Genomic DNA, 60,948 nt, shown 5'->3' on the forward strand with positions numbered 1-60,948 from the left:
CTGCATCTGAATGGTTACAGAATACTTCAACCTTCCCATGCAGTTATTTATGACACAATTTCACTGTACTATTGTTTGGTCTTTTGCAGGTGCAGATTTGAGTGATACCTTGATGGATCGCATGGTAAACCTACAACTTCTTTATGTCATGTTTTTCTTGTGCAAAGTATCTTCTGCAAATACATGTATATAGTTATGGACTTGTGATGCTCAAGGGCATATGGGTGATGCACTTAGTTGTGCAAATGCGGAATTTGACATCAGTGTGTTAAAAGAGATAATGCATCAGAATTCTTGATCAGTGTAGTAAATGATTCATATATTAGTTTTGGTGCTAAATGCTTATGAATGCATTGTTACTTTCAATATGAAGCCAGGTTCAATGTACCAGTTTTTAAGGCAACTACTGGAGTCTCCTGTTCTTAATTTACAACATCGTTTAGTTCTTCAGGAATAATAATTTCAAGGCAAAGTAACCTTTAAGCATGTATTGAAAGTTTGTATGTTATTGACAGGTGCTCAATGAAGCTAACCTTACAAATGCTGTGCTTGTACGGTCAGTCCTTACGCGTAGCGATCTTGGTGGAGCAATCATTGAAGGTGCAGACTTCAGTGATGCTGTTATTGACCTGACACAGAAACAGGTACATGAAACTTGAATGACACTACTATCACGTGTAGTAATTATCAAACTAAGGTTTATTTTTGCATGTTCCACGGGTCTGTTTGATAAGCAGTTGAGCATGTCAGATTCTAAAAATGTTCCTTTTATTTTTCTTCCACGGGTTTTTCTTCTTTGACGTGTTTGATAAGCAGTTGAGCATGTCAGATTCTAAAAATGTTCCTTTTATTATGGATGCTTGCTGTCTGATTTTGGTATTACTAATTTTTAAACACTGGCCAACGAACTGTGTATGGATGCAGAAGTAAGTGTCATGGAAGAGAAAACCGAATATTCAGACAAGAGAATCTTGACATGAACTTGACTATTATCTCCTGGCTGTTATGTCTCATGTCTTCGGGAAGGAAGTTCCATGTGCTCAACTGCTAACAACACAATCTTTAGCTTGAACAAACATTGCATAATCCTAATGTCCCGCATCTGTGACATATGAATTTGAAGTTGAGAACCGGTGCCATACTGTTTCAGCAGTGGTCAAAACTAATTTTGGATGATACATAAAAGAATCACCATATGATGCCATGTTGGGGTCTATCTTCAATGTTTTGCATGAGTTCTCTGATTCTCTTTTATACAGAAAACAAAAGATAATCCTGATAACTAATATTAGGCAAACTGGTATGTAGGCTTTGTGCAAATATGCAAATGGAACAAACCCTTTAACAGGGGTCAGCACACGGAAAAGCCTTGGATGCGGCAACAGTCGCCGAAATGCATATGGGAGCCCTTCCTCCCCTCTTTTGAGTGCTCCACCACCCAAACTTCTGGACCGTGATGGTTTCTGCGATGAAGCAACTGGTATGTGTGACGCAAAATAAAAGAAGAATTATCCAGCATACTGCAGAAATTGAGCACTGAATGCTGTATATACATTGGAGACTGAACAAAAGACAAAGCAGATCGGTTCAGGATTCAGAGAAATTGTTCTCGTTTTGCGAATGTTGTAGCATTGCAGAGAGATCAGGTAAACTAGGACTGTAGACAAGTTATGTGTACTGAACGACTGATGCCGTATATATATGTATATCAAAGTGTTGCCGAATTCATTCCTTGCATATCTACTGGTTACTGCTTGCACTAGCTAATAACCAATGGAGTGCTTCTGTCAGTAAATAAACTTATCATTCTTTTCAATGAATTGGGATACATCTGTTAAGTTCACAAACATTTCTGACGCATCGGCAGCGACCATAGCTGCCGTATCGAATGATGGACTGCACAAATAGACGTCCATCTACAGCTTGACTGTTTTTTTTTACAAATTGTGTCAAGTTAGTTACTGAAGCCCCTTGGCTTCACCTTACAGCTAACTTATTAACACCAGATCCCGCGATCTGATGTCAAACAATATGAACCACTTTGGTTACATACTTATTATTTACGTATGCGTGCGTTTCTCTTGATATATATATATAGCCAGCTATATATATTTGTACACTTGGCTAGATCAGATTTGGATGGTATAAATTGTGTGTGTATATATGTTGTCCAGTGGATTTATATTTATGTGGAAAGTGAAGCTATTTCCACAGATCAGCCTCGCCGCCGCCGGAGCCGGCCGACGTCGAAGCGTAGTCCAAAGCCTCTTCATGCTTGCCACCGTCTGCAGCCTGAAACACCTGAGCCGGATGGGATCCGTAGCTGGACATGGACTCCTTGCTGAGCAGCTGAGACGCGACGAACTTGTCCAGTAGCCTCCAGTCCGTCACCGACGCGTCGACGCCGATGCCGACGCCGGCGCCGGCCATGTAAACAGCCTCCAACGACGGCGGCTGCTGCTGCGCGGCGGAGCCGGAGGCTTCGTCGTCGTGAGTAGTAAGGGCGGTGGACGACGACGATCCGAGGTGGCCGCCAATGTAGGCCGCCGCCGCAGGAGGCGGCGGCGGCGGCTTGGGGCTCTCCAGCTGAGGAAGATGCTGCAGGAAGGCCTCCTGCGGCAGGAGGTGGTGGTACTCCAGCTCCGGCTTGCAGTGACCGTACATCTGCTGCAGCTGCTGGTGGTGGTGGCCGTGGTACAGCGCCGCCGACGAGCCCGGGTGGTGGTGGTGGTGGTGCGGCAGTAGCTGCCTCGGCGAGCTGAGGTCCGGCATGAACGCACCGACGGCGCCGTGGTCATCGAACCAGCACGGTGATCCGTCGGCCATTCTCCGCACCGTCGCCACCCGCTTCTTGAACACCCGGCAGACCACCCATCCTTCCTCCTACACGCACCAATGATCAGTCAACCACTTAGTCAGACTTAGGTGCATGAGGCGGATTTTGACCGAATCTCATTCTAAACATCAAGAGATTTATTCCGATCCAATAAAAAATATCTCAAGTTACCTCATGACACCAAATCATTTTTGATCGTTTGATCTAGCTGAGCAGGGTGGGCATTGTTAGATCAAATGATAAAAAACAATTTGGTACCATAAGGTACGGTACCTTTTTATTGGACCGGAGCAAATTCCAAACATCAAATATATGCATACAGGTGTGGTGCCGTTTTCGTTGGTCTCGAGGCGGTACTCGTGCATGATCCAGTCCGACTTCTGGCCATTGGGGGCACGGCCCTTGTAGAAGACGAGTGTCTTCCTCATCCCGACGAGGCAGCTGCGGGCGTAGATGGGCTTGTCCCTCCCCGTCGCCTTCCAGAAGCCGGCGCCCGTGGCCCGGTTGGTGCGGGTGCCCGTCGGGTACTTTTTGTCTTTGTGGCTGAAGAAGTACCAGTCATTCTGTTCTTCCATGCCAATCTTGCACTTCTCTGCAATATTTGTACATGTTGGATGCTCAATTCAATCGCAAACCTAACTTTGATTTTTTTGATTCTTCGATCAACTTGCATGCATGCTAATTACCTTGGAGATCCCAGGGCTCGATTTTGTACAGGTCGACGTCTTTTATAACGTCGAGGTCGATTTTCTTCGATGCCACCTTCTTCCTCAGGTAGTAATCGACGAGCTCCTCGTCAGTAGGGTGAAAGCGGAAACCAGGTGGCACATGGGAGAAAGTGTCCATCTTATTCACTAATGGACTAGTAGCAAGACTGCAAGGACATGCATAACTTTTAGTATAAGTTTTTGAAATGCTGGCGTTGACATATTAATTAAGTCCAGTACGTGTAGTAATTAGCAACAGGATAAAGAATAGTACTAACATATAAATACACAACAAAGCATCTAGATGCATAAAGAATGATCCAAAAACATCACACAAAAATAAGCATCATCAAACCAATGAGAAAACACAAAAGAAAAAAAACATATTATATATGCAATTAAACAGCACGAAAAATTCCTTTTATCTCCTTTTCGTCTGCTGTAACATTGCTAACTTCATAACCAAGTCTGGTAGTTAGATGGCATGATCGTTTGTAATATTTCTTCTACAACTGGATCGGTAGCTTTTGTTTCATTTTGAATTGGATCGATGATATTTTCAGGAAAAGCTAGCAATCATGACACTAGATAAAAAGTGCCATACTTTCATCATATACACGATTACCTGGTTAATTCAATGTTTTAGGTTTCCTTTTGTGTCAAAGAAGCTATCTATGTACACATCCCTTTTGATAAATACACAGCCTTGACAAAAAATCAACTATATCTGTATTAGCTGCCGGCCGGTGCGCAACGTTAAATACTATCGACAAGAGGGAGTGTATGGATCAGGATCCTCTACAGTCGAAGTCATATGACTTAATTTGTTACTAATACGTGGTTCCGATGATCCCTAGGCTCACATGTCAGTAACAAAGGCACTGTGCATTTGACTGTAGAGAATCTCTGGAGTATAGTACGTCTAACTTCAAATACAACAATGCATTTATTTTCTATCTCATGAGAGGGAGAGAACTGATGTGGAAAATAAGTAAAAGTAAACTTAGAAGATTTTTATTTGTCATCAATCAAATTAAAGAGATGAGTGTGCACGTGTTTTAAACGTCTGCGTTTATACTATGTTTCTAAAAAAACAAAAGAGAAGCATATCCTAATGTCATAACCCTAGCTTCCTCGGAAATGGAAGTATAACTTAGACCTTAACTGTTTGTGCCCTAAGATATGACACTATAATCCGTGTTATTCAGTTATTTCAAAAAAAAAATCATAACTGTCTAGATCGAATTCATGAAATGAACTGAGAGGGCATGCACCCTAAGGTCTGACATACTTCCCCTTGTTTCCTCCATGCACGGTTAGAACATATTTTTTGGTAAAATTAATTAGGGTATGACATGAAATAATCATCATGACTTCTTAAAATAATTCACAAAACAAACGATCATAAGCAACAAGAAAGGTATAGACTAGTAATGGCTTACCTCTGACCTATTATTGATTGACATTTCTTAGAGAAATTCATATTTGGAAAAGTTTATATGCATGTATCTGAAATTATAACTCTTTATTTTGATATATTCAATGTTCTATACAAAAATCATGGAAATCATGTGCAGCTTGTTTGGATGATATAGCTTTGAAATGATCATCTCAGCCAAACTGGACCCTGATATAATGTAACTGGATGCCTCCCCTATGATGACAAACACCCACACAAACTGCCATAGATTTTTTAGGTGAAAAAAAAAACACCAGACCGAAAACAATTAATAAAGAAGTTGTCGATGTGTTATGTCTTCTGTGTATATAGGAAAATTTTCCTGGTGAAAACATTCAGTAGCTAGAGACTATATCAAGAACATATTTAAATTTGTATAGGAAAAAAAATTATGCATGATGAGAGAGCTAGGGAGGGAGATCACTGATATTATTACTCTGCAGGAAGAACCGAAGCGCAATCCACACCACTCCCGAGCACCAAATCTTGTTTGTTCCAATGATCACAAATTCACAATGAGATCAACCAACAACCCTATCAGCTGCAGTTGTCAAGCTCGCCCTCTTCTCCCTTCTTTGCGTCTGTTCTCCCGGCAACACTTTGCAGGTCGATTGTGCGCGGCTGCCCTTAATCCCACGAGCTATAGCTATGGCGGCCACCACCACCCTTCACGCTCACAACCTGTGCCAAAGACGACCGGCAGAATTTACATACAGCAACGGCGCCGCCGGCCGCCGGCCGGGCACAAGTACAAAAGAATAAAAGATCGACAAGACGGATAAGAGAGGAGCCAGCCAGCATACGCATCCCGGCTCGATCGTATGATCACCTACTTGTAGGCAAAGGTAGGCAGAGAGGAAGCAAGCTTGGTTAATTAGGTAGCCTCCGATGAGTTTATCCGCTGCTCCGCGCAAGAGCAGCTGGCAAGCTGGCTAGCTCGACACGCGCGCGCCCCGTCTCTTTTATCTCCGGCCGCCGGCTGATCGCTTTCAGCGCGCGAGGGGGGAGGGATGAGAGGGACGGAGGGTGTGCGCAGAAAGGGCGGGTGGATTGCGGGCAAAGTCAGGCTGAAATCCAGGGATATCCTGGATCTGCCTCTGCCCTTACTTTCCCGAATATTGGCCGCCCGCTCGATCCACCTCGCGTCGCGCCCGCCACCGCGCGCGCGCTCTCACGGTCTCGGCTAAGCCTTTCTCCACTGTAACCGCCACCACCACCACCTCCACCCGCCACCAACAGCGACCTCGTCGATCGTCGTCTCTGTGTGATCTCTCAGGCTCTCCTAGAATCCCTAGCTAGATAGCTCGGATGGATGGATGGATGGATGGAGAAGGGGGTGGAGGTGGAGTGGAGTGAAATGTAGCGGCGCCCATATATATATGTGCTCTTCTTCTAGACGACTACTGCTACAGGTTGGTGGAGTCAGGAACACTACTGGTCAGTCTCTCTCTCTCTCTCTGGTGATAGAACGATCTCTCGTGTTTGGCTCTGCGAAATGCCACACGATGCCTCGCTCCAAACAGTAGCAGGCTAGCAGCGTGCAGCCGTGCAATACTATTGGAATGGAATTCGGAATTCCAATCTGCTTTGGATCATGCGCGCGCATGCGATTCGCAGCGTGATCACTCATCACACGCGCATGTATAGGCGGTGATCTCCCTAGCTTACTGAATTCAGAGCTCACTCGCTAAACGGCTAAACTACTTCTCGCCGACGAAACATGCATTATTATTTTTTTCATATCCTAGTTATATACTCCCTCCGTTCCTAAATATTTGACGCCGTTGTTTTTTTAAACATGTTTGACCGTTCGTCTTATTTAAAAAAAATTGTGAAATATTTAAAACTATATGTATACATAAAAGTATATTTAACAATAAATCGAATGATAGGAAAAGAATTACTAATTACTTAAAATTTTTATTAAGATAAACGGTCAAATATGTTTAAAAAAGTCAACTGCATCAAATATTTAGGGACGGAGGGAGTAATATGTTCTGAAGAAATTTTAACCATGACGATGGACTATCGCTATCCTGATCTACCAATTGGGAAATCGGAGCACATTCCCAAACAGACCTAGGTATAGTAGTATATTTCGATGGCGACTCTTCTCCAGATGGAAATTAATTAGAGCCGGAAGCCTTGCATTGAAGAAGCCAAATACATTATCCTCGTCCGTAGTCGATCCATTATTAGTGCACAAAGAATTCACTAATTTAATTAGGTTAACTTTTACTCCGTACTTGGAAACAGAAGCAGCAATTCGATCGTATAGCACTCTATCGCCTTGCTACTTTTGCTAGTATAGTACATAGCTTGGATATTTCATATAGAGTACGTACATGTGAAACCTAATTAAAAGGAGTATAAACATGCAAGAGGCAAAGAGCAAAGCTAGATTTCGCCGGTGCCGGCTACAAGAACAGTCGTCGAGGCCGTGGCGGCCGGTGGTCCGGCGTGGGCTCGACCTCATCATTAGCATTTTGCAACATTTGCTTTTATTATCTCTGATCGATCTTTTCGACCCCTAGCTAGCAAGCTTCTCCTTAAGCTTCCTCGGCAAAGGACCGCTGCCTACTGGTGCCGGCCGGCTGACACCCTGGGCTCCACTCGCGCACGAAGCCCCCATCCCTTTTCTGGAAGAGGAGGCCGGCCGGGACGCATGCAGCTACACATCGATCTCTCCAAGATTCCAAATTAACCTACCTATCTCGGGTAAATATACGGTGGAAACTGAAATCGTCTAAAATCATACTTCTACATGTAAATGAGATCACGGTGAATAGCTGTGCAGCAAATCTAATATAAATTCGACTTCCTTTGTGAGATATAAAACTAACAAATTTCAAACCAGAAAAATAGTCTTGACGAGTTGTTTGAAATTTATTATTTTTTTATCTTACAAATGAAGTTGAATTTGTGTTACTCCCTCAGTTTCGTATTATAAATCGTTTGATAGTCAAACTTCTTTAGTTTTGACCGACTTTGTAGAAAAATGTACTGACATTTTCAATATAAAACAAACATATTATTAAAGTTTATTCAATGGTGAATTTAATAAAACTAATTTGGTATTGTAGATGTTGTTAATCTTATCTAAACTTAAAGTAAACCTAAAGAGTTTTGACTAAGAAAAAAAATCAAACGACTTATAATATGAAACGGAGGTAGTAGATTTTAATTTTACGTAGCTATTCATTATCATCTTATCTGCATGTGGGATTTTTTGTGTGATTTGAGACGAATTTTTGGTCTTGGTTTACACGAGTTTTCATCTAAGTATACAAACTACAATATATTTTCCCACCTATCTCAATACTGCATTATAATCAACCCTTATATAGTACTCTCTCCGTTTCTAAATATTTGACACCGTTGACTTTTTAGCACATGTTTAACCGTTCGTCTTATTCAAAAAAATTGTGAAATATGTAAAACTATATGTATACATAAAAGTATATTTAACAATAAATCAAATGATAGGAAAAGAATTAATAATTTCTTAATTTTTTAATAAGACAAATAGTCAAATATGTTTTAAAAAGTCAACGACGTCAAATATTTAAAAATGGATGGAGTATCTTGGTAATTTCTATTGATCATGCATCTGTCTTCTCTTCTTTCTTGAGCAAAATAATTTCCTGCAAAATGAATGGGCCGGGAGAAGTGGTCGGCATCGATGGCATGCATCGTGGGCAATGGTCCTGAAGATTATTAGCTAACCGACGAATGGCTAGTACCACTTATGTGGCCAGTTCAATCTGGTAAACTCTTTGATGAATATCTTTGTGGCCAGTTCAGTCGTCTCAGCCTAACAGAAAAGGTCATGCATTCTAATTTGTGTGGTCCTCAATGTGATGACAATGCAGGCGCTTTGTTCGCACGCAAATATGAAAAGGAAGGACGTTTAGATCGATGGTCGTTGTTGTAAAGATCGGTTTTTTGCACATGCACATTTCATAATCGATCGATCACTTGAGTTGATGGGCGTTAGGCCAATCGGCGATACTAGCTATATCTCACGTGCAGAACTGTACATGTACTGTTACCTCTAGCCTCAGCCGAAATCCCAATGCTTGGATGTGCAGCAATATCTAAGATGAATGCACACGAATGCAATGCACTCAAACGACAGGTATGTGATTACTTACTAGTAGAAGATGTAGTTTATGATTAGCATTACGCCAGGGATGCAATCATCTACTGTTTTATATATATGTGGTTAATTTTATTATGTATATATATAATATATTACAAAAAAATATAAAAAAAATCATGCGTGCGTGTGAAAAAGAAAGACGCGATTAAAAAAATCTGAAAAAAGCGATTTAAAAAAGGAAAAAAAAACTGACGTTAAAATAGGATATCTAGGAAAAAAAAAGAAACGTGTAGGGACGCGCTGGCGCGCGCCGGCTCCTTTCCACGGCGCGCACGCACGCGCTAGTATCCCCCTATTTAATCCCCCAACACGTCTATATTTTCTTCTTAAACAATATGTGGAGGTACGTCTCTCTCCTTCAATTTTTTTTTCAAATTAACTAGCAAAATACATCGCTTGGTCATCGGTGCAAATCAAGGAATAGTCCGTACCGATAATCCCGCAAAGTGCACGCCCGCCCAGGCCCAGAGCCAGCCCCACGCAAACCCATCATGAGACTAGATAGTTGATTAATTCGTGTCGCATGTTTCGTCACCTCGACACGTTGGCGTGCGTGCGTGCTGCGCCGGTCGACCGTCCGATGGCGACGTACGCCCGGAGTAGCCGCCGTTGGGAATCACTTTTTTCATCACCAAAATTCATCAGTTTGTGGTAGGGGGATACCGGATACGAATCATACGATCGATCGGAGGGTCCGATCCGGTACGTGTCTCGATCAGGTCATAACAAAATCCCCAAACCCTCGGTCCGATGGCGACCGGTCGATCCGTATATATCGGATGCATTCGGGTGGACGCTAGCTAGCTAGGTGCTGGGCCTTGTTGCATCTTGAATACAGTATGCGCCATCTTTTTTGTGGGGAGAGATAGGAGTGAAGCGAAAGGGTCGGGCTCGATGCACGCCACGCGTGCGTATGTGCGCGCTAGCTGCAGTGCGCCCGCCATCTCATCTCGCACACGCGCCGGCCGGCCGCCGCCGCGCGCCGCTGCATGCCGGCCCGGCCACAGCTCGCCCCACTGTTCCGATCGGCCGTGTTTGTGTGTTTCTATATGTGACGCGCACATTCAGACGATTGCAACGACGACGATAACCGTGTCGGTGTACGGCCGTCTAGTAGCATCAGTCTACGTAGGTCAACCATGGATGGATGTCACGCGCGTGCTGCCCAAACGAGGGCGTGTGCGTGCGTACTGTTTGTTTGGCCTTTTTGACTTGTGATTTGGAACTTTGCACCTAGGTTTAAGCGCTTGGCATGCACTCCTGTGGTATACTCCGTATATTAGTGTACGTAACAGCAGTTGCGGCCATACATATTCTCGCGCATGCATGCACCATGCGGTGGCTATGGCCATGATCATCAACGACGAGTTTGGAAACGGCCAGCAAGAGACCTCAAGTATGCCGGCGGCCGGCTGCAGCTGCATGCGTATGAAGAGGCTAATTAACTTCCTGGGTTGCAGGCATTAGGCAGTGTTAATTAACACAAGATTAGGAATTTTTGTGTTCGCGATCGATTAGCAAAACTTAATTTATTGAGAAAAAAAAATCAGGTTAGCAGATTTTTAGTGGTACAAGAATCTGCATCCATGCCAATGCTACCGATCATGCAGACCTGAACCACAATGTATATTTTTGCCTGGTGCGGCGACATGGTCATGAACATATGGAATGATCGATCGATGGACCGATCATGGGGCTTCTTCTCTTTTCCTTCTTCCCGTCCCGGTAACGTGGGACCCACAGACGCAACATCTTATCCACTTGCATGCAGAATTATGGGAAGGCCATGGACGAGTTAGCTAGCGAACGATCGAGCTGTAACTTTTTTTTTCTTCTCCCTTTCTTCCTCCCATCGAGTACGAGCTGTAACTTTCTCCGGTTAAGAAAAGCGAGCCTTCGAAAAATATTGCACCGCCGCACGCAACGCATCAAAACGCCACTCATAGTCAAGTCGTTTACAGCTATTAGAACCTACGTACCACTCGCTAAGTTGCAGGCTAATCCGCTGTTAATCCTTAATTACTTACACATCTACATACGTACATACATACGCGTGTCGTTTGATCTTTCGACGTGCCGGCCGCCATCGCGGTAAAAACACATCTCTCCTACAATGCGGCGGTGGTTAAGCCTAAGAGGGCTGCTACAAAACGGGATCCCATTACAACAAGATAAAGCATATTAACTATTCTCTTGCACGAGTTTCACAGGTATCAGGTCCTAGATATCATAGGTATCGGGTAACAGGTATCACAAGTATCAGGTACCATACAGCTAGTACCACAACAGATATCAGGTACTATCTTATATAAGAGTATTCCGTTCCAACAGGATATTGTCTAGGTTTTTTTTTAAGCCCAATCATAAAGCCTCCCCACAAACGGGGTAATTACCTGCGGTTATTTACCCACGGCCGGACCGCCACGAATCATTAGCTACCGCTCTGCGTCCGACGTGGCGTTTCCCGGTTGGTCGAGCGAGGTGGGGCCCAGGCCGGCCAATGGGGAGGGCGCGTTGCGGTCTCGCCAATCCTCGTCGGGCCCCACCCCGCACACACACACCCACCTGCAGCAGCAGCAGCTTAGCTCGGTGTACGCCATCATGGCAGGCAAAGTCTCCAGGTTTTCTCTACGCCACCAACCCGTATTCTACTGTATTTGTACACTTGCATGTACTCTACCCAGCGTATACAAATACAACTGTAAAAGCGCAAAAAGGCTCTGCGCAGATATTTTTACAGATCGTCCTCCGGGCCCACCACGCTGCAACCCTGTGAGCACCATCGCCTCCGGGCCCACAAGTCAGTCACAGAGATAGTATTCAGAATGTTTTTTTTTTGAGATCTTAGTATATACTACAGAAAGGTTGAGGGGACAGGAGCGTATTGGAATACAGGTGCTCTGGTAGAGCAGCAGATCAGTCTAGTCTGCTCATGCTCATGTGAGTTCTGATTTCTGGTGTACGTTTTTCCTGCAGCATGATCACTCATGTAGGAGTATTTGTACAGCTTGTTGCAGATCTGTACATACTGTGGCCCTGTACTGTACACTACTACAGCTAGCTAGCTATACAAGCTTGATGTAGTAGTATCATTGAACAAGCTGAAGAAGTGCAGAGCCAGCTAGGCGTGTTAATTAATTTACCAGCCACAGGTGTTTCTGTGTGGCTGCCATTGGTCACTTGGAAGAGCAGCGAGGTTGGAAAAAAGGCGAAAGTGATAAAAGGGTGAGAATTTATCCGTATTTTTTTTCCAGAGAAGAAGTGGTGATGTTTGGTACGAGAGACGACCATATATGGAAGTGGTATACGTATAATAATACAAGGCTTGCTTCATCAGTATACTAATGGAACAGTATGCCTACTTGGATATCATTGTTTAGTAGTTAAGCTGTTCGGCACACTTCTGCTATTGTGGTCCTGTAGTACATGCATGCCTGGCCTTCCCGATTTGGGCGTTCAAAAAATTAAGCACGGGAGTAGTGATTAATCCAGTTGATCAGAGTGTTGTATCTGAGGGAGGTTGGCACTTGGCAGGGTGAAAGTGTGATCCAACAGCAAGTGATGTTTACCCCTACGTATGTGTATCATTTGAGGATACTGCTTTAGAAGGTAGTAGTAGGATAGGTCGTCAACTTCAACAAAGATATTGGCAGTGAAGGACTAGTACACATACAAATATACAGATAGGATGTGGAGAGATGTTGTCGTCTTCGTTCTAAAGGTAGTGCTGTTAAGATCTAGTGAAATGTTGATGATGTTCATTGCAAATTGTGATAGCTGTCCGTAACCTATGTTGATGTTGTTTGAGTCGTCATCATGTTTGTAGACTTGTAGTAGCTGTACTTCACTGATATATACGTAGGTCATACAAATGCAGCTCTTTTATTAATTTCTATCAGGGCATGTCTTAGCATCTTACTCCTGTAATTGTGCAAAAAAAAAAAAGTTGTCCAGTAGTAGTTGTTAAGACGTCGAACTTTGGGGTAGCTGTCAAAATCATTTGATATAATTCACATTCAGATATATCACTAACGGTGAAATCTACATTCTTAGTTCATCATTAGAAATGATTAGTCTCTTTTACCTAATCACCTACCTTGTACACTAATTTATACAAGCATGTAAGATAATGATTAAAATCAATTCACTTGATCATCATGCATCGATGCAACATTATTGTACGCTAAAATCAAAATCACGACAATTGAAATACAGTAGAGAAGTTCGTGTTGGAGTTTTTTTTATCCGCTTAAACTTTTGGATTAAATTGGTTGATATATGTAACTTAATATGATACCAGAATTAAAGATCTTAAATTCAAATTCTGAATGAGACACACTTAAATACAAAAAAAATTGTGCAAAGTGAGTTAGCTCAACTAGTTAGGTTTCTTATGGTGGATGGCCCACCCAGGTTCTAGTCCTAGGTTTGACATGGATACCTGTATTTACGGCTAATTATTCGTTTCAGTGATAAGTGACGTACCCATCGACAGCAACACACTTATAGTGACTTTGTCAATATCAAAATATGTTAGTCTAGTCTTAGGATGTACTCATAGAGGTAAGGTGTGCGCACGTGCGGTGCGTTCATAGGAATTAGTGTATGTGCATTGTGAGTGTCTACGTTTATACCGTGTTTTAGAAAAAAGCAAAGTTCCCCGCACAAAATAAAAATGGAGTAGCTTGAGATCTGATGAGTTCCCGCACAAAAGAAAAATGGATTGGAGAAGTAAACAATCTATGGACCTGGGAGGAACCAGCAACCCAAATTGTTTGTGGCCTTTGGGCCATCATGACACCAACCCCAGGCTAGCTCATGAACCAAATGAAAAGGCCCAACAACCCCAACCTCACCGTTCCTTTTCTACTCTCTCTCTCTCTCTCTCTCTCTCTCTGATCTCTTATTTGCGAGGAACAGTTTTTTTTTTTATCCTTTTGTACGTGGTAGCTCAAACGTAGCACTCTCGTCAACGAGGATGCAACAAAACCATGCATGCATCTATCCACAATCATGTACAGGTGCGCTGCAGCGTAATTAATGCCCTGCTTAAACATGTACAGAAACCAACAGAAATGGTGACCGAACCGTGCACAATCTCAGTGAGATTAAACTACGGGAGCAGATTACAACAACAATTTGGGACGAAGCTGGCAGTGATGGTAAACGTTGGTTTACCTGTCACCCTCCAAAACAATTGCCCCGGGACGCTGACGCTGAGAGCGACGGCGAGTTTAGCCTCGTGGCATGGCAGGGCGCTGCAATAGAAGGGAAACTGAAGTGAAATGGCGCTACACGGTTGAACACCACCACGCGACGTCGCCGTCGCTTGGTCATTGTAGCTAGGATTTTTCTCACATTTTTCTGATCTGATGAAATGTGGCAGTCTGGCAGAGAGAACTAAAGTTCAGATGCCCAGGATTCGGATTCTGCACTGCATACCTGCAGAATTGAAGGATTTTAGTTGGCTCGGTATTCTCGTCAGATCCTTTATTATCTTCCGAATCTACAGGAAAATATGCTGATGAGCTAGCTAGGAAATATATCATTCTACGTTATTTGACTTGGTAGTAAACTAGTAATTGGAGGACTACTTCACAGTGACTGGAGGGCTGGAAGCATCAGTGGTCCACTACGACTACTGTCCACAGAAACCGTCAGGGAATTGTTATAGGACCAAGTACTACCATAAGCATCCCTGATTCACTAATCATGAGGCGGACGAGACGAGTATATATGCATACAAGAGAATCTGGACATGATGTCAATGCATGGAAAGAGGGAAATGCATTAGAGAACAAATAAACAAACACGAACATGATGTAGTTCTTGCACTGGTGCATCACCGTTCTGCTGATATAGCGCCCTTTACTTTAGCACGGTTACCAAATAGAGTGCCAAAGGCCAAGGAATCCATGAGGCAGCATATGCATGTACACCGTTTTGACGAGAAGAGGAGTACTGCCCTTCCGAGCTCCATTGAGTCAGGAAAATCGCTGACAGGAACTAGTCAGCAGCAGGGTTCACAAAACCGCCGGGGCCGGGGTTACCGTGCCCCGGCGGTAAGCACGGTTACCGCGCGGTTACCGCGGTAACCGTGAAAAACCGTACAAAACCGTGTAAAATTCATCAAAAATTCAAATTATTTTTTAAATTTATTTGAATTTAGGAGGTTACCGCGGTATTTACATTACCGTACCCCCGCGGTAAGCCCGGTAACCGCGGTAACCGCGCGGTTACCGGCGGTTTTGTGAACCCTGGTCAGCAGTCAGCACTCAGCATGATCAGCACGCAAAAGCTGAACAGAATATAATACTACCTCCGTCCCAAAATAAGTGCAGTCGTGGATATCCATGTTCAACGTTTGACCGTCCATCTTATTTGAAAATTTTGTGAAAAATTTAAACATATTTAGTCACACATAAAGTACTATTCATGTTTTATCATCTAATAGTAATAAAAATACTAATCATAAAAAAATTTTAAATAAGACGAATAGTCAAACGTTAAACGTGAATAGTGCAAAACTGTATTTATTTTGGGACGGAGAGAGTACTGCTCGGTTTAGCACCTGAAATCAAGGAGAGATTTGAGTTCAGTCCACTAGGCGGCACGGAGTTATTGGAAAGCAGGTGAGTATGCTCTGTTTTGCAGCTCGTTTAACATGAACGAATCATGATCACTCTCGTCAGACCTCTTCAGAGGTAACAGCATCTTGAGGGATTCACTTAAGATATTGAAGTGAAGGGAGTGAACAGTGAAGGATTCTCAGTTGTATTCCCCAGTCTGATGGTAGTTGCCTACTTGGGACAGCCGAATCTGCGAGGATCTTCGGTGATCCGGATCAGAATTTCCATGTCTGTTCCAACCGCTATGGATCGGCTGCATGTATCAGCAGGAGTTCTTTTTTTTAATGCTACAATTCTCCAATCTCTGAACATGTGACCAACAACCAAACAGTTTTTTTTTTCTTTTTTCATAGAAACTTGAAACAGGGAAATCAATCAGTGGAATATTAGATCGACCACGATGCAGCTTATGGCATACTAATTCTCAAATCAAACATGCATGCAGTTCACAGGATCTGAGGAATTTAAGCTAAGCATTGACGCGGGATAATCTTGAATTCTTGACAAAAATAAGAGGAGCAGTTTATGACAGCAAATATTCACATTTTGAAAGTGTATTCCTCAAAGATTCATTCTACAATGTTCTGTAGTTAAAACCACAAAGTTCCAATATCCTACAGCAAATTTGGAAAAAAAATATATGATGCCTTTAGACTCTTGTTTAATGTTCCTCTTCAAAGAGTAGGCAAAGCTAGCAGCAATGCAAAAATAGCTTATCTTGGCAGAAACAGTCATTTTCACGGGTCCGGAACTGAGTTGAAGACAGCATGATAATTGGAGAGATCATAGAACGAAGTTGACTAGTCCCTGTTGCCCCAGTTTCAGACGTTCCTCCCAACTCTAGTGCTCGACTGAGGGAGGCTAACTTTGACTCTACTCCCAATATATGTCCTTCTAATTCAGGTCGGTTTTAGATTGCATAAATTAATTAAGGCCTAATTATGCTACAGCAGCTAGTAATTAGCACCTACGATTTTGTTAGATATGACTACACAGATATAAAATCTTTCGATTTGCCGCGTGTAAGCACTAAACAGGACAAAAGTACTACTCTAGTACTTGCAATGGGTCCTTTGGAGCTTCATAGGGCCAGATTTAAGTTCTATATTAGTTAATAAACACAGAAAAAAAAAACCCAACGCTAGCTATAATTCGTCCAAAACAAATCGACAATGGAGTACTACGCTTGCACGCATGATAAAAGTTAATTAGCAACGTTAACAATCACCAAAACATTGTTTTGAAGTCCTTAACGTACGACGCCACCATCGGATTGGTTGGCTTTTGAGTTGGCTCTTCTCCCACTAGACTAATCTCCTGAAAATCTAATTAATCTTTGCATTGGCCTGGTCCAAGTTGCTGATGACTAGGATTGGCACGATCAACGGATCAAGCCTAGATCATGACGAGAGCCATTTGCCGGTTGTCTTCTCCCAAGTAGGCTTGTTTAGCAAACTTGCTCTATTTGTTTTCGGCAACCAGCCAACCACGGCTCTTATCAAAATGGAAAAGGGAAAAAAGGTAAAGTCGCAATGAAGCCATCGAGGCTGATCACTGATCTGTTCTTTCTCTACCGATCGGCCGGTACGGTCAGTGTACGGCTCTAAAGAATCAGGCGAGCTCGGCGTTGTCGCGTTACCATTGCACTGACCCCAGCTAACCACTTGTTTAATTAACCCGAAAAAAATTGGACATGGTCACCTTCTTGATCGCTGCTGACTCATTTTTTTTGAGAGAGAGAGATGTAACATATGCAGTTGATGTAAGTATATTATTACTCTAATGCTAATGCAGTGGTTGGCCATTAGGTCAGTGCATGGCGATGCAACTAGCAACTAGGCAGCACCAGCTAGATGCTCATCGTCGGTTAGTGCTACTGTTGCCGTCATGTGCATATCAGCAGATGCATATGGAGTTTGTTTAGTAGCGAGGGAGCTGACTTTTTGAGATGGCAAGTGATCGATGGATCGAACGATACGATTCAGGGAAGCCCTATCAGGCTATCAGCCGATGGCGTGTAAAGTATAGAAGACGCTGATCAAGCTGTGCGTGCTCCTACCGTTCTAACGTACGAAAACAATATGCTTTTTGCTTGATTAAAAAAAGAAAAAAAATCCTGCCTTTTCACCCTACATACATGCATGCTCTTGCTTGATTAGAAAAAAAGACAAAAAAAAATCCTGCCTTTTCTCCCTACATGCATGTACATACATGCTTTTGCTTATTAGAAAAAACAAAAAAAATTAATCCCTCTAGAAAAAATATATTTGATGTATAGGATAAGATTTCGTTAAACTTTTAAATTCTAAATAATATTATGATAATATTTATTAGGAAAAATATACGATGCCACTTTTTAGTTTCTACACTAGCATTTAAGAAACTACTTATAATTAAAGTTTTATAAGTTTAACTGGTCCGAAACATTAAATATATTTTATTGAAGGGATATTGATCGAAGAGCAAGAGAAGGATAAATATCAATAATTATGTAGTGTATCTACATTTAAACATAGAGCTTACCTATTAAAAATACAAGATAAATAGTTCGGGGTCTTTAATGAAATGAAAGGATAAATAGATTTAATTTCCATGCGAATTCAAGTTAAACTCCTTGAGAAATAAAATTAAGAATAAGCTACTTGGGAGTTATTTTCGTGTTGTTTGACAGCTAAGGGGCCATGGCCAGCTTCCTTTGTGCTTGCGTAACTGTTCCTGTTAGCTGCAACGCTGTTGCAGCCAGGTAGCCGAGCAGTTACAATTTATTTTAGAAATGTTATTGGTAACTAATTATTTTACGCTAAGTATTTGCTTTCCTTAAAAAGTTAGCCAATCTCTGTAGGTAGCCGCATCCAGCTGGCTGGCTTCTCCATCTCATAGAGTATACAAATCGTGTTTATAATAGTCCTACTACCACTCTCAGTTAGTGCCGTACGGCACGCCCCGTAATTTTGAACGGCAACATTTCTTCCTAACTCTGCATCTCACCCAACAAGAGCACTTCATTCGTCAAAAAAAAAAAAAACAAATCTGTGATAGGACATGGACCAATCTTAATATATATATGGCCAAATTCGTAATACCAGAATATTACATTTAATATGGAGTAGATTGGTTTTTAATATATGTATGTCCAAATTCGTAATACCAGAATATTACATTTAATATAGAGTAGATTGGTTTTTTATGGAATGAAGAGAGTACTCAAGACTTGATTATGCAATAAACTACTGGAGTAATGGCCATCCTTGATTTTTTTGGTCTGAACTCTGAAGAAAGATTTCGCCCACACGTTTCCTACCAATAACATGTGACCAGTCCACGCAGGCTCTGGAGTACCGTGCAGGGTTTGGGCCATCCGTACCGTACCAGCAGTCCAGTCCAGCCCCAGTGCCCCACTAGCTCACTAGCACACGATTTTGCTAGGTTACACATGGCTTTCGCTGAGTGCAAGCGTATGTGTAAAGACGTGGATCCACCAAAAGGTGTGGCTCTATTTCAATCAAACTTATAAAGCCGATTAAGTGGTCTCTGTAGTACTCACTCTATCTATTTTTAATAGTAATATTTCATCTTGTCACATAGACTAAGGATAAGTAATTCTACTTATCATTCATATAAACATGCTACTAGTCATTCCTCGTAAACAAGCGATTCATTGATATTTACGTTTCTCAATGCCCATGTAGCCAATCATGTGTGGAAGAATGGAGAGTCATGCATTAAATCCGAGAAAGTCATTAAAATGATATGTTGTTGAAGTGAAATATGCTTATCAAAAATAAAACTTTTAGATTTGGAAATATGACTATCTAAAATAGATGGAGGAAGTACCATTTAAAGGAAGATTAATTGGGTTCACTCGTTTTCAAAGGCCTACATCAAACTTTACATAAAGTGAGAGAAATGCCCTATATCTCAGTAACCAGAATCTTCCAAGTGCAAAACCGAACTAGTACAAAGAAAGGAAAAGAATTTGCACAATTTCTGGCCAAACAATCCAGCACAGGCGCGAGTGACTCCGATCCGCACGTGTACTACTTGCTTTGCTGCTTCCAAATCTTCTACGACTACTAAACGTACCATGATAGTACATCCAAAGCGATCGAAACCGGAAACCTCCTCTCACGAGTCAAAAACAAGTTAACATCACGCTTGGAAACCGGGCACCCGAGCCATCTAGCAGTACACAAGTGTACCACTCAAGAGTACTACCGTTCCATGCATCCATCCGGCCAAAACGCCAAAGCGCGCAGTAGAAAACCAGCAGAAAAAAAAAATCCTCGCGAAAGTTGCCGTACGCACAGGGATGACTGACACGGCCGCTCTCCCCGTCGTTGCCACCTCCATGTCCCCTAGCAGACTAACCGGAGATGCCCCCGCCGATGTGAAACCGATCGGCAGCGTCCCGTACGCCGTAGCTTTCCGCGCGACGGAGGCCTCTACACGTTCGCCTTCGCACGCGTGCGCGCGGGGCCGTCGATGGATGGAGCGAGCTAAGAATCGAAGAATCGATGACACGGGCGCCGGTGTACGCTCCGGCCCTCCTTCGATCGGTTTCTTCCTGCCGACCTTCCACTTCCAACCAAGGCGTCGCCATCGGCAGTTTGGGTAGATATTGACGTGGGATTGTAGTGGTGCAGTGCAAGGGGTGTCCTTTGCTGGCGTTACTGCGTTTTGCTCGTTCGAGTGCGTACATTCTGATTTCTGCATCCTCTGGCTCTGTCCCGGGATTTGGACGTACGGCCTACGGCGCGTGTACGATTGGATGGACCGGGTGACGGGGTGAGTGAGGCAGCTTAACCAAATCGAACTCCACAAGTCACTGATGAATAATGCTGAGGAGCTGCACGGTCGTGGGAAAGTCTTCCAGCGAATTAAGGACGTCTTGGTTGAGAGGCGGTATCCAAATCAACCACTACACTAATAACTAGCTGCCTTCGTTTGCATTTTGCACGAGTTTGAGAGAGAGCAGCGGGGCCAGATCCGCATCTCGCGCTTTATTCGTTTCTATTTGACCGGCGAAATGTTACTTTGGACTTGTGGAGGATTAATATATAGAGGTGTTACCTAAAAGTTTCAGTTTGCAATTTGCCAGTAGTGTGCATGTTTAAGAAAATTATCTACGGGGGAGCTTTCCAAATTTTATCTCAGGGTTGCATGGTAAAAAAGGTTATCCATGGGGGAACTTTCATACTGTTTGCTCCCAAATGCTTTGATGACATGGATCCATCAGTACTTTTACGGTTACTAGTAGTACATTTCTTTAAGGAAAGATTATCGCCTCTTTCCCCCTTGCTCGCTTTGTCGACGCACTTGCCTACATCAACAGCACCGCTTTTTGACAGATATGACTGCGAAATATGATCTTCTACCGATTTGCTAGTAATGTACTCCTACGTAGTACGTAACATTGGATGCAAAACCATTGGTACAAGATTATCAAACGGAGGGAATTAAACGGACGAACTGTGTGTATCACATGGAAGAGCTCGTGAACAGAACACGTTGTAGCACTGTACGGTACCCGTCAGAGAAACCGTAACCGAGTAACCGACCACGCTCGGGAGGTCGCCAGTGGCCACATGACCGCAGGTCCGCAGCCGTCACACGAACCAATCATGCATAGATAGAAGGCCAAATGGACAAGCAGACACCAAAACCAGGCTAGAAACGAGAGCGAGCCTCGCGCACATGAAACCCCTCCGTTTTCTCGGCCTCGCACGGGGAAACGACCCGTACGCGCGCCACGCCGTGTCTGCTGCTCGTCTCCTATAAAACAACCCGTTGTCACGCTCGCCTTGCCATTACAACGTCGCTAGCTTCTTCCGCTCGTTTAGAAAACGCCACCACCACCAAAGTCAGGCACCCCCGCCGAGAGAGTTAGCTAGCTGCGCGCATGCAGGCGAGGCGGCACAGAGGATTCCGGCTAGGCCGGAAGCTGCTCGGGCTCTGGCGATGGGCGCTCTGCCACCGGCGGCGGCGGCGCGGCCGCGGCTACCTCCGCCTGCAGCCGTGCCCGGGAGCTGCAGGCGGCCGCTCCCCTCTGCTGGCCGCCGGGAGCGTCAAGAAGCAGCCGCCGCCGCCGCAGCAGCAGATCGTCGTGCATCAGCGTGGTGGGGAGAAGGCGGTGCTCAAGTGGGGGCGGTCGCTGGCGCGGCGGATGAGGCTCCTGCGGCGGCGGGGATCCGAGCGGCTCCTGGAGGAATCCCCCGGGGAGGCGACGACGCCCAAGGGGCAGGTGGCGGTGTACGTGGGCGGCGGCGAGCCCGGGGAGTCGATGAGGTACGTGGTGCCGGTGGTCTACTTCAACCACCCGCTGTTCGGCGAGCTGCTCCGCGAGGCCGAGGAGGAGTTCGGGTTCGCGCACCCGGGCGGCATCACCATCCCCTGCGCCGCCGCGCGGTTCGAGCGCGCGGCCGCCGTGGCCGCCGCGGGCGGCGGCGGGAGGAAGGTGCCCACCTGGTGGTAGCACGTGGCCAGGCCGCGGCCGGTGTACATACATACACACGTGTCATGTGTGCTCGATCGAGTAGGACTCAAACGTGTACGTGTATTCTTTTTTTTTTTGGTTTTGTTTTTTACTTCTTATTGTTCCTCCCCTTTCTGTGTGGATGCGCATCCATCTCTGCATGCGATGTGAGGAGGCCTAGTTAGATTTACAGACGGAGGATGCTACTAAAGTAATACTATAATTCTTTTTGACTCGATCAACGTGTTCGCATCTTTGCAATTAGGACTGTGTTTAATTCCACGTTAAAGTTGAAAGTTTGAAGAAATTAAAACGATGTGACGGAAAAGTTGAGTTTGCGTGGATAGGAAAATTTGATGTGACGAAAAAGTTGGAAGTTTGAAGAAAAAAGTTAAAATCTAAACAGGGTCTAGACGACCATGTTGGAGAATGAATGATAAAACGTGAACGTCCAGTGAGATCGATCCTGTTCATGATCTTCTTTAATTTGCTCCTCCGCACGAGCGACGAATTATATTGTTTTTTTTTGAGAGGACAAATTATATGTTCTTGTACTCCATAGGAGTAGTGTTGCTCCAGTTCGTGCAGGAATTGATTAAGCTGTGGAGTTCTAACGATCTGCTACTTCCTGCCGGCTTCCTGACCTCCAGTATCGCTGAAGCGTGTGCAGTGGTGAAGTACTTGCGTAGTCCGTACAAACTGGTCAGTTTGGCGATGCAGCAAGCAACTTCCACGCAAGTGGCCCGTGCTGTACTGTTAAGCCTTCCGAAGAGATGCTTGCATAGGCCCTGTTTGAAACAAAGAATGGACAACACAGGAACATGAAAATATACAGGAATAAAATATAAGGCTCTTTTGAAACAAATGATTTTAGAGGAATTTAATCCTACGAAAAAATTTCCTATGTGATCATTTGGGTCAAAGAAATAGCTATCCAAAAATTCTGTGAAATTGCTTTGGATTGGCTCAAAACATATAAATTTGGAAGAATTCTAACATGAGCTTCAACCTCTGGGGAAAAAAATCCATTGTGTCAGTCTCTCTTTTCAATTTTTTATGTTTTTACCGCGCTCCATCGTAATTTCTATAGGTTTCCCACATTTTTTTCAATCTATAGGATTTGAGGTGCTATGACACTGCAATCCTGTATTTTTCATGCAATTGTGTTTTGAGAATATTGTGTTTCCGAAGGAGCCCTTAATTTGTGTAAGGTAAAAAACTTAGGAATTCAAGTACATGAATAGTGAAAATTTTGTGTTGTTTGGATCACATGGAAAAAAATATACGAGAGAGACATACAAAGCCATGAATGGAAAAAAAAACTGAGAGGAGGAGGAGAATTTCCTTTGGCTCACACAGTCACACTGAATGCTTTTCTTTCCTATGGAAGTGGAGGATTTGCTACCTTTATATACAAAGGAATTCAACAACATATTTCCTTTGTCCCAAACAGGTCTATAGGGAAAAATTCCAAAGCAATGCAAGCCTCTAAAACTCCTTCAAAAATACATTGTTCCAAGCAGGTACTGTAGCTGAAGCCGGAAACAGAGTGCAGCTTGTCTGCCGTTGCAGCGGCTCCGGGGTCGTGGTCACTGCACCTGCACCTGCACCCCAATTTGAGCACATCGCGTAGAGTAAAATTCGTTTATTCGCTTGAGACATGAGAAGGTGTTTGGTATCTGTACTTCTCCATGGCACCTATCATCAAGTGAGAGTTCAGAAAGATTTTAGTGCTAATTTGTAATTTGAGATTAATTGGCCATCTAATCATCATCTGCTGAAGTTGTTCGGGATTTTGGACATGATGAGCCATCCTATAACATCAGGGCTCATCTTCTCATTGAGCTTGGAACTTGATTTTTAGAGAAAAGTTCAGAAACCCGGCTTTTAATTGAAAGCCGCATAGCTTGGAACTTAATACCATGAACGTAAGAAGTTTCTCGTCTACTTGTGTTGAGCTAGACGCCCATGGCTCGTACAATGATACAAATGATGGAGATGTAATGGACTATGAGGGACAATCATGCACGATATACAGTATGTTGATGTCCATTCTGAATCCCAGCCCCAATCTGACTTCCTGTGCTCGCGCTATTTTTGCACGACGGCGTTACGCTATCGAGACGGGCCCGGGGACGTGTGGGCACCCGGCACACAAAAAGATCTTACTGATGAACATCTGAATGATTGGCCTCTCCGAATTAATTGCTGAAACTATGGTGAAAGTTACAACAAAAGAATGAACGCGATTGACCTAGTAAAACTGATCAGAAAACTGGCGCAAAAACAGAGTAGAGGAGCTTCTGGCCAATTGAAGACGACGACTAGTGGGATACTGCGTTAATTATAACTAGCATGGTGGCCCGCGCAGATTACACGGCTAGTATCATTATATTTTATCTCATATAATAGCATATATGTTTTTTAATTATATTATTCAAATATATTAAAATGACAACATAATTTTATATTTTGCAATAACTTTACAAAACTACTAATGTGTAATATTCATATTGTATTTTTTATATGTGTTAGTTATTAATTATTTTTAATATCAAATTTTAGTTATTTGTAAATTATATATATTCCTAAATGGACTCTAGACTCGTCTTTTAATATTTCTTTTTTTTATTTCGAATTTTCTGTAAATTGTATTTCTATATGGACTCTACGCTCTTCTTCCAATATTATTTATTTTTATTTCTGAATTTTTATTATTTCTAATTGTATTTCTATGTGGGCTCTAAACTCATCTTTCAATATTCTTTAATTTTTAATTTCGAATTTCAGTTACTTCTGAATTGTATTCCTATATTGACTTTAAACTCTTCTTCCCATGTTTTTCTTAATTTCAAATTTTAGTTATTTGTAAATTATTTTTTATACGGACTCTAAACTCTACTTTTAATTTTATTATATTTATTTTAAATTTTAGTTAGTTTTAAATTCCTATATGGACTCTATATTCTACTTCTAATATTCCTTATTTTTTAATTTTGAATTTCTATTATTTTCTTAATTGTATTTCTATATGGACTCTATACTCTACTTCTAATATTCCTTATTTTTAATTCCGAATTTCTATTATTTCCTAATTGTATTTCTATATGGACTCTATACTCTATTTCTAATATTCCTTATTTTTAATTCCGAATTTCTATTATTTCCTAATTGTATTTTTATATGGACTCTATACTTTACTTCTAATATTCCTTATTTTTAATTCCGAATTTCTATTATTTCCTAATTGTATTTCTATGTGGACTCTATACTCCACTTCTAATATTCCTTATTTTTAATTCCGAATTTCAGTTATTTCATAATTATATTTCTATATGGACTCTAGTTTCCTCTTCTAATATTCCTTATTTTTTAATTCTGAATTTTAGCTATTTCTAAATTGTATTTCTATATGGACTCTGTTTTTTCTTTTTCTCCGATTAATGTGAGAATTTCTAGGCCATGAGAGCGAACGTGGAGGCTCCTTTTTCTATTCCTTTAATAATATAATAGATAGATTGTTATGGCGATGATAACCCCATCCACTGGATAAACTTGTAAGCTACTCCCTCCATCTCAAAATATTTAACGCCGTTGATTTTTTTAAATGTTTGACCATTCGTCTTATTTAAAAAAATTAAGTAATTATTAATTCTTTTCCTATCTTTTGATTTATTGTTAAATATAATTTTATATATACATATAGTTTTACACATTTTACAAAAGATTTTGAATAAAACAAACGGTCAAATATGTTTAAAAAAGTCAACGGCGTCAAACATTTAGAGAAGGAGGGAGTACTTCCTCTGTTTTATAATGTAAGACTTTCTAGCATTGTTCACATTCATATATTTCCCCCGTTTCATAATATAAGTCATTCTAGCATTGTCTATAGATGTTAATAAATCAGTATGACTTATATTATAAAATAGAGGGAGTACAATATACCTGTTATGGTGAGGCACAGAGGAAGTTCCTTGAAGAATCTGAGTACAGTCAGGACCTATCATAGTATCTTGTACCACTATCGGAAAATTTGGGAGGTAGTACGGAGTAGTATACTAGGACTATGTCATTTTTGTTTCCTTTCCAGAAGAAATTAGTTAAGTTTCTTTTTTTTTTGAAGGGAAGTTAAGTTTCACACCAGTGAGCAGCTAACACACTAATGAAATGGGAGAATTATATAGTATTTATATACTCAACGGATACATCAAGTTGGCCCATCAAGCAGACTTAACAACGGGAGTACATTATGTTATCTATCAACCGGGTCTGTATTTCTTTCTTCTTTTTTTTTAAAGAAGCCTGTATTTCTTTTTTTTTTCTTTGCCTGATGAATAAGAATCAACAAGAAAAACAAGCACCATGGCCCATGGGATATCACCTCTACCTTTTCTACTCTTTAATTGCAACAACGATAGGGGAAGACAAATAATAACCATGTGACGTTAATTTTTTCTTCACGAACATACAAAAAGGATTACACGTAGTTCTATAAGAATAAAGTAGTAACATGTTACACAGCGTGACAGTAAGAAGCCATCGCAGCGAGGATGTCAAACTAATATATATATTCAATGAACTTTTGTGAGAGTTCCAATCCCAATCCTGCGTATCTAGACATCGACTAGTTTAGTACATGGAACAAACAGAACTTCTGTTCAATCTATATAGTATAGAAATCGATTTGTGGGACCCACTAGAACCCACACGTAAAGAAAATCTCAGCCTCTCCCGCGTCTTCCTCTCTCACGCTCACCCCTAACGTTTCTTTATTCGGTTGTATGCGACTCCTATCTGGAACTCGATTTTTTCACTGACACACATGATTCGACTCCCACAGTGTATTTGGTTTGGCCTTTTCATGCTAGGTTAGATATAATCCTCACGTTGGATGTGCTCTTAGACGCATCTGGCTAGGAGGTTCCCCTGAAAACATCAAACAGGAAAAACTATGGAAGCAGGGGAATTCTGAGAGAGAAAACGACAGACAACTGCTCTTGTGCAGTACTCCCTTCTGCTATTGCGAGCTGAAGAATCCCGTAGTTCTCTCTTCTTGTAAGGGTACATCATGACAGAAGAGAATGGTGCATAGTTGCTTGAAGGGGACAGGGTCATTGTCCAATGTCCACACCAGGATTGTTCAGATTCTGCGAACAAAGGTCACACGTAATCCCAATCCCGTCTTGGGCCAGCATACATAGGCCTCACGGAGCCCGCATTACCGTTCCGGCCCAACACGTATAGGCCGCACGGAGGTCGAGCTCCCGTTCCGGCCCAGTACGTACGGTGGCGCGTGGCTTTTGGTCGCCACGGTGTACAGGAATCTCTGGTGCGAGCAACGCCGCACCAACCGTCCGCGTCGTCCGAGATAAGTAGCTTCTAGACACGAGAGGGCGCGATCAAACCAAGCCAAACTAATTCTCGTATCTGCATGAGCTACACTGGTCAGTGGTCGCTGCACGCTCCCTGATCAGCTACGCCCATGCATCTACTCAGCGGCTGCGTCGTCGCCACGGCCGTCGTGCTCGTCCTCATCAGCCTCGGCGCCGCGCCACCGGCGGCCGTCGACGCGGCGACGGCCACGTTCATCTACGCGGGCTGCTCGCCGTCCAAGTACGAGCCCAACACCGCATTCCAGAGCAACCTCAACTCGCTCCTCTCCTCCATCGCCTCCACCGCGTCCTCGGGCGCCGCCTACAACAGCTTCACCGCCGGCGGTGGCGCCGGGCCGGACCCGGCGGCCGGCACGGCCGCGTACGGGCTGTACCAGTGCCGCGGCGACCTGAGCCCCGGCGACTGCGTGGCGTGCGTGCGGCAGACGGTGGCGCGGCTGGGCGCCGTGTGCGCCAACGCGTACGCCGCGTCGCTGCAGGTGGACGGCTGCTACGTGCGGTACGACGCCGCGGACTTCATCGGCCGCGCCGACACCACCACGGCGTACCGCAAGTGCAGCTCCAGCACGAGCCGCGACGGCGCGTTCCTGAGCAGCCGCGACGGCGTCCTCGGGGAGCTGCAGGCGGCGGCCGGGTACAAGCTGAGCACCTCCGGCACGGTGCAGGGGGTGGCGCAGTGCCTCGGCGACGTCCCGGCGAACGACTGCACCGCCTGCCTGGCCGAGGCAGTGGGGCAGCTCAAGGGCGCGTGCGGCACGGCGCTCGCCGCCGACGTCTACCTGGCGCAGTGCTACGTCAGATACTGGGCAAATGGTTACTACTTCCGCCCTAATTCAGGTATGCGACATTGTAATTAACCAACCAAGCATGTCACGTACTACTAATCGCGTGCACGTTCTAACTATTCATTTCTTCCTATAAGTTGGAATAATAGTTAACCTTTCTTATTATAATTTATATCGAACATTTTTTTTAGTATTTGGAGAAGTTTGAAGTGCACGAATAATTCGAATATTTAGTATTTCAAAAAGCAGGGGCGATCCAAATCTTAAAAGAGAACCTGTGTGTAAGGGCCCTACCTAATGGGCAAAATGGTAGTAGTTGGCTAGATAGTGATCACTAGTGAGTGAGGTGAGGTCTCTATGGAAGTGAGAATAAGATTCCAAACTGGTAAACTTCCAAAGCTGATAAAGAGGACACGAAGAATATATTCACCGGCATAAACTTTTCGACCCTTTTGGATCGATGTTAATTAAGTATTTAACACTCAAGACTTGATGAGGCGTTCTAGCTCATTTAGTCGTCTAGCTTAGCGCTTTTTAGCCGCTATGGAGAAAAGCTAGCGCGCGTTTGCTCCCCGTGCGTGCGTGCGGATCGCTTTGCATATATATGGTTGTTAATTAGTCATCATCTCCCTTTGGCTTGGTGACAGATAACTCTGGAGACGATGTTGGGAGGACTGTGGCGATAATAATCGGTATCTTGGCTGGACTGGCACTCCTCGTGGTGTTTATTTCTTTCCTCAGGAAAGCATGTAAGTTCTCTGAATTATGTCCACAGAGAGATACACTTTAATATAGCCAAGTAGCTAACCAATTTTCCAATGCACTATACGCAGGTTAGCAGCTGTCGGCGTAGCCAGCTTGGGTTGAGGACGTGAACAACAGGCGATCGAACTCCATTCACGGCATCGCATTCATTTTGTTAGTTATAGCAGAGATTCACTGATGCTCTACTTGCCTGAGATGCACTGTCTTGTTTCAGTCGGTCTGCAGTCTGCAAAGAAAAAGAGGTTGATCTGCGTGTAACGTACCATTTGTTTGGGTTGCACTGAAGATTGGAGTATTGAACTGCAACGGCAGTTCTCTCCTCACTGCCGAGTTCAGCTACAACTTACTCCATCCGTCCCAAAATAAGTGCAGTTTTAGCACTGTTCATGTCCAACGTTTGACCGTTCGTCTTATTTGAAAAAAGATTATAATTAGTATTTTTATTGTTATTAGATGATAAAACATGAATAGTACTTTATGTGTGACTAATTTTTTTAATATTTTTTATAAATTTTTTAAATAAGACTGATGGTCAAAACGCTGAGCACACATATCTGACTGCATTTATTTTGGGACAGGGTAGCACTTTCGTACCTACACAATTCACATCTTGCTTGCTGCGCTGGAGATTGAAACAATACACGTAACGTACGGCCGCGTTGCCAGCCCACTACAAATCACCATGGCCCCGTGCCCTGGCCCACATAAATCCTGTTCTCGACCAACTAGAATGGGCCTCAGGTAAGTCGCAATTCGTTCCCAGCCCACTACAAATGGCCCAACGCAATCCTAACCATGCAGGGAATAAGTCCACTTTAACTCCCTTAACAGTGACCCGAATTTAATCCATGACTCTCAACCGTAAAACCAGATAGGAAGTCTATCCGGTTAAAGTGCACTTTCTATCTAGTTTTACAGTTGAGAGTCATGTATTAGATTTAGGTCATTTTTAAGGGAGTCAAAGTAGACTTGTTCCAACCATGCAGTCCCCCGAGACGGGAGAAAGGAGCAGCCGGACTCGGTCCACTAAAAGAAGGGTTAACTGGATCGAGCGCATCTCAAGCAAGCAGAGCGCCTCCTCTTGCCGTCCTTCGTCCAGGAGGACTTCAGCTGCCGCAGCAGCAGTGGCGCAGGTAGGGAGGTGCCAAAGGGTGCCAACACCCTCCTATCTAAACACTATCACCATTACACCCCTATGTTTTTACTCTATATTAAGTTAGCTAAGATAAGTATTTATCTAGTTTATTTTGTATAGTTTGAAAGTATTATCAGTTTAGTTAGTTAGCAAGTCTAAAAATATTAGCAAAAAACATGATATACAAAATTAGTTTGTGATTTATCATCTTTTTCAAAGTAAAATAAATGATACTTATTTGTAAGATTATTTAATAGTTTACATTAAAAGAATTTAGCAAAAAAGACTAGTTTCAAACTTTCAATGATATTATTAAAGAGCTAAAATTCAAGTTTTTCTTAAAGAGCTACGTATTGCTTATTATTGACGGTGACTATTTAACCTACTTTACTATGTAAAAACTCTCTTTATATAAAAGCTGGGCCATCTGGCCTTCTATCAAAAAAAAAAAGTTCCAGAAATCATTCTCGTTGAATCGTAGTATAGCTCAAATATGAATAGAGGTAGAAATTAATGACCAGAATTTACTTTCCCAATTAGCTAGTAAGAGCATCTATGATAAAATCCATCAGCATGATATAACATGAATGGAGGGGAAATGTGACATTAAATTTTATGAAGGATAAAAAAGTGATATCATGCAGATCTAGCCAATGGCTAGGCAGATGAAGACAAACAGGAGCATTGCCGTTTGCTATACAGGAGGAATGAGTACAACCAATAAACTCATCCCAAAGCCACCTGTTTCAACCTTGTGAGCCAATGAGCTGATCAGCTGAACATGGGAAAATGAGGGAAGAGAAGTACCTGATTCAGCAAGAAGACCCCATGGGAACAGAAAAAAGGTATAGGCCAGGAAGACACGAATGAATGGGCTGCTTGTGTGCAATGAAACAATCTCACTGAAGGAGAAACAATTGTGTCGGTTTGTGTCCAATAAATCAAGATGAAGATTGGCGAATCCAGCTGTTGTGCTGCAACAATTAGTTTCATAGAAAAAGGGGAGGCTAAAATGCCTGCTAAAATGCTGCATCGAACCGAAGCCACCAGATGAGTTGGACATGATTACATGAGCCCTTTTACAGATGGAAACCGCGCTAACAGGGGAAAGGGATTTGATGGATCTTTGTATCTGGACCAGGAAGAAACGTTTTCGTGGGTATGGATGAACAACTTGTTAGTGCCATTGCTACCAGGTATACATGTATCCTGTAGGATAGTAGTTGGACGTGGGTGTAGCCGCGTAGGCGAACAGATTGATTCGTTGTGTTGTTGCTTGTTTGTGGGAGCTCAGCATGCAAGAAGATCCTTTAATAGCTGCCCTTCCAGTTCTTTTCCTCTTATATTCCTTGAGAAGTGGAAGAGGCTGTTGGTTTCGCAGAGGGAGAGACCGTAGGATGGTGGAACCATGGAAGATGAACCAAATGACAGTTTTTGATCGAGCCATCAAGGAGGAGGCGAATCGATGAGGGGAAGAGGACTCGACAACGCACGATGGAGGAAGGAGGAAGAGGAAAGGTTCACTGGCTGGCCCAGGTGGGAAAATTGGGCTGGGCTCAGCGAGCAAGAGAAAAGGTCTCGAGGAAGCAATCTGCACCGTTAAGAACGTGAATCCAACGGATGGAATTAAGTGGTGATGTGGCTTAACCTCAAAGCAGGAAATTGCTAATAACTATACTAAGTGGGGATGATTTGTATAGGTATATAGGATTCGGTCTAATGGTTTATCTTTACTCCACACCCTCTAATCTCAAATCTTGGCTTCGCCCCTGCGCAGCAGCCTCGTCGTTGTTGACATTTCCGCCTTGCTGCCCACAAGTGCGCCCGAGGTTGACCTAAAGACGCACTGTCTGAAGAAGTTAGCACCCCCTCTGTCCCTTGTGTGCCTCTAGTGCTCCCGATCTGGGACGCCATGGCCCCAATCCAGCCATTGTGCCGCTGCCAGCCCTTAGATTGGGCTTCGGAAAGCACCATTTCGACGCCCATAGCCAGGTGAAGGACTTCATCGCCATCATCCTCCTCAAACTCACTCTCTCACCACCCTGAAATGGTTCAGCTTGTCTTCGAGTGGTACATGTTTCTCGTGCTTGCGCCCAACGACGAGGTGATGAGGTGATAGGGAGAGAGAAAGGGGAAGGAAGAAGAGGATAGAGGAAGAAGACGAGAGTAATTTGATAAAAAAAATCTAGAAATTTCAGCGAAAGGGTAAATAACGATACATCTCGAAGGCATGTTAAGTTGTAATGGCATACTTCCAATTTCTTAAATAATAATGATATTTTTTCAAACTTGTAAATTTATAATGGTCTGGATTTAATTAACCCTTAAAAGAATCCATTTGCCCTACATGGGTTAAATCCATTTTCAACCCAAAAACACCAAACCAAATCCAACCCACGCCAATCCAAATATCCAATCCATTTGAGGCAGCAATCTATTTTCATCCAACCAAAGGCAATCGGAACTAGAAACCAGTCTATTTAACCCATTCTAACCCAGTCCATTAGCAGGCCTATATGAAAACCGGAACTAGAAACCAGTCCATTTAACCCATTCTAACCTAGTCCATTAGCAGGCCTATATAAAAACGCTCAGAGGTCTTCTTGCTACCTTCACAAGGTGATGTGTTAGATAACTTAGGTTTAAAACCTCACCCCTCTTCTATTCATTTGATATTAACGAGTTGCGACGCCGCAGCAAAGTTGTGCTCAGGCGAACTTCATTCAGTTCGAAACACAAGTTCTACCTTGCTATCTCGATCTCAGCATTCTCAGCTATCAAATACACGATCAATTCCCGGGCATGTAAAAGCACACGATTCATTCATATACTCGTATATACAGGGCATCTATATTGCACACATAGAGGTACAGTAGCATACAGCGGTACATCCTTGGACGGTTATTTGCAGTCCTGAAGGTATTGTTTTGAGGAAGTACGAGTACAAGGCATAAGTTTTGAGGCTATATCACGTGTTGCGGCAGATCAAGCACTGTACCCCTGCACCAGCGAGCTCCATCTACCCGAGTTGTGACTGCTGCAAGTAGCGATGCTTGCTTCCTTCATTGAAGCGCCAGAGATACCGTTGTTGCAAATATTAGCAAACGCCCTCATGTGCTTCATACCGTACTGAGTGAGCGGTCCGCAATGCGACTCAAAGATCCGTACCTGAAGAAACTCATATTAAAGTCAGACAAACAGAAACAATGGAAACTAGGAGATTTCAGGACAATATGGAACTATTGGAGCGCAGTGGAGTAATAGCAGATGTCAGTTCTCAGTAAGCCGAGTATAAAGAAGTTTCCAACTTTACCATTCTCTTCAAACAATCCCAATCATCAACGAGTGGCTGACCAGAAGGTCTAACAGCTTGAAGCACAGAAGGCCCATTTCCAAATCCAAAGAGAAGTTTTCCGACAAGATCAACACTGCTGTCAAGAAGCTTCCTATGCATAACAGTGTCACTGATCTCCCTCAGAGCTTTCAGCTTCTCTTCGGACTTGTCATGTAACAGCTCATACTGAAACCAAACAAAGAAATAAAATTAGCAACCATAGGATGGAAGCACATGACTGAAACAAATGCTTGCCCATTCACAGATTCTGCATTTAAGTTTGGTTCGCTAATAGTCTAGTGCAATTGTTCTCCAAATGGCAACAGGAGATACTTTTATAAAAAAAAATCTCTCTAAGATAATACTCCAATGAAAAGAAACTTGCGAGCAGCAGACAGCAGCACAGTTTACTAGAAACAAAGATATTTAGCTGATGTACACTACCAAGTAATTTCAACACGTCATAATGAACTTCAGTTTAGAAAAATCTCTGTAGGCTGGAATAATTTGTGACATCAAAACAAATGCAAGTGCACTCCAACCATATGGTTGTATAGAAAGGGGATTAGATAATAGCTAGTACTGGTAAGTATTTTTGGAAGGAACATAACAAACAACAAACTAAAAGTCTGCAAAAGAATAGACTAGGAAATACCCTTCTCCAGAGGAAAAGAAGATCTGCATCTCTTTGGTTGACTGCAGCCTTTGGGCCTTCCCATGATAGCTTGTTCTTAACTTCGGCATTTGCAGGGTCGAAACCTTGGTATAGGTAAAGCTTGTCATCCTTGAATGTCCTGTCCCCGTACTCCATAACATGAGAGCCAGCACCGTAGCTGTTCATGTCAGAGGTACGCTTCTTAACCTGTCAACAATGCTGTGACTACCTGGGAGTTTAACAATGAAAATTGGAAAGGTACAGAGCAAATCAAGACTTACCACTTCGTACTGCTTCTTAATTGATTCCTCCTTCAGATTGTGAGTCTCACTGCCAATTAACATCGAGATAAATTTTACATATTATAGAGTAAATACTTTGCAAACTGCATAGAAATAAGGAACATTAAAGCTGATATGTATGGAAATTTCCAATGCACATAAATACACACTTAACACAAGATATGCACATGTTCAATGCATAGAAATACACACTTAATATCCTGTCCCATACATTTAAGCTGGTCCCATGCATATAAATACACACTTAATACTCCAATTATCATTTAAAAATGATGTACAATGATGAACATGCTTTGGAAAAGAATTTGGACCTTGTGTCCCGTGCACGAGGAAGGAGTGCGTACAGGTCAGTCTCTCAACATAAAAGAAAAAAAAATAATCCTTCTATAGATGACCACATAACATCTGCATGATGCAATAAATTAAATAGTTTTTACCATTTATAGTATTATCTTCAGATTTGATTATTAAAACATTTGCCACCGAAAGTTCTACAAGAATGTACGAAAAAACCACAAACGGCATTGTGTGCAATATGTAATTCTTTACATTTCTAAAGATATGTGAAGCTACCTGTCTTCCATCCAAGAAACGCTGTATAGGTCACCTAAGCAGGTGATGTACTCGGAAGGAGGCGATGGTTCCATTCCTGGGCAGTACGTCCCCCAACTACTCTCTTCTGCATTAGACGCTGTTGTGACATAAATATTAAGGTCCTCTGGCATCAAACCTTCGAAAATACTGCCACTTTCACACGCTTCTACATATATAACCTGCACAAATATATTGCTTATTCCATCCAAGGAGGCTCTTCCACAAATAAGTAACCAAGAAAAATCTTACCATTTTAGCGTAAGTATTGGAGGCATGTTTTTCTTGTAACACCTTCATGAAGTCAGCAGCATAAAGATATGGCAGATTGGGCATACCTGAGAATTGGACATGTCAACATGCATGATGGACAAAATTTAACTCAAAGAGCAAAGCAGCATATGCAACTATCACATACCAAGAACTCCAGGACCCCCATGATCAGAGTAGAAGATAAATATGTGGTCATTTGGTTTGCTATCTATGACCTTCCTACTACCCCCAGTAACTGCAGTTTTATTGCCCAAGAGAACCGCGTAAAAGTTTTTTGCAGTGACTTCGTCTCCAGTGTAATCCTGGAATTATAGAGTGTGTTATCTTCATCAAACTTAGAGAAAAAGGTCAATATATATGTTATGCACTTGTGCCATGTACACGCAAATCTGAAGCCACCTGAAGCTAATAAAGAAGTGCAAAAGGGTAAATAATTGGACATAAGACCCTAACAGTCCTCTCTCCAGCCCGAGGAACGAATAACAGTGAGGCAGTACGGCATCGTGTAATACCTTCGGAACTCCTGCATAAACATCTTCACCCTGTGGATGATTGACAATAACCCCTGGTCTCGGGTTAAGTATATTATTGGCAATGTCGTCATACATAAACACGACAATGTTCTCCTCCTTTAGCCCTCCCTTCCGTAATATCTGGTATGCATGGCATACATCAGCCTGCAAAGTGCAAACACACCCAAAAAAAAAAAAACATCAAACCTCAAGCAAACAGTCCTTGGAGAAATAAACCATTTGTTGGTCTCAATTCCTTCTAAATTTGAAACGAAACAATATAAATACAAACTTGCTATGAGCCTGTCTCTTTCTGCTACATATATTTCAGTAAAAATTAATCACTGAAGTATTAGCCACTAAATATTTCAGCTGATATTTCTTTCGTATTAAATTGATCCCTCCATTTTAAACTCATCATATGTTGTGCCATTTTTTTTCTCAATCTGTCTTAAACATGGATATTACTAGAACTTAGAACCCAGAAAAAATTGAAAACTTCAAATTCGTTTGCTTATCCAGAATTATATTGCTGCTCACGCCATTTTCTTCCTTGAAATGAGTCTAGGCATCAGTCTGTTGAACTTCCTGACAAAAAGACTAAGTACAACTTGGATAGCGATGTGTGCAAATCATGCTGAGATTGAACTACTAGCACTCTGCAGTCCGCACACACTCACATGATCAAACGTACATAGATCAAGGCGCATCGTCAGGGGTTTGACACCATCGCAACCTTGGTAGCATGGACAATTTGGAAGGAGAGAAACAATAGAGTTTTCAATCAAACCAGCAGATCTTGGGTGGACATCGCTCGGGCCATGACAGGCGAAGCTGATCTTTGAAGGCTGGCTAGGGCAGCCATTCCTAGCGTAGTAATCCATGCGGATAGGGAGGGGTCGCCAAATGATTTTGGAGATTAGGCTTTAGTACTCTTGATCCTCTCCTGTATCCCATCCCCATCTTGTTTTGCTTTTGTTCCCGCCTTATACATAAACTTTATTTCTTCTTAATACAATGATGTGCTCCTTGCGCATTCCCAAAAAAAAGATCCTGGGGCTGCTTTCAGTAGTTCACTTCTCATCAAGCCCAAATCGTTAACTTATTGCTCAGTTAATTTCTTTTTTTTTGACGGAAAATTGCTCGGTTAATTTCAGTACTGAAGGCAAACCTTTTCGTTTTCAAAAGCTAAAAACCGAAAATTTTGGAGCATTGAAGTACTCATGGCACGACAAATTGAACATATAAATCTTTAAATTCATGAATACTAAAGATCTCGTTACGAATGATCTGAACGACTTTCAGAAACGGCTGCCCATAGCTACACAGCCTCACAGCAGTTCCACGCTGCATCATCATCCAAGCCCCCCAAATCGAGCTCCAGACGCGCACGAACTAAGCGACGGCGAAGCCGACGACACTGGAGTACTGGACCCGTGCGCTTACCTGGTGCCTGTAGTTACCGTAGCCGGAGGAGCCCGCGACGAGCACCGCCCACCTCGTCCCGACGCCGTCCTTCTCCTCCTCCTCGGTGCCCTCGCTGCCGCGCGGCACGGTGGCCACCTCCTCCTCCACCACCTCCCCCGGCATCCGAATCACCGGCTCCCACGTCCGCTTGGCTCCGGCCCCCGCCGCGGCCGCCGACAGCGCCAAGAGCAACGCGAAGCACCACCGCGCCGCCATATCCCTCCCCTCTTCTCCGCGCGCGACAATACCACGCCTACGACTCTACGGGACACCGAGGTGGTTGAAGGGAAGCACCGAAGTAGGCGCCGCGCCATGCCGCCATGCAAGGAGGGTAGCCTGCGGCGCGGACGCGTGGGGCGTGAGGTGGACAGGTGGCGCCGCCGCCGCTTCGTCGTCTTCTGCAGCCACGGCAACCGCCGCCCGCCGCCTCGGCGTGCGTGGCCCAGCCCAACTAAAACAAGTCAAGCCGCGAAGTTAACACGGGCCGGACCAACTGATGAGAAACCAGCCCAGCCCACATTGGAGACTGTACGGCGGACAAAGCGGAGAGTTACATCACGCTAAAGAGTTCGCTTCCATGAGGAGAAAGCGTAATAAGCGTTAATAGTACTAAGCGGAAGCTTCGAGAACCCTTGAGAGAGATCCGACGGCCCACGCCACGCCGCAACAATCATAGTGGTCGCCGATTTTATAAAACTTCATCTTCTCCGAGACCTTAATCCCCCATCTAACCCCAGACTTTTCCTCCCCTCCTCCCTCTCCTCCGGCCCCGCCGCCAGAGCCCTTCCAGAAGCTTCCGGAGCCCGCGCCGCCGATCTGATCGCCGCCGCGTGCCATGGCCGACGAGGCGAAGGCGAAGGGTAATGCGGCCTTCTCGGCCGGCCGCTACGAGGAGGCGGCGCGGCACTTCACTGACGCCATCGCGCTCGCCCCGGGGAACCACGTCCTCTACTCCAACCGCTCCGCCGCGCTCGCCTCGGTCCACCGCTACTCCGAGGCGCTCGCCGACGCCGAGAAGACCGTCGAGCTGAAGCCCGACTGGGCTAAGGGGTACTCCCGCCTCGGAGCCGCCCACCTCGGCCTCGGCGACGCCGCGAGCGCCGTCGCCGCCTACGAGAAGGGCCTCGCCCTCGACCCCACCAACGAGGGCCTTAAGGCCGGCCTCGCCGATGCCAAGAAGGCGGCCGCCGCCCCGCCGCGCCGCCCGCCGCCCAGCGGCGTTGACGGCATAGGCCAGATGTTCCAGGGGCCCGAGCTCTGGACCAAGATCGCCTCCGACCCGACCACGCGCGCATACCTCGAGCAGCCCGACTTCATGCAGATGCTGCGGGATGTGCAGAGGAACCCCAGCAGCCTCAACATGTACCTCTCCGATCCCCGGATGATGCAGGTGCTCGGCCTCATGCTTAACATCAAGATCCAGAGACCAGAGGCCTCTGAATCGTCGCAGCCCAGCTCGTCGCCGCCGTCGCAGCCGCAGGAGCAGCCCGAGGCGAAGGCGAGGGAGGTGGAGCCAGAGCCTGAGCCGGAGCCGATGGAGGTGACCGATGAGGAGAAGGAGCGGAAGGAGAGGAAATCGTCTGCTCAGAAGGAGAAGGAAGCGGGGAACGCAGCTTACAAGAAAAAGGACTTCGAGACCGCGATCCAGCATTACACAAAAGCCATGGAACTTGATGATGAGGACATTTCCTATCTTACCAACCGTGCAGCGGTCTACATTGAGATGGGAAAGGTGAGGTTTATGATACTTTAACATTCAATGCACTGCTTGCTGATTTATGATCTCTTTGAGTTAGTCCATTGCTAAAGATAAATTGCTTTGCTTTCTGTAGTATGGGCCTGTGGGGATTGATAGTTGTTCATTTGTTTGGACTTGCAAGAGATTAGGTGTTGACCCTTAAATGCATATTGGCTAGTTATTGTGAGGATTACCTGTTTATTGTTTTGCTTAACTGTTAGTTTTCTGAACTAGTGTAAGGATGGTCGGGTTCTATATATATAAGTGACTAGCAGTCATGACACCACATTAGGGCAGTTGATAAAGCCTACAACAGATGCCAAGTAAATTAAATATTTATGTTAACCAAGTGATGCAAACACATCAAATGTCCTGTTTAGTGTCAAAAGAAGATTGAATTTTGTATATTTATATTGCTTGTGCTTTTGTTAGTTGATTTATCTGCAGTTCTTACTGACTTGCAAGTTAACTACTTGAGGATCTTTCCACAACATCTAGTTAGATCTCTGAGGAGTAATTCCATAGGTGGTCTTACAATCACACAAAACACATGGGATTCAGAATTAATGGAAAGCTCAAGATTAAGAGAGAAGAAAGTCATAAACGCTACATACAAACCTGATTGATATGATCCCTATGCGAACTTTAGATAAAGCATTCAATCAGCCTTAAGCTGTAAATGCATTCGTTTTGGTCTATTTATTTAGATTTAGCGACTTTTGAAATTTATTTATGTTGATCCTAGTTCTACTGGTAGCTCTGTTATACTTCCTCCGTTTCATAATGTAAGTCATTCTAGCATTGCCCACATTCATATAGGTATTAATGAATCTAAATATATATGTGTCTAGATTCATTAACATTTATATGAATGTGAACAATGCTAGAAAGTCTTACATTATGAAACAGAGGGAGTACGTAGTAGTTGCAAGCTTATATACTTTTTTTTTTGTGATGCAAGTTAGTAGCAATCTGCGTTATGTCTACTATGACCATTGACCATATTACTGTACCTAACGATTTGAACATTATATCCTGGGGAACCACCGCTATTGTTTTGTCCCTCTCCTGAGAACCTCTTCACCAAAAGCTTGATTCAATCTACTTGTTAAAGGTGAACTTGAATAGTTCATCTGAAACCTGAATTTCGTCTTTGCTCAAAAAGAGCTTAATGGATTTCACCAATAAAAGTTCACGCAGATAGGAATTATTGTGCAAATTGTTCCATAGGTCATAATCGAAAATTTTGTTGCTAGATAGTCACCTTCAATGGTAGTTCCATGTTTTCTTTAATGAGTATGACATTATGCCTCTATGCAAGTTATGTAACATGCGGATTCTTGTAAACAACATGGTTGTTTTCTTCTAATTTGTTCTAATATCACTTGCAAACTCCAGTACGATGAATGCATTAAGGACTGTGATAAGGCTGTGGAGAGGGGAAGGGAACTTCGTGCTGATTTCAAGATGATCTCAAGGGCACTGACAAGAAAAGGAACAGCCCTAGCCAAACTTGCTAAGACCTCTAAGGACTATGACATTGCCATTGAGACTTTCCAGAAGGCTCTAACTGAGCATCGGAATCCAGACACTCTAAAAAAGCTAAATGAGGCTGAGAGGGCAAAGAAAGAGTTGGAGCAACAAGAGTACTATGATCCAAAGTTAGCAGATGAAGAGAGAGAGAAAGGTATGGGATCCAGTAGGGTATCATGCTGTCATCTCTAGTTCTCCCCCCTGCTTTATTTATGTCCTCACCTGTCCCTTGCAGAGATTTCCCTTGCTGCCATATTTTTTAGAGTTGCAATGTGCCATTTGTAGGTTGACTGGCTAGCTAATCCTTATGGTTTGTAGGTAATCAGCTTTTCAAGGAGCAAAAATATCCAGACGCGGTAAAGCATTACACTGAGGCTATCAGGAGAAATCCTAAGGACCCGAAGGTAATTTCTTTTGGCCCTATTGCTTGAACTTGCTTGTTCGAACTTTGGAAATATAAATAATGTACTCGGTTTCTTCATTTTCTTGTGTTTTGAAGTTTGACTTGGATCATTGTTTGTCATGTGTGTATGTGTGAGTTTCAACTATATATTACGCACCATCTAATCTATCTGTATGTATGCATAACAAAAACGTCTTTTGTGTATTACTGTTTTGGATTGCTCTATATCATCATTATCCTAAATTACTGTCATTTTTATTTATCACCTGTTTGCATGCATCCCTTAACATAACTGCTTGGGGTTTCAATTATCTACAGGTGTACAGCAATAGGGCTGCATGCTACACCAAGTTGGGAGCCATGCCTGAAGGTCTTAAAGATGCAGAGAAGTGCATTGAACTAGATCCCACCTTCTCCAAAGGGTATACAAGGAAAGGTGCAATTCAGTTTTTCATGAAAGAATATGACAAGGCAATGGAAACTTACCAGGCCGGTTTGAAGCATGATCCGAATAACCCGGAACTGCTGGACGGTGTGAAAAGGTACAGAAGCGTCATAGCACAAATCACTAGTGATAGTTATTCTTATGATTGTATCCTCTTTGCTCCTAATGAGTTAGGGCATCGCATGAATCCGTCTCACCTCCTTGTTTCCCCAATAGAATCCAAGCGCACTCACCTTTTTGTTTGCATAAACCAACTCTGAACTATTGCACATGTTTGCAGGTGTATCGAACAGATCAACAAGGCCAACAGGGGTGATTTGACTCAGGAAGAGATTCAGGAACGACAGGTAAGCCTGTTGCACTTTTCATGCCCCTTGTTGCTTTAAAAGTTAAATACTGTACAACTGTATTAACTGGTCCTTTTTTTTTTGTGTAGAACAAGGCTATGCAGGATCCAGAGATCCAGAATATTCTTACAGATCCCATCATGCGACAGGTAACACAGAATATTTGTTCTTAGCTGAAATTTAGATGTCAGTTCATAAAGTATCACAAATACCTGTCTGTCCATAATCTTAATGATATCGAAAATGTTTTGCAGGTACTGGTCGATTTGCAGGAGAACCCTAGGGCTTCTCAGGAGCATCTTAAGAACCCTGGAGTGATGCAGAAGATTCAGAAGCTTGTAAGCGCTGGAATAGTTCAAATGAGATAGTCGACCAAAGCAAGAAGCGCTGTTCGTGTCTATGTTCATTGCTCCTTACTTTTTTTCCATGCTCAGTCTTTGTGGACTTAAGATTTACACAGTTTGGGGCTAATCTTCATTCTCAATTGGATTATGTGAGTGCAGCGTGTCACTGGATTATTAGTGGTTATGGCATCCGTGCTACAGCTGCACGTGCAAACGTATGTCTCTATTTGTTAGTCCTAAACATTTTCCCTACCGAATGAAAATAGAGCCATAAGAGGTGCAGAAATAGTCGATTGCTTTTATTTACTGGGTCTAGTAAAGTGCATATATTCGAGCGTTCAATTTTTTATCGGTTTTGGTCATGGGTCTGGCCATTCCTTAATTTTTCAGGTTTCATTTGTGATTGCCGAACATGATCTGCGTTTTGAATCTCTAGCCACCACAATTCTAGACTTCTTGAAAGGATCTTGAGGACTATCCTCGTTATGTGCCAATCTTTGAGGAAGAAATTCAGTTTAAAGGCATTTCTTCATATTGGACTGCAGGTTTTTACTTCTAGGAGCACTAATAGGGTGCCCGTTGAAAAATCACAGAATGAAATGATATTGAATAATCATTGAGTGTACACTCAATCGGCTGTAACACCTAAATCCAAGAAATATTATTGACGAGTTCTCTAACCTCGTCATTGAGTGTCCCTAGACAAAGAAGACAACTTTGAGCTTAAGGTCTAAAGGTCTTCATGCAAAGCATTTTAGGCTGTTAACCCCTTAGTTCTTCAAATTTTGAAGACACAATATGCAACTAATACCATTATTGAATAAACAATATGGGCTTTCTAATATAGTTAAACGAAAAAAGAGAAACGTTTCAGTGCATTCTGAGACCAAGTATAGAAATATATGAACTCCATGACATAAAAAGGATACAGAAGATTTTCTGAACAACATGACCAGTGCCAATGGGCATGAATTAAGCATCAGCTCATTGTCCTACCCAGATCGGGGTGCGACATAGAGGAGTGGGACGAGCGACGAGGCCTTCCCCGACGATCTGAACGATTATGGACAACAGGATGACTAATTAGGGTTTAGGGGGGTGGGGGGGGGGGGGAGGGATGGAGTTTGTATCTTTTTAGATTGTGCGTTACGATGATGGAGATCGTGACCGGCGTAGGAGGCGGTGACGCATTGGCGGTGAATCAGCGGGGGTAGGAAGGTCCACGAGGGGGAGAGAGAAGGTGGATCTCATGCGACGGTGGTGGCGGTTGAGGGCGGAAGTGGCGGCGGTAGGGAGGAACAGCGATAAGAAGGAGATGGGCAACAGTGGCGGCAGCAGAGGCCAACACCAGCACTATGGGGGAGATCGATGCACGGGGCGATGGGTGATCCAGGCCGTTTTACTTTACATACAGTGAAATTGACACCGTGCTATGCCAATTCATTAAAAAGAACTGATGGATTGGATTGAAAATGGAAGATTAAACATCACGTATTTATAAAGATTACTGCCATCGAATCAGCAGTCGGATCAATTACTGCTGCTTTAAAAGTGGAATCCTTCTTTCATCCTCTCCTAGCCTCTCTAATCTATACTACTTAGAAAAACCATAGTGGTGGTCTTGATTTCTAACGTAGCAGACGTATCAGGTAGACACGTACAATCACAACCATCGGTTCGCCAGATTGAAAAAGACCGGTCACAGAATTTGAGAGTCGCTTTGCATGGAGATGTTAGCGATGTAGAAAAACAGATCCATTGCACAAGTTGAGAGTCGTTTTGCCTGTTTCTTGATTTTCGCTAGCGAGCAAGATACCGTTGAGAGCTCCTTGGGTATGGCTTCCAGTTAACAGGTTTGGCTTGGTCGCGAGAAATCACAATACGAGCATGTCCCAAATTCTTATGTTCCTTTAGGTTAGTTCTTGCATGGAAAGCATTAAGCATAGCTGCAAATTGAGTCAAATTGGAAAGCAAGACGCTAACACGTTTCTCTCGGTGAATGTCAGTTCATTTCGATCTCATGTCAAGCACCATATGCCTAACTGAAAATACAGCAACCCTCCTGTCTACATGAGCTAGCGCCCGTAGTACGTATGCTTTTCTTAGAATTCAAACAAATACTGATGAGCCATTGCTGTGAGATGTCAAACTGCGTGTACACTCCTCGCATGCTTGCGATGCTAGATTTGACTAAGATGTACTAAAGGACTGTTCTTTTCTGCTGCTAGGATGTCAGGATGAGTTATTCCTTCGTTTATTATGAACATATTTTTCAAACTTCGAAATAATGTGTGTGTCTTTTAAAAAATTGTATCTAAGTTTTCTTAAAATATCAAATAAATCAATCTTTTATATTAATCGCACGTCTTGTTTTTTCTACCACCATCCAATACCTCAGGCGAGCAGCACTTCCGTATTCCATATGGCGTTGGCACTTGGCACAACAATGCGGCCATAAACATGTAATTTGAGGGGATTTTGGGTCCTCTGAGGACACCCGCAATGGTTATTTATAGGCTCTCTACAAAAAATTTATGTCAACATATTTTTCTACTTGGAAAAGATTAAATGAAGAGAGAGAGCAAAGCTATCTACTAACCTGGAGATAGTCTATAGAGAAAAACGAGGCAATGGATTAGAGAGCTATAGATACCCATATAGACATACTATTGAAATGGTTTACTATTAATCTAGTCTATTGCTGAGATGTACATGTTTTTAGATAGCACCTTACTTTACCATTGCAGATGCTCTAACATTGTATAGTAAAGTCCTTTACCATTGCAGATGCTCTAACATTGTATAGTAAAGTCAGAGGAAAACAGTATTTATGACTTGAGGATGCAATAAATGAATGCGATAGACGTGTGTACAGCCTTGGTGTACAATTAAATGGCAAATTAGATATATTGTTGCTACAGTAAGCTAGGGGAAAAAGTAGCAACAGACTCAAATTACTGCGCTCCTCTATGTTGGTTGCTCTAAGCCGATAGAGATATGGACTAAAGTTACGAAAAGATGATCTCACTTTGCAATGCATAACCAATGGTACATGAAATGTAAGCTTCGGTTTCTCTTATTGTTCAGCTGTCCAAAAGTTATACTCCTTTCATCACAAATTAATCATCATATATATTTATGCACCAAGACCAAGGATAATTTAAATCGCATCAATTAAGATACCATGCACACATTTTTTCATAATGCTTGCATCGATAAAAACATTATACCAATTACACCCTAGCACGCACACATTCTCCTATACTGCATTAATTGTATTCCGATGAAATTCGTGTCCATGCAGTTATATGAGAGCAAGTTTAATAGTATAGCACACTACTAGCTCCAATTCATCTATAGTCAATTTAATAGCCAATTCATACAATAGTTGCTTACTATACTGTTAATATATGGTCTCACCTGTCATACACACATTGCATCTTGGAGTTCGTGCTGCAGCTAGCTATAGATCTGTAGCCCGCTGCTCTTCTCTCATCTTTTATCTCATTAAAATATGTTTACAGCTGGCTAATAGCCTGCTATTGTACCTGCGCTGATGATTAATTTGAGAAATTTTGGATTCTATTATATGATGATAAATTTGGAAAGGATGGAATATATGCTTGATGTATATGGAAATAGTATCATGGTGGGTCTTACCAAAGTGTATGATATGTTTATAATAAATATAGTAAGAGAGGGTATTAAGGTAGACCTCAAAATCCAATACTAGACATTAAGAGAGGGAGAGAGAGAGTAGCACTACCACGAGAGAGTGGAGATTGATAGATTTTTTTTTTTTGGTCTTAGGAGTGGTCTTTATACATATAGTTAGCTCAACCAAATGTTTTTTTTATAAGAACTACTCTCACTTTAGAGGCTTAAGACATCCTTATATCTGTATTGTGGCTACCCTAATGATGAACTCTGACAATAAGGCGATGGAGGATATGGTAGCACGGATTTATCCTTCAAGAATTGGGATTAAATTGATTATATGTGTAAATATCAGCTCTTTTCTTTTTCAAATGGCTAATCAAATGACTGGTGTTATATTAATGGGTTAATTGGATCTATGATATTGTAAATATGTCATATTAGAAAAATACCACTACTATTTGCGATATCGGCTACGTGCCACTGAAATTTGGGGAAATTGAAATCATGCCACTCCCATCAAGTTTTCTGTCAACCTCTGTCTAACCCCCATGAACAGCGTCAAATTCCTCCGTCTAACCCCATCGAAGAACATCGTCGCCTACACCAATCGGTGCTGGATCGATTGTCGTCGGTTCATGGAGGAGGAGGACCACGCGGAGACCAACCGGTGAGCTCTGGGAAGGTCCGACGTGGCGACACTCGGTCGGGTGGAGGGGCGGCACGACGGCGATGACCTAAAACTCTTTCACCACCGCCACCGCCATAGACGATTCCGGCGGCCCTTCTCGCCGAACCTGGGTGGAGCTCGAGCGAGGCAACACCACTACCCTCCCTCTTCCTCTCATGGCAGACCGGTGTAGATGACGCAATCGATGTGGTGGTGGATTGCCGCGGACTGGAGGAGGTCGACGGCAACGGCAACGGCTCCCGAGCCCTCCCGCCGCGGATGGGAGGTGGTGGAAGACAACTGTCACACCCTAATCTGGCACCGCCGTACAACGGCACCTGACAGGAGCGTGTCGTGGGAAAAACGGCGCGAACCGCTTCCTACGAAACCGCGATCTCAGTATCAGTCCCAGGACATAGCGCTGGTACCCACGGTGACAAATATGAATCATTGCAATCCTTAAAATAAATAGAGGACTTATTTACCGTAACTTAGGTTGCAGCTCAGAACAGCCCGAGATTGCAACCGACGACGCGGACGAGGAAACACCAACAACAGCGGCAGCAGCAGAACCAACGGACTAACACCCAACACCACAGGCGACGGCTGGGAACCAGGACGAAACCCTAATCTTCACTTTACTTCATCTTCAACTTCCGGGCGGAGGAACTATATATATTTATATAGAGCAAGGGTGAGTACTTTCGTACTCAGCAAGTCACGGGAATTTAGGTGTTTAATGCAAGCTTGGAAGAGAGGCAAGGTTATTTTTGCAAATCTTTTGTTTTGAAATCATTTTGAAATCACTAAGTGATTTATTTCTTTCTAAGTTTGGGCCGAAAAGAGACTTGCGTCTCGTTTCGACCTTAAGAGATGTTTTTTAACAGCTCATTTAGTAATGTACCGACCTCCCGGGTCAGATCATTACTTCTCGGCTCCCAGAGCCATTCCACTTGATTAATCGGCTCCCAGAGCCTTTTTCATTTTCTCGGACTCCCAGAGTCCAGCTGCCTAGTAGCACAACAATCCGCTTCTACTCGAGAAGCCTAGTCTATGATGCCGGTAGACATCCCGAATCACACAGATTCGTTTCTTGACCACTCAGGTCATCCATCTACCACATAGGCTGATTCTGGTAACGATTCCCACACCACAACAACTTTTCACAAAACACAGGCAAACAAATCTACGCTACAGGAAACACCTCACATCCGCCCATGACCGCGGGCACGGCTGTTCGAACAGTTAGTTAACCTCTGCAGAGGGGGTACACTTTACCCACACGACATTACTAACCCGGATCACCCAGCCCGTGAGATCAGCCACGTCGGGAGACCTTAAGGCTTTCATGACAAGGCATTTCGAAAGCCGACACAGGTTCACCATATGCCAACGAGAGGGGTCCCAGACCAACACCAGATTAGGTCCCAGACCATACTGTGCCAGGAAGCCCGAGGGTTCTCCCCGACACCACCCCGTTGAATCCACAAGTCTCTTGGCATCATGGCTCCCCCGATTAGCTAATTACTCAGCCAGGGGCGTCCCATTGCACCCGTGTGGTCGCACTTATTATATGCTCGGATGAATTTCCCACAGGAATCGGTCCTTATATGCGAATACAGGACAGTACCACATAGGCACAACCCCCGCATCGTGAGTTTTCACAATCTATTTTGTTTTCAAACACACCGACGCCACATGTCGGGTTTTCAAGACTTCTCAAACCCATTTCCCAAATTATCGACAAACAACGGTGTATGTGGAATAGTTAGTATACGCGCTCAGAGAACATGGATACCGAAGTACCACAAAGGTGGAACGACAAGGAATCAGGGTAGAACAACCTACAGGAATTAGTGCGACTACTGGGTAGGTCCGTCGGTTTGGCACGCAAACCGAGGCCAAGCAAGTTAAGTGTGTGATTCTACTAATGCAAGTTGCAAACAAAATAATAATGATTTTCCAATTATAGGATCAATTGGTCAAAGGGTGACTTGCCTCGCTCAAGGTCTTCACGGAGCTTCACGAATCTTCGAGAAAACCCGCGATCGACAAAAATCTGATAACCGCAACTATACGCAAACAATCGAAAACCTAAACAAAAGACCAAAAGAAAGATCCTATTTAGACTAATTAGTAGTGCCATTAGATAGATCTCAATTTTAGAGAATTACTGGAAGTGTAACGGAGTCAATCGGAGTTACGGATCGAGAGATATGAATTTGAAGTTTATTTGGAATTTCTGGAATAAGAGGAATGGTTTATGGAATTTATAGAAATAATATTCTCAAGAATATTATTGACAGTCACAGACGCGCGGGACCAAAGGAAATGATTTATGGAATTTTGGGAATAAGGAATTGATTTATGAAAAAGGGAAAAGGATTTATTAATCCTTTGGATAAGAAAAGGAAGGAGGGATGGGATTTAGACTTCCTTGGGCGGCTCGGGTACGGCCCAAGGGATAAGCACGGCGCGGCCGAGCCAATGGGCCGGGCGCGGGCGCGAGGAGGCGGCCCATGGCCGGGCAAGGCGCGGCCCAAGCGGGCGGGGCGTGCGGGAGGAGAGAGGGGGATGGGTCCGGGTGGACCGGATCCATCGTGCTGGGTCTCGGGACGGGCCCACGAGTCAGCGACTCGGCGCACGGGGGAAAGGTTCATGCGGCGCGGGGTGCTAGGGTTTTGCGGACGCGGCTCACGGCGCGGCGCGCGGGTGGACCAAGAGGTGGAGGGCCCATGTGCAGCCTAAGGGCTCTCCGTGGACCGCGCGCACAGAAGAAAGGGCGGTGGGGGCGGCTGACTAGGTGCTTGACCTGGTTGCGGCCGATGTGGCGCCGACGTGGCGCCTTCGTGGCAGCCATGCGGGCCGGCGAGAGGAGGAAGAAGGAGGCCGGCCGAGACGGACGGCGGACGGCGGCAGCTTCACCGGGAGCACAACCCGACGATTCGAGAGGGAGGGAGTACACCGGAACGACGATACAGAAGGAAGGGGGTTGATCCACTGGCTCGGATTCACCGGAAGGAGGCCGGCGACGACGAATCGCGGCGGCGCTTGCCGGCGGCGGCTAAAGAGGGAAACGACGACGATGCGACGAGAGCTCGATTCCTAGGGACTTGAGCATCTACGAGACCTCCAGAGTTCATTTCTAGAGTCGGATTGGGTGGAGCTACACCGAGGAAGGCCGGCGACGAGCAGCTACTACCGAGTTTGGGCGGCGACGGTGGCGAGCCTACGGCGAGCAGCTGCGGCGGTTGGGGCGGCGCCAGCTTGCTACTGGAAGGCTACTCGCACTACTGCCCAGAGCTAAGGAGAGGAGAGGGAGCGAGGAGGGAGAACGGGAGATGCACTACCGAGCCGAGACGGGCGCTGTGTCGAGCGGCCGACGACGCGGGAGCGAGCTCTCCGGCCTCGGGCCAGGGAAGGGGAAGGAGACAGTGCCTGGAGTCCCGCGTCAGCTCCTCGCGCGCACGCCGGCTTCACCAGCACGCGCGATGGAGGAGGGAGGCGAGGACGGCGGTAGCAAAGCGGCAAGGGCACGGTGGTGGCGAGGGAATGAACGAGAGGGAGATGGGGCGGCTCGGTTTAATAGATGGCAATGTCGGTTTAGGGAGGAAGAACCGACATTGGCGGTCAAGGAGGAGGAGCTGCGGTGAGCTGGTGCAGTCGCACGACCAGCGTCCGCGCTTTGGCCGCGAGCTGCTGGGACCATGGATGACATCGGCGGTGGTCGGGAAAAAGGGGAAAGGAAGAGGGAAATGAGGGCTTGACCCTTGCCGAAACGGGAAAAGGAGGAGGGAGAGGGGAGTGAGACAGGGGCTGCCTCTCTCGGCCTTGGAAGCTAGCGGCGTGGAGCGGCGGAGCGGCAGCGCGGCAGGGCACGACGCAGGCGGCGCCAGGGTTTGACGCAGCGGCGACCGGGGCGTTGGCCACGCGCGAACCCGCGCGGGAAGGGCGAAGGCGGTGGTAGCGGCGTCCTTGCTGGTCGGCCATGCGCGAGCGCGCGGGAAATGGTGATGCGGCCGGAATTTTGGGGCGGCGTCGGCGGGAAGCGACGCCGAGAGAGAGAGAGAGAGAAAGGAGACGGCGCTGTCTCTCGCTCCCGAACACGTGCGACGCACACGCGAGAGAGCTGGGCCGAGAGGAGGGGATGGGCCGGGAGATAGAGGAATCAGCCCATCGACAAGGGAGGCAAAATAGACTTTTGCTGAAAGATTTTGATTTGGAGAGATTTGGAGTTTGGGTTTTGAATCTAAATTTGATACTTTGTACACAAGGGTTCAAGGAGTCAAGGAAGGAAACAAAACGGGAGTTTGGATATTTTGGGATTCGGAAATGTATTTGGCGAGGATTCAAAGGAAGGGATTGACTTTCGGAATTAGATTTCGGAGACTTGAATTGGAAGAGGAAATTTGAGGCGGAGGATTTTGATTTCGATGAGAGGGAACAATGGGATTTGAAACCGAGATCCATGGCACGACTTAGACTCGCACTCAAAGGACAAAATTTTTCACAATTAGGATTTGCCGAATTAGTTTTTAACGTCTCACGAGAAGCGGAGCGTTACAACAACGGTGGTGGCTCCCGAGCCCTCCCGCCCGCCGCTCACCGCTCATCCTTGCTCGACTAATCACTTGCCGAAGAGAAGAGAAGAGAAGAGAAAAGAAGAAAAGTTGAGGGAGAGAGTTGATGGAGGTTGACAGTAAACTTGACGGCAGTGGCATGGGTCTGATTTTTCTAAATTCCTGTGGCACGTAACCAATATCGTGAATAGTAGCGATATTTTTCTAATATGGGAAATTTGCATTGGCATGGATCCAATTAACCCTATATTAATAGAAGAGGGTTTATACATAACCAAAAGTTAAAGAAAAGAAGAAAGAATTGTACTCGCTTGATTGCAAACATCCTTGCATGTCAATCCTCCTCGCTTCCCATGGCAACAACTCAATATGTTGTGCGGTGGGCAAACTCCAACAGCCCAGCTCCTGAATGCAGTTAACTATTTTGGTGGACTGTTGCTTGTTGTTCTCTGAAAATGTTTGCATTTATTTCTTTCCAAATTTCCCAAGCGATAAGCAAGAAAACTGATTTGAGAGCTTTGTGTTTTCTTGTTTCTGGGTTATTTGTTCTTTGTATCCACCAATCAACAAGTCTTTACTCGTATTCCACCTCAAGATGATGTGTGCTTGCAGTAGCCACATGAGCCCACCGAACCGAATTTACGCTGATACTGAGCATTCGAACAGTAAGTGGTCAATGGTTTTAAGGTTTCGGAAGCATAGTTAGCTGAAGTAGTTATTATGCCACCCCTTGAGTTGCAAACGGGTGTCCATACCCTATTTTGTAGTGCGAGCCGACTGAAGATCTTGCATTTGGCTAGGGGCCATGCCTCCCAAGACAGTTTTGTTTATGGTGAGATTTCATTCCGTTGAATTGGTGAACTTTGCACTATATATTTTCCATTAGTTATCCATTTCCAAACGATCAGATCCTCCACTCCTTTAGTCAAATATTTTTTTTTGGGTTGGGGGGGAGGAGGGCGGGGAATACTTTGGGCAGCAATATATCAGCTCATTTCGATCTGATGTGAAGCAAATTGTGTTGAACAAGAATAACTAAACCTACATCATTTGGCACTATGTACTGCTGGCACTGATAGTATGCTCTTGTCAGTTCCAAGACAATACTGATCAGTTGGGTGTCTGTTTATTTGCTCTACTTCCTCCTGTACAGATTCATGTTATTAGGATAATTTATGTTATTAGGATATATCGTATCCCATATTAAATTTATTTATCTTGAAACGAAAATAGAATGGCTCAGCCGGCAGCCTCACCTAGATTAGCAACGTACTCCTCCCTAAAGTCTAAAGAGTAGTTAACACCATGTGTTTAATCAATTACTCCATCCGATTTCAAATAACTGCTATTATTGTAATTTTAGCTTGACCATCAATAAAAATTTTGAATGATCAGATCATAATGTATGAAAGCTTGACAATTATATTTAGGGTGCAACACTTTATCGATATAGGATACTCTTAGGTATTTATACATTTTCTTCGAATAAGAGTCAATTTGAAAATGAATACTACATCCATCGTTAAATACATTGAACTAAACCGACGTCATTAAAAAACAGAGAGAGTATTATCCAATGACAAGTAATTGAATACAGAGGGAGTATCTTGGTAATAATCCCTTTGGTTTAATTATTTACGTGGTGAAAATATAAAGACTTGCCCGTTAAACACCATGCATCCCGAACAGCTTAAGCACCCCGTACGTGACCGCCATGGCGAGCCACCCTCCCACGAGCATCCGGACGCCGGAGCGCGCGACGCCCGCGCCGCCGAGGTACGCGCTCGCCACGCCGAAGCCGGCGAGGCCGAGGCTGCTCGCCGCGCACACGGCCGCGACCCTGGCCGCCCACGGCCGAACGAACCCGCCGGCCAGCAGCGGCAGCGCGGCGCCCGCCGCGAACGACAGCGCCGAGGCGACCGCCGCCATCGTTGGGCTCGGCAGCTCCTCCTCCTCCTCGCCGCCGTCGGCGTCCTTGCCGCCGCGCGCGCGCTCGATCTGGGCCGCCTGGATGTCGCACTGCGCGTACACGGACACGAACTCGCCGATGGCCATGCTGCACGCGCCGGCCACGAGGCCGGCGAGGCCCGACACGAGCATCGCCCTCCTGGTGCCGTTGGCGGCGCCGACGCCGACCATGAGGGACGCCACGGAGACGAGGCCGTCGTTGGCGCCGAGCACCGCGGCGCGGAGCCACTGGGCGCGGGCCACGTAGTTCACGCCGCCGCCGTCGCCCGGCCGGCGCCCACCAGCCGCCGCCTCGACGTCGTCGACGACGACGGGGGCCGCCGTGGGATCCGCCGTCTCCTCCTGTTTCGTCTCTGGCGATGCACAGCCGACGTGACAACCAAGGTCGATAGCCATGGTTGCAAAGAGTAGTGCAAGATCAACGACAAGCTGAGCTAAGCTAGCTTATTACAAATGGAGATTGAACTGGGAATATTGGAGCTTGCATGGAGTCATGGAGAGGTATTTATAGCGAAATCGCGATCTTTTTGTTGTACCATGGGAAAAAGTTGGCACATTTCAGAACGCAGTAACAAAATGTACCTATAATACGGAGTAAATGAACGTATACATGGATGTGATCGTGAGCGTTGAAACGTTTGGTGTTGATCGAGATTTGTGGTGTAAACGACACTCCTTGGATCGATCGGGCGAGGATTAAGAATGCGCACATTTTGCACAGAGAGTTTCTATTCCAATCAGCGACGTCTTGCATGGTCCAGAGGCATGGCGCATTGGCGCGACGTTTGTAATGCGAGCATTTTTTTTTTAGTTTAGTTGTGGGCGAGGGCGTGGCTTTGTGCCTTCCATGAGGGCGAGAATAAAGCTAGCTACTCCGGTGTCCGAGCACGGCTTCGCTCGGGAACACATGTGTTGGATCGTCCTGCGCTCGCCGGTGCAGTGGGCGGCCACCGATCCTGTGTTTTTCACCGGTGCAGTCGACGTGCCGAGCTCTTTCTTCCGGCCGGTGACTTTCCAGATATTAATACTGCAATATTTGGCTCCCGTGTCTGTGTGGCCCGAAGGAAAACGTTGTACTACTGTATCTGATATCTCACTTTTAAAGAGGTACGGTATAAACAAATGTGCTCGCATACACGCAGTCACACTTGCATCAATTAGATTGATGTATCTTTTGATATTGACAAACTCAGTACGGCCGCTTGTTGTTTATGGTACAGTATTTTATCATAAAAAATAATTAACCGTAAATATTATTTTCTCATCAGTTTGTGCGTTAAGGCTTTCGGCTGCACCATCTAATGCATGGAGTATAAAGTCTAGTGTACTACCAACTTTGGAGGCCAACCCGGAGCGATGTCATTAGTGATCCATGCAAATGAAGGCGTATACAATACTGGCACGCATTTCCAACTTATGCACCGTCTCACCTGATGTTCCCTCGATTTAGACTGCTAATCGACTGATAAACAAGGAAATGACTCGTTCTGGAGTGCGTCCATCAGGTTGCGCGCCATCCGTGGCTTGCATCAATGACTTCGGTGCTCCGATTTGCTTGTTGGCGTTTTGTCCCAAGTCTGTATCGGTATTAACTCTAACCGTGGGAGTTGTTGCAGTTTGCCCCTTTGAGTGATTTGGACTCGCTGATTCAAGGGATGTGCCAAACGGTCGGAAATAGTCGGAAACGGTATATTATTTTATTATTTTCTTCGAAAACAAACGGAAACGGTCGGAAAATTTTTATATTTACAAATTCATCTATTTAGAGCCAACTTCAATGTCACGCTGACAGAAATTAAAAAAACTAAATTTTGAAAACGGTAACATCGGTAAAAAAATATTATTATTATATTAGTTTTGCGGAAACGGTATCGGTACGGTCGGGAAATTTTCATACCGTTTTCATCCCTAGATGTGCTCCAGTGCAGTGCTCTCACTGAAAGTGAAAATGTGAGATGCTTCTCATCGCGCAATCTTTTCAGGAATGATGCTTTAGCTGAAGGAAAATGGTACATGTTCAAAATAATTCTTACAAAAACTGAAACTGATGCGACATATTGTGAGTAACATCTTACTTTTCCGTAACCACCAACTGATTGGATACAACAAGTAGCGTATCCAGCAGAATGGAGCGAGTTGTGTCTCACTCAAAGATGCATGCTGTTTGTTCACAGAGACGTCTCCCTTAAGAAAGGTCGGCGTCACGAGAGGGAAACGGGAAGAATAAATCGGATCCACTGCCCAAGTAGGAAGTGCTAAAAAGCTCGCCGGGATGACAAATTCCAGAACAATAGGATGGCACGGGATACGAACATAGAACAAGCTGAGAGCAGAAAATTCAACCTTACAAAAAAATTCGAGAAAGTTCATGTCACATATCCATTCAAGCACACTTCACGCATCAGAAGAACAAAGAAAATAGGACGGTATTTACAAGTGCAGAAAAAAAAAAGAGCTCAAGACTTAAAAAATTTGTAACAATAAACAAACAGTTTGGTATATTAAGAGCAGTAAGGTAAGAGCTAAAATAGAATAAATAAACAGGTTTAGTATGATTACATAATCCCACACGTACGCACACGGTGATCATCATATACTTCCAGCAGGATGCATGTATCCGGTTGGTTTTGCTTGCATACAAAACACTATGAACAAAGGTGGATCATGATCCTGCTTGAGTTTAAGAATGAACGACTTGTATATCCTCATTTCATAACAAGCGCCGGTTGACAGTTATACACATGGAGATGCCCGCGGTAAGAACATCTCTTACCACACAACCTCCTTAAATGGTTGGGATACTTCACCAGCTATGTTAAGAATGGCGCAAGGATTTATCCAATGACTCTTGCATCCTTGATCTACTACGGGCAAGCAGGTTCTCCTTTATTTCTTTAAAAGATTCAAGCTCCTCGAGCGCATCAGATGTCCTACGGGACATGAAAGAACTGACATTACCTCCTTCAACAGATTCAACCCTTGATGTAAGAGGTGAATTGCTAGAGTCTCGCAGCGGCCGCGCAGACTTCAGCATGTGGACAAGATAACCCACAGCAGCATCCTGTGATTTATGGGATGATGAGCTCGCTTGATCCCCCACATCCTTTCCACCACTGCTCCTGTAAAATAAATACAGTGGAAGTTTGAAATAAACATATCTTTTTGCTAATTGACTATCTCTAATTAATAAAGTGAAAAAGGTTACTGATCAAAAACATTGTATATGACATATGCAGGATAGTAAACAATGCTTAACTACATATTGGAATTGGATACAGAGGTCGGGAAATTGGATTGGGATGTGCAAAACAGTGGAAGCTGGTATATGGTGAAATATAACGAGGATGGAGCCCTTCCGTTGCTAATGTGCTAAGGAGGAGGCGGGCTTATGGGCTGAGCGACTACCAAGAAAGGATAGAATGGTGATCTCGCTTTGGAAAAATTGTTTTCTTCCCCTCTCAACACTCTAACTAAATTGTAAACTCCATGTACTACCCTAACCCCTTTCAATGAAATGAATACAGGTGGGGAAGTCTTCCCTCTGGTGATTTGATCAAAAAAATAAATAATAAGGATGGAAGAGTTCAAACATACCCTGGTCGGGAATCAGGTGTATCAACATCATCCACCGCAAAAGGAAAATCTAAATCATCAGTATCATCCTGCATTGACAATCTGCTTGAACTTCTTGAAAACCCAAGCCGTGGGGAACCACTAGAGGAAAAAACACCTGAGAATCTGCCAGATTCATCCCTACTATCCTTAATCTTAATCTGCATATCGGCCAAAAAGATGCATGCTTAGTGAGCATAGACTGCACTTGATCATTGGGGGGCACAAAATCTTACTTTTGTGGAATTCATTATGGTGTTACAGAAGGAATGCAATAGGCAAAAAGGAATTTGGAATGGAATTACATAAAACCCAGAACTAGAGCTAGTACCAAAGCAGGAACTGCTGTTTTTCAATCAACTAGATGGATCTCATCATCAAATACATTATAACATGAGTACAGAAATAATCACACAATCAGCTCATTTAACACTAGACATATTAGTCCTTGAATAGCTACGATAGGCATGTTTTGTACAAGTATCATGTTGAGGAAAACAAATCTGTCAGTTAGTCTAATGAGACTAAAAGCTACTACTAACTGTAGTGTTAGTTTAACACAGCTCATATAGGATTGCCAAAGCTCAAAAGAAATCAGTTTTCACTTAGCCATGAGCTTACTAGCTCATTTTTGCATCGTATAATTTCTCGAAAACCAAATGCACATCACAAGTTTAAGACCTGTCATCTTTTGGCAGTGATTCATATACTATAGTATAAATATTGTTGTAAATGTTCGTACAACACCATAACACTCCCAAATTTGTGGATAGGATCAACTTCGCCGATGATCATATCCATAATAATTCACATCTGCCAAATATGCATAATCATGTATACTAATTTGTGGACAGGATCAACTTCTCTGATGAAAATTGTCAGCCATCCTACTGAAAGAAATAGTTTTAATAGTTGCATAAACAGTTCTATTCGTCTGTAAAAGACATCCACGTCATATTCCGCAATTGTGCTATATATGATCCTAAAATGGATATGATGTAACATCAACGAAGTCCTCATGAAAACAATTGAGCCCTATCCTCTATCCTCTATCCTCTATATGGGATGATAATCATCCGATCAGACCAAAGGTAGTAAAAAGGATGTGCAACATACCAACAACCAACGTAATGATAAAGACCTATAGCCCTCAGACCATGCAAATTATATTCTACCAAATGCCACACGGAGAGTGAAATATACTGAATAAAGATATTAGTTATAATCATAAAAAATGAATAAGCCGCAGGTTTAGCCGCCAACAAAATAGTTGAGCTCTAAGGCTCTAAGGTGTTGCTCTTAAACACAGAATCATGATGAATGAGCAAAATGCATTACATTGTACTCTAGCGATTTTCAAAACAATTCCATAAAGATGAGACTTTTTATAGTTTGTGCTTTCAAGTTTCAACTATGCACACACAGACATTATTCAACAAATGTACTAAAGTCAGGAATCACCTTAGGAACAGAAGGCAAATTAGTGTAGAGATCAGCCATCCGGATCCCTGTCCGGCCTGTCTCCATCGGTGTCTCATGCCCCCCAGAGTCGCCTCTGATGTTCTTCGGTGAAGGTGGAGGTAGCATGAACCCCCTGACGGGATCCGACATGTTCCGATTGTGAACGGGGCCTCTCCCACCACCCGGTATGATCATCGGCGCAGTCTCCCCGCTCAGCCGCGATTGCAGGTAGCCACCCGCAAACGTGGGAGGAGACGGCGTGGGAGACGCGTACAATGCCGGTGGCGGCGAGAATTTCGCCTGCTGCCCGGGCGTATACGGCCAGGGAGCAGGTGACGGCGCCCAGCTGTTCGGGCGCCGCGGCGGGAAGGCCGGCGCTGAGCTGGCGGCCTCCGTGAGCGACGCCGGGAAGGCACGCATGGGATCAGCTGCCGGGCTTCCGACGTAATCGGTGATGAGCATGGCGGGCGCGAGGGAGCAGATCTCGAGGTTGAAGGCGGCGAGGGAGGGGAGGTACTGAACGGAGACGACGAGGCGACCGAGCTGGGTCTCGACGGGGGCGAAGCGGCGGGTGCTCATGGCCGCCTCCTCGGCGCGGGTGAAGGGCGCGGCGAAGGAACCGACGCGGAAGCCCATCTCGTAGTTGTACGCCTGGCCGGATGCGCACAGCAGGCGGAAGACGCGGTAGGCGGGGAGGAGGCGGAGCGCGGTGTACACCGACCTCAGCAGCGTGATGCACCGCTTGTACGCCCGGTTCACGGCGAGCCCCTCCCCGGAGGCGGCGGCGCCGCCGCCGCCCCTCGCCCCGGCCGACCACGGCTCGCACGACACCGTCCACCTCTCCACCACCGCCTCAGCTCCCCCACCGCCGCCCGACGGGGTCAGGTAGACATCCACCACGAGCGGCTCCCCGGGGGACGGCTCCGGCAGATGCTCGGCCGACGCCGGCGGCGGCGGCGCGTGGAGCGGCAGGTGGAACCACCTGTCCCGCCTCCGGAACGACGCCGCCGGCGCGGGCGCGGCCGCGAGCGGCCGCGGCGCGCGCACGGCGAGGATGGCGTGCAGCGCCTTGAGGTGGAACTGCGGCACCATCAGCTCGGCGCCCGCCCGGCCACCGCCGCCACCGCCCGCGGAGTCCGACAGGGTCGCCATTGCCGCACACGACACCAACCACCCCCCGCGCCAGTCAAACCCTCCTCCAGGATGCTGCTGCTGCTACAACTCCCCTGCTGCATGGCGGGAGCGCGCGGCAGTGAGACCGCATGAATCCCGCGCGCCCGGAGCGATCGGATTGGAGAGAAGACGGATCTGCGCGCGCGCACGCGTCGGGAATTCAGTTTGGCTTTTGCTCGCGAAGCCCGGATGAGGCGCGGAGGTTTCGTGTGTAGGCAGCAGCGAGGAATTGGGGATTTTTGTGCCTGCTTTTGAATCCGGCTAACGTGTCGCTGTTAGTGTCGTCGCCCGTCACGGTAGAAATTATGATTTGCTATTTTGCATTGCGAGCTTGCAATTAAAAGCCGTGAGATTCTCCTTTTCCTCGTATAATACTAAGACTATTTTTTATGTCACCAAAATTACATAACATTATCAGAAAAATAGTTACTCCATTCGAGTTGATAATATTTGTCGTTTTAGACAAGAGCACGATCTCTAAAAAAAACAATTTGACCTTTTTTTTCATTATAATATATATAAAAGTGTTAACAAATATATGATTTTATTAAAGTATTTTTAAGACTAATTTATACATGTAGTCATCACATTTGATTGACAAATATTTTAAAAGTGATTCATAATTAAATATTCTAAAGTTTGACCTCACACTTGTTAAACGATAAGTATTATCAGCCCGAAAAAAATAGTATTTATTTAGCACATCTCTAAACTCACCAAAATCCTATTGAAACCCCAGCTACGTGTCCATAATACCCATGGACACTAGGATATAAACCATATGAGTAGAGTCATGGATGACTCCACCCCACATCACCAGTATTTTCCATTTATTTAGTTTCTTGATTATGCAAGCATAATTCTTGTCAAATTCAAAATAGGAAGTTCATGTGTTGCTAAGTCTTCTCTAAAAAACCGGATCAATACTAATATTGATCTATTCTTTAAAAAAAGGTAATATTGATCTTGAATTTGAAGCTTCGTTTACTGGAAGAGATAAAGATGCGACGTTGGCATCACCATGTCCTGCAACGGAGCACGTTCGTGGTATGCGCGTTAGGGGCTTGCTTGATGGAATGGAGAAGAGGAAGCTTCAAAGGGATGGATGAATATTTTCCATTGATTCCCGGGGGTTATCTTACATATCCTACAATTGCTTTGGCGTGTGAAGAATCACAAGACACTATTGTTGGTCTCTTAAAACGGAGTACTGCCGCCTACTTGCGTGCTTTGAAGTTTTAGACACCGGATATATATAAATGCCTCTAATTCATAAATTTGACACGGATGTGAGAATATGGTACTTCTATGTGATTGGGATTGTTGTTATAGTTTATTGTTTGGCGTCAAATGAGTATGGGTACAATAATCAACTTTGTTGGTTGTTTTTCTGTTTTGACTTTCTGAGAGTATATTTGTAGCATAGCTAGCTGTGTGCCAAATATAAAAGTGGTGGTGTTGAGTTCATGTACCTGACGGGTTCTTTTTGCAAGTAGAAAACAAATAGATGTTCATGGAAAGCACCTAGAGAGTCCAG

General features: G+C 44.4%; 8 protein-coding genes and 1 long non-coding RNA gene across 10 annotated transcripts in view; 5 read left to right on the forward strand and 4 right to left on the reverse strand.

Moving 5' to 3' along the window:
- Window positions 1–1,728, forward strand: part of LOC4330131 (thylakoid lumenal protein TL20.3, chloroplastic) — a 3,495-nt gene extending 1,767 nt beyond the window's left edge. For both annotated transcript variants that reach the window (XM_015767441.3, XM_015767442.3), the window contains 3 exons: window positions 90–124; window positions 516–644; window positions 1,309–1,728. In XM_015767441.3, the coding sequence (XP_015622927.1) occupies window positions 90–124; window positions 516–644; window positions 1,309–1,500 (356 nt within the window). In that variant the 3' untranslated portion in view covers window positions 1,501–1,728. The remainder of the gene's footprint in view (window positions 1–89; window positions 125–515; window positions 645–1,308) is intronic.
- LOC107276426 (NAC domain-containing protein 7) lies at window positions 1,666–6,268 on the reverse strand. Its single transcript, XM_026022736.2, has 5 exons — window positions 5,836–6,268; window positions 5,439–5,683; window positions 3,523–3,710; window positions 3,157–3,428; window positions 1,666–2,883 (listed from the first exon to the last, which is right to left on the reverse strand). Exons 3-5 carry the CDS (start codon window positions 3,680–3,682, stop codon window positions 2,203–2,205), a joined length of 1,113 nt encoding a protein of 370 aa, XP_025878521.1. The 5' UTR covers window positions 3,683–3,710; window positions 5,439–5,683; window positions 5,836–6,268; the 3' UTR covers window positions 1,666–2,202.
- Window positions 6,269–21,596: 15,328 nt separating this feature from the next.
- LOC4330132 (auxin-responsive protein SAUR36) lies at window positions 21,597–22,507 on the forward strand. The gene has a single exon (XM_015768247.2). The coding sequence runs from the start codon at window positions 21,693–21,695 to the stop codon at window positions 22,263–22,265; it is 573 nt and encodes a 190-aa protein (XP_015623733.1). The 5' UTR covers window positions 21,597–21,692; the 3' UTR covers window positions 22,266–22,507.
- A 5,160-nt stretch (window positions 22,508–27,667) lies between these two features.
- On the forward strand, window positions 27,668–29,760 carry LOC107279942 (plasmodesmata-located protein 8). Its single transcript, XM_026022741.2, has 3 exons — window positions 27,668–28,498; window positions 29,094–29,195; window positions 29,280–29,760. Exons 1-3 carry the CDS (start codon window positions 27,751–27,753, stop codon window positions 29,282–29,284), a joined length of 855 nt encoding a protein of 284 aa, XP_025878526.1. The 5' UTR covers window positions 27,668–27,750; the 3' UTR covers window positions 29,285–29,760.
- A 262-nt stretch (window positions 29,761–30,022) lies between these two features.
- Window positions 30,023–31,662, forward strand: LOC136355485 (uncharacterized). The gene is made up of 2 exons (XR_010739760.1): window positions 30,023–30,344; window positions 30,991–31,662. It is a non-coding gene; the product is annotated as an uncharacterized lncRNA (long non-coding RNA).
- Window positions 31,663–33,149: 1,487 nt separating this feature from the next.
- On the reverse strand, window positions 33,150–37,750 carry LOC4330133 (asparaginyl endopeptidase Rep2-like). Its single transcript, XM_015770075.2, has 9 exons — window positions 37,460–37,750; window positions 36,014–36,178; window positions 35,647–35,803; window positions 35,481–35,566; window positions 35,211–35,410; window positions 34,617–34,665; window positions 34,336–34,542; window positions 33,660–33,866; window positions 33,150–33,514 (listed from the first exon to the last, which is right to left on the reverse strand). Exons 1-9 carry the CDS (start codon window positions 37,694–37,696, stop codon window positions 33,332–33,334), a joined length of 1,491 nt encoding a protein of 496 aa, XP_015625561.1. The 5' UTR covers window positions 37,697–37,750; the 3' UTR covers window positions 33,150–33,331.
- Window positions 37,751–38,205: 455 nt separating this feature from the next.
- On the forward strand, window positions 38,206–42,592 carry LOC4330134 (hsp70-Hsp90 organizing protein). The gene is made up of 7 exons (XM_015770074.3): window positions 38,206–39,212; window positions 40,617–40,905; window positions 41,070–41,155; window positions 41,473–41,696; window positions 41,880–41,946; window positions 42,036–42,095; window positions 42,201–42,592. The coding sequence occupies exons 1-7, from the start codon at window positions 38,316–38,318 to the stop codon at window positions 42,312–42,314; spliced, it is 1,737 nt and encodes a 578-aa protein (XP_015625560.1). The 5' UTR covers window positions 38,206–38,315; the 3' UTR covers window positions 42,315–42,592.
- A 10,009-nt stretch (window positions 42,593–52,601) lies between these two features.
- On the reverse strand, window positions 52,602–53,889 carry LOC4330135 (vacuolar iron transporter homolog 1-like). The gene has a single exon (NM_001416787.1). The coding sequence runs from the start codon at window positions 53,559–53,561 to the stop codon at window positions 52,863–52,865; it is 699 nt and encodes a 232-aa protein (NP_001403716.1). The 5' UTR covers window positions 53,562–53,889; the 3' UTR covers window positions 52,602–52,862.
- A 1,705-nt stretch (window positions 53,890–55,594) lies between these two features.
- On the reverse strand, window positions 55,595–59,422 carry LOC9271984 (autophagy-related protein 13a). The gene is made up of 3 exons (NM_001416786.1): window positions 58,239–59,422; window positions 56,760–56,938; window positions 55,595–56,284 (listed from the first exon to the last, which is right to left on the reverse strand). The coding sequence occupies exons 1-3, from the start codon at window positions 59,388–59,390 to the stop codon at window positions 55,981–55,983; spliced, it is 1,635 nt and encodes a 544-aa protein (NP_001403715.1). The 5' UTR covers window positions 59,391–59,422; the 3' UTR covers window positions 55,595–55,980.
- Between the last annotated feature and the right edge of the window lie 1,526 nt (window positions 59,423–60,948).

This window comes from Oryza sativa, chromosome 2, assembly GCF_034140825.1.
Source record: "Oryza sativa Japonica Group chromosome 2, ASM3414082v1".
Taxonomy (NCBI): Eukaryota; Viridiplantae; Streptophyta; class Magnoliopsida; order Poales; family Poaceae; genus Oryza; species Oryza sativa.

Coding starts and splice junctions, on each gene's coding strand:
- LOC107276426 (XM_026022736.2), bottom strand. CDS start 3,682: ATGGACACTTTCTCCCATGTGCCACCTGGTTTCCGCTTTCACCCTACT. Junction 3,429..3,522: donor CGAGCCCTGGGATCTCCAAG/GTAATTAGCATG, acceptor CAAATATTGCAG/AGAAGTGCAAGATTGGCATG. Junction 2,884..3,156: donor ACGAAAACGGCACCACACCT/GTATGCATATAT, acceptor TGGTGCGTGTAG/GAGGAAGGATGGGTGGTCTG.
- LOC107279942 (XM_026022741.2), top strand. CDS start 27,751: ATGCATCTACTCAGCGGCTGCGTCGTCGCCACGGCCGTCGTGCTCGTC. Junction 28,499..29,093: donor CTACTTCCGCCCTAATTCAG/GTATGCGACATT, acceptor GCTTGGTGACAG/ATAACTCTGGAGACGATGTT.
- LOC4330133 (XM_015770075.2), bottom strand. CDS start 37,696: ATGGCGGCGCGGTGGTGCTTCGCGTTGCTCTTGGCGCTGTCGGCGGCC. Junction 35,804..36,013: donor TTTATGCAGGAGTTCCGAAG/GTATTACACGAT, acceptor CTATAATTCCAG/GATTACACTGGAGACGAAGT. Junction 33,515..33,659: donor GGGATTGTTTGAAGAGAATG/GTAAAGTTGGAA, acceptor GAGTTTCTTCAG/GTACGGATCTTTGAGTCGCA.
- LOC4330135 (NM_001416787.1), bottom strand. CDS start 53,561: ATGGCTATCGACCTTGGTTGTCACGTCGGCTGTGCATCGCCAGAGACG.
- LOC9271984 (NM_001416786.1), bottom strand. CDS start 59,390: ATGGCGACCCTGTCGGACTCCGCGGGCGGTGGCGGCGGTGGCCGGGCG. Junction 56,939..58,238: donor ATTTGCCTTCTGTTCCTAAG/GTGATTCCTGAC, acceptor GCCGATATGCAG/ATTAAGATTAAGGATAGTAG. Junction 56,285..56,759: donor ACACCTGATTCCCGACCAGG/GTATGTTTGAAC, acceptor TTTATTTTACAG/GAGCAGTGGTGGAAAGGATG.
- LOC4330134 (XM_015770074.3), top strand. CDS start 38,316: ATGGCCGACGAGGCGAAGGCGAAGGGTAATGCGGCCTTCTCGGCCGGC. Junction 40,906..41,069: donor AGATGAAGAGAGAGAGAAAG/GTATGGGATCCA, acceptor TATGGTTTGTAG/GTAATCAGCTTTTCAAGGAG. Junction 41,947..42,035: donor AAGAGATTCAGGAACGACAG/GTAAGCCTGTTG, acceptor TTTTTTGTGTAG/AACAAGGCTATGCAGGATCC.
- LOC4330132 (XM_015768247.2), top strand. CDS start 21,693: ATGCAGGCGAGGCGGCACAGAGGATTCCGGCTAGGCCGGAAGCTGCTC.